Below are 72,089 nucleotides of genomic sequence, written 5' to 3'. Positions count from 1 at the left end.
TTATAGACCGATAAGCCTGACATCGGTATTGTGGAAATTGCTGGAGTCCATTATAAAAGATGTAATAGCAGTGCACTTGGAAACCAGTGACTGGAACGGACTATAACAACATGGATTACAAAAGGTAAATCGTGCTTGACTAAACTACTGGCATTTTTTAAGGACATAACTGGTGAATAGCTGAGGGAGAACCAGTGGTTGTGGTGTATTTGGACATTCAGAAGGCTTTTGATAGGTTCCCGCATAAGAGATTAGCATGTAAATTTAAGGCACATGTGATTGGGGGCAAGGTATTGACTTGGATAGTTAACAGGTTGGCAGACAGAAAGCAAAGATTTGGAATAAATGGGTCTTTTTCTGAGTGGCAGGCAGTGACTTGTGGGGTACCGCAGGGATCGGCCCTGGAACCCCAGCTAGTCACAATATATATTAATGATCTAGACGAGGGAAGTAGATGTAATATCTCCAGGATTGAAGACGACACAATGCTGGTTGGGCGTGTGTGCTCTGAGGAGAATGCCGAGAAATTCCAGTATGATTTGGACAGGTTGTGTGATTGGGCAGATGCATGGCAGATGCTGTATAATGTGGATAAAGGCGAGGTTATCCGCTTTGGCGGCAAAAACAGGAAGGCAGATTATTATCTAAACGGCAATAGATTGGGAGAAGGGTTAGTGCAACGAGACCTCGATGTCCTTCTGCACCAGTCGCTGAAGGTAAGCATGCAGGTGCAGCAGGCAGTTAAGAAGTCAAGTGGTATATTGGCCTTCGTAGCGAGAGGATTCGAGTAAAGGAGCAAGGTTGTCTTGCTGCAGTTGTACGGGGCCTTGGTGAGACCACACCTTGAGTATTGTGTGCAGTTTTGGTCGCCTTATCTGAGGAAGGATGTTCTTGCCATGCAGGGAGTTCAGCGAAGATTCGCCAGACTGATACCTGGGAAGCCAGGAATGAAACTGTGGAGAGATTGGGTCGAATGGGCTTATATCGCTGGAGTTTTGAAGAATGAGAGGGGATTCCATTGAAACTTATAAAATTCCAACAGGACTAGACATACTAGATGCAGGAAGGATGTACCCAATGGCGGGGGAGTCCAGAAGCAGGGGTCACATTTTAAAGATAAGTGGTAAGCCATTTAGGACAGAGATGAGGAGGAATTTTTTCACCAAAGTGTGGCGAACCTGTGGAATTCTCTATAAATGAGGCAGTTGAGGCAAATTCATTAAATATATTAAAGAAGGATTTACATATATTTCCTATGGCTGAAGGGATCAAGGGATATCGGGAAAAGGCAGGGAGAGGGTACTGATTTTGGATGATCAGCCATGAACTCATTAAATGGCGGAGCAGGCTCGTGGGACTGAATGGCCTACTCCTGCTCCTATCTTCTATGTTTCTGTGTTTAAAGTGTTGGAAAAGAACGCGTCTTTTTCCAATTGGCAATCAGTGACTCGTGGAGTACCGCAGGAATCGGTGCTAGCACCCCACAGTTATTATCAATTTATATAAATGATCTAGACGAGGAGACTGGATGTAATTTCTCCAAGTTTGCAGACGACACAAAGGTGGGTGGGCTTATGTGCTGTGAGGAGGATGCAGAGAAATTCCATATGATTTGGACAGGTCGGGTAATTGTGCAGATACATGGCAAATGTAGTATAATGTGGATAAATGGAAGGTTATCCACTTTGGTGATAAAAGCAGGAAGACAGATTATTATCTGAGCGGCAGCAGATTGGGAAAAGTGGAAGTGCAACGAGACCTGGGAGTCCTTGTGCACCTGTCGCTGAAGGTAAGTATGCAGGTGCAGCAGGCGGTTAAGAAGGCAAATGATATGTTGGCCTTCATAGCGAGAAGATTCGAGTACAGGAGCAAGGATGTCTTGCTGCAGTTGTAGAGGGCCTTGGTGAGACCACACCTTGAGTATGGTGTGCAGTTTGGGTCACATTATCTAAGGAAGGATGTTCTTGCCATGGAGAGAGTGAAGCGAAGATTTACCAGACTGATACCTGAGATGGCAGGAATGAAGTATGAGGAGTATTTAGGACGATTAGGCTTATATTCGCTAGAGTTTAGAAGAATGAGGGAATCTCATTGAAACTTATAAAATTCTAACAGGGCTAGACAGACTAGATGCAGGAAGGATGTTCCCGATGGCGGTGGAGTCCAGAAACAGTGGTCATTGTCTAAGGATAAGGGGTAAGCCATTTAGGACTGAGATGAAGACGAATTTCATCACCCAGAGAGTGGTGAATCTGTGGAATTCTCTACCACACAAGACAGTTGAGGCCAATTCATTAAATATATTCAAGAATGAGTTAGATATATTTCTTAAGGCTAAAGGGATCAAGTGATATGGGGAGAATGCAGGGACAGGGTACTGAATTTGGCTGATCAGCCATGATCTCATTAAATGGCGTAACAGTCTCGAGGGGCCGAATGGCCTACTCCTGCTCCTATATTCTATATTTCTGTGTTTCTAACGAAGGTTGCCCAGACCGATTCCTGAGATGGGGATTGTCCTATGAAGAGAGATTGAGGAGTCTAAGCCTGCAAGGTGATATCATTGAAACCTAGAACATTTTACAGTGCTTGACAGCATAGAAGCTCAGAGGAAGATTCCTCTGGCTGGGGACTCTATAACTAAGGATCACATTCTCACAATACGAGCCCGCCAATTAGGACTGAGATGATGAGAAATGTATTCACTCAAATGGTTGTGAATCGTTGCAATTCTCTACCCAAGAGGTCTTTTACATGCCCACAGTCAGAGCTCAGTCGTTGAGTATATTCACGACAGAGATCGATAGATTTTTGGATCTTCATGGAACCAAGGGATATAGAGATAGTGCGTGAAAATGGAATTGAGGTAGAATTTCAGCGATGATCTTATTGACTGGTGGAGCAGGTTCGAAGGACCGAATGGCCTACTCCTGCTCCTATTTCTGCTGCTCTTGTGTTCGTAAATAAAACTATTCTTCCACCTCAACATCAGGACTGTTCACACCGCTCATCACCGGGATTGCTGCAAAAGAATCTTCAATTTTCTTTGGATAAAATTTCAAAGAAACATAAACTTATATTGTTTTACCTGTCCTCTAAATAAAATATCTTATTACACACAAACCCTTTGAGGAAAAGTGCTTCATTAAATCGGTTTGCTTAGTGGAATGTAACTAATGTCACTGATCACTCTCCCTAGATGACTGTCTCCATGGAGGTTTCTATATCGTTTATCTAAGGGTTCCTCTGAATCAGCCTTTGCATTCAAACAGTCAGAGCTCTGTGGCTGGCCGAACAGACATTGGTGCTTCACGGAAGAAATGGGATACCCAGTCATTTTCCAGATACTCCTCATTTACTACCCCGTTCTTGCAGCCCTCGGTGTTCTTGGTAAGACAATAAAACGAGACAGTAAATGTTGAATATTAATGTGTGACTGCTCACGTTATCCGCTCCTGTTTGTTGTTATCAGTTAATTAATTGATAGTCTTGTTTTCATAATGTGATGTTGTAAGTGAAATGATAACCCTTTATTGTTTTCAGCAGAAACTCCTCCCCAGATTTGACACTGACATCCGATCAGACATTAATTAATATATTTTCAATATCTTGATGTTGTTAAGTGAGATTCATTTGCAATGTGGGGATTTTAATCATTATTGCTTTATAACATTATTTCCTGTTTACAATGGGTTAACTGTAGAAGTCTCGCATGTTTTCTTGGCCGTCAGTCCAGCTCCGACTGTGTTTGTGACTGCTTGAATTGGAAGCCAAATTCTGGTGATTTCTGTTAGCGGCCTGCAATCCACCCCGCCAGATTTTCCTTTCTACGCTTTGCCCAGGGGACAATTAATACACAGTCGGTAAGAAGATAACTTACCCCGTTAATTAAAAGACAGGAGCAAGAACATTAGATAAGAAGATAAGAAATAGAAGCAGGAATAGAACATTCGGCCCCGCGAGCCTGCTCCACCATTCAATAAGATTCTGGCTGATCTTGGACCTCAAATCCACTTTCCCATCCTATCCTATTATCCTTTGTTTCCCTTAGTGTCCAAAAACCTATCGATTTCTCTCTTCAATCAACTGAACGACTGATCATCCACAGCTCTCTGGGCAGAGAAGTCCACAGATTCACAAGCCTTTGAGTGAAGAAATCCCTCTGTATCTGAGTCCGAAATGACCAACATCTTATCTGAGACTGTGACCCTCATGCTCTGGACTCCGGAGCTAGGGGAAGCATCCTCACAGCACCTACCCTTTCAAGCCCTGTAAGAATTTTGCATGTTTCAATGAGATCACCTCTCATTCTTCTAATTTCTTGAGAATATAGGCCTATTCTACTCAAGTTCTCCTCTGAGGGTAAACCTGTCATCCCAGGAATCAGTCTAGTAAACTTATGTTGCACTCTCTCCAAGGCAAGTATATCCTTGTTCAGGTAAGTAGAGCAAATTAGTACACCGCACTCCGGGAGTGGTATCGCCAAAGCCTTATATAATTGCTGTAAGACTTGTTTGCAATCCTAATGGCCTACATCCTAGGGTCTTGAGAGAAGTGGCGGTAGTGATTGTGGATGCATTGGTGATTATTTTCCAGAACTCCCTTGACTCAGGAAAGGTCCGTGCAGATTGGAAAATTGCTAATGTAGCACTCTTATTTAAGAAGGGACGTATACAAAAAGCTGGAAACTATAGACCAGTTAGCCTAAAATGTGTGGTTGGCAAACTGTTGTAGTCCATTATTAAGGAAACAGTAACAGAGCATTTGGATAAACATAATTTAATAGGACAGAGTCTGCATTGTTTTATGAAGGGGAAGTCATGTTTGACAAATTTGCTCGAATTCTTTGAGGATGTAACATACAGGGTGGATAAAGGGGAACCAGTGGATGTAGTTACTTTGGACTTCCAAAAGGCATTTGACAAGGTTCCACACAAAAGGTTACTGATCAAGATAAGAAATCACGGGATTGGGGGTAATATACTGGCATAGGTGGAACATTCGCTATCTAACAGAAAACAAAGAGTTGGGATAAATGTTTCATTCTCGGGCTGGCAATCAGTAACTAGTGGTGTTCCGCAGGGGTCAGTGCTGGGATCCCAACTCTTTACAATCTATATCAAAGATTTGGAGGAAGGGACCGAGTGCAACATATCCAAGTTTGCCGACTATACAAAGATGGGAGGGAAAGCAATGAGTGAGGAGGACATAAAAAACCTACAAAAGGACATTGACAGGCTAACTGAGTGGGCAGAAATTTGGCAGATGCAATATAATGTTGGAAAATGTGAGGTTATGCACTTTGGCAGAAAAAATCAAAGAGCAAGTTATTATCTAAATGGAGAGAAACTGCAAAGTGCTACAGTACAAAGGTGCAGCAGGTGATCAGGAAGGCCAATGGAATCTTGGCTTTTATTGCAAGGGGGAATGGAGTATAAAAACAGGGAAGCCTTGCTGCAGTTATACAGGGTATTGGTGAGGCCACACCTGGAATACTGCGTGCAGTTTTGTTTTCCATATTTAAGAAAAGATAAACTTGCTCTCGAGGCGGTTCAGAGAAGGTTCACTCGGTTGATTCCGGAGATGAGGGGGTTGACGTACGAGGAAAGGTTGAGTAGGTTGGGACTCTACTCATTGGAGTTCAGAAGAATGAGAGGCGAACTTATCGAAACATATAAGATTGTGAGGGGGCTTGATCGGGTGGATGCGGGGAGGATGTTTCCACTGATGGGTGAGACTAGAACTAGGGGGCATAATCTAAGAATAACGGGCTGCGCTTTCAAAACTGAGATGAGGAGAAACTTCTTCACTCAGAGGGTGGTAAATCTATGGAATTTGCTGCCCCAGAGAGCTGTGGAAGCTGCAACATTAAATAAATTGAAAATGGAGATAGACAGTTTCCTATCAGATAAGTGAATTAAGGGTTACGGGGAGAGGGCAGGGAAGTGGATGTGAGTCGAGATTCGGAGCAGCCATGGTCCTATTGAATGGCGGAGCAGGCCCGAGGGGCCATATGGCCTACTTCTGCTCCTACTTCTTATGTTCTTTTGTTCTTATGTTCTTTATTAATAAATGCTAACATACAATTTGTTTTTCTGAATGCTTGCTTTTCTTGCCTCACAACATACTTTTCCTCCGAACTTTCTATTGTCAGCAAACTTGGATAAATTACAGTCGGTCCCCTCATCTAATTCATTGAATTACATCGTAAATAGCTCAGGCCCAAGGACTGATCCTTGCTGTACCCCACTAGATACAGCCAAACAACCCGAAAATTACCCCTTTATTCCTACTCTCTGTTTTCTGTCCGTTAACCAATCCACAATTCATGCGACAATATTACCCCTAATCCCACTGGCACTAACATTGTTCGGCACATGTTCAAATGTTATTTTGTAAATCAAATCCGTTCCATCTCCTGGTTCCCCCTTACCCACCCTGCGAGTTACACACTCAAAAACCCCAACAAATGGTTCAAACACCATTTCCCTTTCATAATTCTGCCTTGACTTTGCCCAATCATAATATGATTTTTTAAGTGCCCTGTTACCAGATCCCTAATAATTCTAACATTTTACTTGTTGCAACTATCTCTTTTACGGAAAAGTTCGATATGATTAGACTGAATAAATAACTTATTGGCGGATACCTTCAGCTGTCATCGCAACCAATGGTCTCATGCAGATACGTTGCAGGCTTATGGAAAGCGAAAGGGGGTACATTTTGACTTTGGTGCAAAAGTGGTGTTGTCGTTGCGGCCGCCCATTAAAGGTTGCGCCTGATATTCCGTTCCAGTGCAGTCAATGGATCTTAATTTCAGGCGCTGCCTACAACAGGCGGCCAACCCTTTACCGCCCACTGTGCTCAACCACCCTCGACGATTTTATACCCAAAATATGTCGCAAGGGATGAGACTGCTCACTCCACTCTGTACAAATCATACACCAACAATGTGAGAGAGTGATCTCCATGCTGTGTGAAGAGTGTTCCATTTTACTTTACAGTGGAACCTTCCTTTATCATTGACAACGTGCCCTGTTATTGTGTTTCGACAGCTGATTATTTGACTTCCCCCTTGTGGATGGGATTCGAGAGGATCGACAGCCTCATCACCCCTTTATTACCAATCCTGTTAATTTTGCTGTTCAATGCTCTGAACGTCAGACATATCATAGTGGCAAATCGAGTCCGCAGGGGACTCCGGTACAACAGTGAGAAGCAGAGTGATGCGGAGATGAAGAATCGGAGAAAATCCATGATCTTGCTTTTCACTATTTCTGCCAATTTCATACTGTTGTGGATGACGTATGTTGTGCAATCGGTGAACTGGCCAGTGGTCAATTTTTTTTATGCAAAGAAATATCTCAGTAATGCGATATATATCACTCAGGAAGTTGGGTATATGCTGAAACTGCTCTGTTCCTGCACAAACACGTGTATCTATGGACTGACACAGAGGAAATTCAGAGAGGAGCTGAAGAATGGGGTGAAATATTTGTTTACACTTAATGGGAAATTATAAGAAAGAAAGAACTTGCATTTCGCTCACGCCTTTCACCAGCTCAGGACGCCCCAAAGTGCTTTACAGCCAATGAAGAACGCGGGCTTTCCTTCCTTCTGAGGTCAGAGCTGTCCTCCATATTCAATTGATAGTTCCACCGATGTCAGTCCACCTCTCTCCGGTCCAAAGTCTAGTTAACCCGAACTGCTCTTAATCTCACAGTGGACGGGATGATGCCTGAAAAACACCACGTGGTCGTTGACGGCCAGTTCCCATCCACCTTTCCCCTCATGGTACATTCCGAGGGCCCCATTTCGAATTTATTAGCTTTGTTCCATTCAAAAGGAAAAAAATGGCTTGCATTTCTCTAGAGCATTTCACGACCACTTGACGTCTCAAATCGCTTAACAGCCAATGAAGTACTTTTGGAGTGTCGTCACTGTTGTCGTTTAGGAAATATTGCAGCATACCTGCGCACAGCAAGCTCCCACACACAGCAATATGATAATGACCAGATAATCTGCTTTTAAGTGATATTGATTGTAGGATACATACTGGCCAGGACACCGGGGAGAATTCCCCTGCCCTTCTTCGAAATCATGGAAGTGGAATCTTTGGCGTCCAGCTGAGAGGGCAGACGTGGCCTCGGCTTAATGTCTCATTCGAAAGATGGCACTTCCGACAGTGCCGCACTCCGTGCCATCCTGGAGTGTCAGCCTAGATTTTTGTGCTCAAGTCTCTTGGAATCTGTTTGTGAACCCACAATCTTCTGAGTCGAGAAGCGTGAGTGCTGCTCACTGAGCAGCAGCTAATAGATCAACAAGCAATGACTGACATCGACCTGGTTGCGTTTACAGCTTCACGCATCACTCTGTGGGCAGGTGAAGGGAAAATTGGAACTTAATTATCTTCATCCAGATTTGTTATAATTGTGTCTAAGGGCCACAATATTAAACATGAATTTAACGAACATCTGAACTTCTAGTTCTTGGCCCCCATATTGGTTGATAATTAACACTTGTCCCTCTTTTCAGCATTCAGTCCCTCTGTCTGTACAAACTACAACCCCATCTCCAAACTCCCTTTCATCTCCTGAGACCTTCAACATGTTGCTGACTCTCAACTGTGCACGTCCTTCTGACTGTTCCTTATTTGAATCTCTTCAATCAGGTTTCTATCTCTGCCTCAGTACTGAAAAGTTTCTAACTATCGTAATGCTTCACACAATCTATCACTGTTACCGTGGTGCACAATCCCTCCTCGATGTCCTCAGTCTCTCTGTAGCCGATGAAACGATTGACCGCACCATCCTCCTTCAATTCCTCTGCTCCGCTGTCCAGCTCAGTGCCACTGCCCTCGCTTGGTTCCACTCCTACCTGTCCAATAGTAGCCTCAATGTTTTCCTTGGACTCACAAATGATCTCCCTTGTCCTCTACCTCTTCATTCTCATCTACATACTGCACTTTGAAGGCATTATCAGAACAAATGGGGTTAGCTTACACATGTACGCTGACGTGTCCAATCTCTCCCTCTCCACCACCAATCTCAACACCTGCACTGCCGCTGTGTTTTCAGACTGCTTGACTGACACCCAGTATTCGATGAGTCGCAATTTCCTCCAGTAAAATACTGGGACGACCGAAGGCACCATCTTCAGCCCACGGCACAAGCACTTTAAACTCGCCATGAATTTCAGGCCCCGCCCTAGCGTTTGTCTCAGTCTGCAAAATAATATTTGCAACCTTGTCTTTCCGTTCGATCGCACAAAGAACTTCAGAAACTGATATTCTCTCGATCACAAAATCACTTCTGTGCCACTAATGTCCCTCATTCACGCCTCAGCCCACTTGCTGCTGAAACGCTCATGCATGCACTTGTCACCTCGATACTCTATCATTCCAATGCGCTCCTGGTCGATCCCCTCATGTTACAACCTTAACAAACTTCAGCTCTGCTGAAACCCTGCTGCCCGCTTCCTATCCCCTCCAAGTTACCGCTCGGGCAAGCATGTTCTTTTAGAACTACATTAGGCCCTAGGCCTCTAAAACCGCCAAATTAAAGTTCACAACATTGTGTTTAGATCCTCCATAAGCTAATCTCTTGCTAATCAGTAATGATTTCCAGCTGTATAAAACCAACCATCCATTCAGATCTCTCGTTTCCTGTCAAACCCTTCTGTACATTTCCAATAGCTTTGTCTCACCATTGGTGGTGGTGCCTTCAAACAACTAGGGTCTGTGCTCTTGAAAGTCTTGCTTAAGCCCTTCCACGTCCCGCCTCCCCCTCTTCCTCAATAACCTTCATTCATGGCAATTTCTTAAACAAGCATCCTCTTTGACCGAGCAAGCATTTATTTCTGATTGTGCCTGTACAATTTCATTTGAATCAGAGAATCATTGAATCATATAAATGTACGGCCGTTCGGGCCATCACTGTATTGTGCCAGCGGACAAAGAGCTATCCAGCCTAATCCCACTTTTCAGCTCTTGGCCCGTAAAATTGCAGATCCCGGCACTTCAAGTGTATGTCCACGTACTTTTATGAATGTGATGAGGTTTCCTGCATCTACGACCCTTTCAGGCAGTGAATTCCAGAGACCCACCACCCTCTGCGTAATAAACAGTTCTACTCAACTCCCCACTAATCTTTCTACAAATTACATTAAATCTATGCCCATGTTTATTGACCTATCTGCTAAGGGATATTGGTCCCTCCTATCCACTCTATCCAGGCCGCTCATAATTTTAAACATATCGTTCAAGTACTTCCTCAGCCTCCTCTTTTCCTTTGAAAGCAACATCATCCTATCCAATATTTCCTCATCGCTAAAATTCTGCAGTCCAGTCACCATCCTCCTAAATCTCCACTGTACCCACTCTCGTGTAATCACATATTTCCTGTAATGTGGTGACCAGAACTGAACGCAGTAATCTAGTTGTGGCTGAACTACTATTTTATACAGTGCCTACATAACCTGCCCGCACATATATTGTGTTCCTCGGCTAGTAATGGAAAGTTTCCCGTATTCCTTCTTCACCAACTTATCTACCTGCCCTGCGACTTTCCGGGATCTGTGGACATGTATTCCGAGGTCACTCTGCTCCTCCACACCTCTCACTGCCCTAACGTATATTGTGTATGCCCATGCCTTGTTGACTTCACTAAGTGCATTATCTCACATGTTTCCTGATCGAATTCATTTTGCGACTGTTCTTCCCTACTGACCAGTCCATTGATATCTTCCTGCAGTCTTCAGCTTCCTTCCACACAATCAACCACACTGCCAATTGTTGTATCATCGGCAAACTTCTTAAACATGCCCCCTACATTACAGTCTAAGTCACTGATGTATACCACAAAAAGCAAGGGACCAAGTATTGAGCCCTGTGGAACCCCACTTGCTACAGTCTTCCAGCAACAAGAACACCCATTGACCATTACGCATTGCTTCATGCCATTGCGTCCATTTTGGATAAAACTTGCCACTTCGCCGTGGATGCCATCGGCTTTCACTATTTTCAACAGTCTGCCATGTGGGACCTTATCAATTGCCTTGTTAAAATCCATGTAGAGTACATCAAACGTACTACCCTCACCAACCCTTTTGTTACATCCTCAAATAATACAATCAAGTTATTCAGACACGAACTTCACTTTACAAATTCATGCTGACTGTCCTTAATTAATCCGTGCCTTTCTAAATGACGATTAATAATGCCCCTCAGAATTTTTTTCAATAATGTTTCCAGTACCGAGGTTAGGCTGACACAACTGTAATAATTCGCTCCATCCCATTCTCCCTTTTTAAACAACAGTACCAAGTAAGCAGTCCTCCAGTCCTCCCGCACCACAACTGTTGTCAGTGAGGGTTCGAAAATGATTGTCAGAGTCTCCGCTATTTCTTCCCTTGCTTTTCTGTGGTAACTTTTTTCTAGCTGAGAGGCGCTATACAAAAGCAAGTTGCTGTTGTTGTGTTTCTCCTTGCAACACTTGTGTTCAAAAAAGAAGGCACGGGTTAATTAATCTAAATGTAGCACGCTCTTGAGGGTATAATACGGGATAACCTGAATACTCAGCAGGTAATAAATGTCTTGATTAGAGAAAACCATGTACAATGTAGATCACAAGTGGAGTTGTTCAGTTTAGGCAACGTTCTTTGACAAAATGAATAATCTCTTGTTAAAGAAAATAAAGTTGTTTTTTTCATTTTGAATTGCAAAAGATTTTTGATACGGAGCGACAGCAGGCCATTTAATCTGGTAGTTTGAGAACGAAGTTGTTTCATGACTGGAAACATGCAATGTTATTTCATAGATAGTTTTCACGCTGGTGGGTCAGAGATTACAGCAGGTCACAGGAGTCAAAGCGAGGTCACAGTGGGCCACAGTGATTAGTTTGACAACAGTAATGTTCCTAAAACAAAAACGAGCTTGAATTCTGTATCGGTCAAGTAATCAACAGTTACACTTGAAAGAAATGGCACGTCACTAACAGTTAGCGCTCCCTCAGTCCTGACACACGGAGTGTCGGGCTGGATTCTGGGGCTCGAGCCTCTGGAGTGGGGATCGATGCCACGACCTTATGACTCAGAGATAAGACTGACAACAACTGAGTCACGCCTAACAGCTGAGCCCAGTCTCCCGCTGCCCCCAGAGAGGACAGTGGACATGTTGAACCTGAGCAGTAAGTCGATTGATGATCATCTGATCATAGCTTCCTCCCGCACAGAAGGTGGCCAATCGGCCCAACTTTCCTTTGCTGGCTCTTTGAAAAACACATCACTAACTGTGAGCCGGAGTGTAAGATGTAAGCGTGTTAGAGAGCTCAGGGGGATAGAGACATTTTGGCCCAGAAATTCACCTTCTGCGGTGGAGGAAACGGATGTGTTGGATCGACCGCCCATTGTGTGCAGCGCCTGATATTCAGTTCGTGTGACTGCATACGTTTTGAGCCACGGCCCGAGACAAATTTCTAGGCCTTCAGGAGGATACAGTCATTTTAGTAGATTAGGCAGACAGAAAAGTGAAATAAAGAATGGCAGCAAAAAATTTAAAGAATTGGGCAACTGAAAGACTGGAAGGTTTATATTTATGTGCATAGGAAGAAAGAAAGAATGAGAGACAGAAAGAGAAAGGCAGAGAGAGAGAAAGAGAGAAATATAGAAAAAAGAAAGACAGAGAGAAAGAAGGAAAAAGGAAAGAAAGAAAACATTCCATTCTTCCAGCGCACTTCACATCTTCCGAAGCTGCCAGAGTCTTCACAGCCAATGAATTGCTTTTGAATTGGTGTCACTCTTGATTTTGAGGGAAATCTGAAAACCAATCCGCCCACAACAAGATCCCACAAACATGATTTTATTTAACACAAACATTAACCGCATTTCTTCTTTGGTAAATTCCACAACATTCACAGCTGAAGTTAATTTTCTTTAGGATTCTACTTGGCAATTTCCACGTTACAACAGTGACTACACTTCAACAATTACTTCATTGGCTGCAAAGCGTTTTCGGACGTCCTGAGGTTGTGAAAGGCGCTATAGAAATCCAAGTCTTACTTTCCTACAATCTTTCGGTCTTTCTACCATCGAAATCGATCAAAGTTAAAACACAACCAGGGCATTTTGGCCAATCAATCGGTGCTGCCGTTCATGCCCACAAGAGCAAGTGTTTCTGATCACATTTACTCATACTGTTCCGCTATCCCGTCAACCACCTGTTAGTCATCCACCTATCAGTTTAATTTTATTCGTTGACATGGTTTCGGCCTCAAGCACTAACCAGGAGGTGAATTTCACAGCCCCAGAATTATCTGTGTAATGAAGTTTCTGCAGCTCTCTGTTCAGATTCCCTGGAATTATATTATTGCATCCATAACCTCCCAGTCCAGTCCGCTCAACTGCTGAACCAGTGTGCTTCTATCTATCCGTCCCTTCAATTAATACTTTAAAATCTTCAGATCAGATCGGCCCGTAATATGTTGTTTTAATGAAAAGAGACCCATGTTAGCTGCGCCTTCTGGTGTTCAAGTGAAAGAAGCAGTGCCGGCGATCCACTTCCACCTTAAAGGGCCGAGGGCAGACAAACTGATCTTTAGAACTTGAAGTTGCTTCTCCCCAGGAGCCAGTTCAAGAACAGTTATTGAATCAGTTAGTCCTCACTGTGACATGCGCCTTTCCATCAGACAAACCAATGTGGAAGTTGGGTAGAAAAGTATTGCACTGTTCATAAAAACAACCTGATTAAATGGCCATCGGTTAATTTTATGGCCAAGAATTTTGTCTCGGACACTGGCCCTAAACGGGCGGTATCGGATCGCTCTTTATGTGCAGCCCAGCCTATCCAAACTTCCCTCATATTTAAAATTCTCCAGACCTGCCAACATCATCGTAAATCTCATAGCCCTGTAATCTTTTCCCTTCCAGTGTTTGTAGAATTTCATTTCGAAAGTTTCTAATGAATCTGCTTCCAACGCACATTCAGTTAATGCATTCCAGATCACAACACCTCGTTGTGTAAAAAAAAGTTTCCTTATCTTACCTTTTGGTTCATTACCGAATTATTTTAAATCTCTGTCGTCTGGTTACCGACCCTTCTGGAAAATGTTTCTCCATATTGCTTTCATGATTTTGAACACCATTAATAGATCTCTCCTTAATCCTCTCCGCTTTAAGAGAAGAACCCCAGCTTCTCCAGTCTCTCTATATAACTGAAGTCCCCCATTCCTGGTAACATTCTAGTAAATCTCCTCTCCACCCTCCCCAAGGTCTTGGCCTCCTTCGTAAAGGGTGATCCCCAGAATTGGACACAATACGCCTGCTGGTGCCTAACCATTGATTTATAAAGGTCAGGCATAACTTCCCCACTTTTGTACTCTATGCCTCTGTTGATAACGCCTAGGAACCTGTATGCTTTTTAACAGCTTTATTGGCTCGTTCTGTTACATTCAAATACTTGTGTTGGAGACCCCAGGTCTCTCTGATGCTTCAGGCCCTCGTAAATTGCACCGTTCCCTTTACTTTTAGAAGGGAAATTCCAGAGCTTAGGGCCTAGGCAGCTGAATGCACAGCGGCCAATGCTGGGGTGATGGAAATCAGTGCTGTGCCAAAAGTCAGAATCAATGTAGTGCAGAGATTTCGGAAGGTAGAAGAGCAACCAAAGTAGAAAACTTCACATTTCTCCACGTTATATTCCATTTGCCATGTTCTTACACACTCAATTAGCCTGTCTATATACACTTGAATCCACTTTTCAGGATCACTCTCCACAAATAATCAGTGACATGTTTGGGGTTTCCTGCTTCTTTCTCTTTCCTTTTCAGGATTGCAACATTTGAATTTTGTGCTTTGTAATTAGGACAGTAAAGTACTCGCCTTAAATCGCCATCCTCATAAATTCCAATTGTTCTTTTGTACTATGAACAATACTTAACCTTGCATAATGTCTCGATCCAGACAGGCATCGAAAGTCCAGCTTAATGAGTGTGAAGAGTAGTTGACAGAATCACCGCAGCTCCACACGTGGATTATAGCGAGAGTGTCTCAGAGGGACCCATGGAATTGGGGAGCGGGGCTGGTGGAGTGAAATCTGGCAAACCCGTGATTCCACTCAGAAAAGCAATGTCTGAAAAGGCCTGAGAACCGGCCACATTGAGAGTATTTGAGGAAAACAGCGAGCGCGGCGCAGAGACGAATGAAATACCCTATTCAGGGGCTGCTGTGCAGAAACGGCAGCTGTGGAATCAGCTCCGGGCTGAATGGAAGTGGATACAGTAATTGCACGGGGCGTGTTAGCAGTTCTGATGGTTCAGTAATGGCGAGTGAGCGCCGCCAGGTGGTAAACGTGTACGGTGCATGTCAACAGCTCTTTTTTTAAATTTATTTGTGAAATTTGGACGTCACTGGCAAGGTTAGCATTTGTTGCCAAAGCTTTCTTCCATTTCATCATCTTATCGATGGTACACACTGCAGCCACGCCGCACCAGAAGTGGAGGTAGTGAATGGGTAATGTGGTAGATGGGTGGTGGGTAAACATTTTAGCAGGTCTGCAAAATGTTAATTTACAAATGAGTGCCCCCCGGTGGTTTACTCTACACGGTGCCTGTTACCGGTTCTGCAGCATAAGTGACAGCTAGTATGCGGCCCCTGGCATTATAATACGTATGCTGCATCTCAGCAGTTATTTCCCGATTTACTTGTACTTCTTTCAATTTAGTATCCAATATTCGCTGCTCAGGATGTGATTTCCTCAACACTGGGGGATCAAACGCTGATTGGATAATCGCTTTGTGCAACACCTCCTTTCCATTCACAAGCTTGACCCTGAGCTTCCCGTCGCCTTTCCTTTTATTTTCATTCAGCCAGCTACACTGTTCAAATGAAGCTCAGCAGATGCTCGAGGAAAAGCACTTCATATTTCGATTAGGCATTATACACCATTCCAGACTCAACGTCGAGATCAACAATTTCTGATCATAAACACTGCTCCAATTTTTTAGACTACAGCTGTTGTTAATGTTTCTGCTATTGCCATTTACACCTCCTCCAGACGCATTTGATCTATTCTCCCATTTCCCTGGCTCTATACTTGCTTAAAATAAGTTACATCTCTAACTTTTTCTTATTTTGATGAAAGGTCACCGGCCTGAAACATTAAATTTGTTTCCCTCGCTAGTTTCCCTCATTTTCAGTTTTTATTTCAGATTTCCAAAATAAGAAAAATGTTGCTTTTGTATTTACAGAAGTATCAGAAATGGCAAGTGTGCACCACTGGAAGTTGCATGTTCACACTGCATGTAACTAGGACTGCTGTTTAAGTAATGCTAGTTTGCCCCAACTGTTGATCTAATGTGCACGGTGCAGTTACTAGGTCTGCAGTATAAGTAATGGTGAATGTGCGCCCCCTGCTGCTCTCATGTGCATGGTGCACGTCAGCGGGTCTGCAGTTTTATTAACGCGAGTTTGGGCCATCTGCTGGTCAAATGTGCGCGGTGCAGTTAACAGGTCTGCATTGTATGGAATGGTGAGTGTGCGCCCCTGCTGGTCTAATGTACACGGTGCCTGTTAGCAGGTCTGCAGTCTAATTAATGGCAAGTTTGCGCACCATGCTGGTCCATGTTAACCGATCTACAGTGTAAGTGAGGATGCTTGTGTGCCTTCTGGTTCTTTAATGCAGAAAATGCGGTGCATTCAACCATTAAAGAACTTGTTCGATATTTGGTTATTTTTTTAATCAAATGTGTATCAAGACATTAAGCTCCTGACACTGTAATAATTAAACTCAAAGAGAAAAATTATCATTTCTTACAGCCGATAATTTAGTCTACGGGAGGAAGGAATGAGCAACAGTTTTACCGAGTGATGGTGAAAACGTTATTAACTTATCTTTCATTGAACCAAAATGTGGTGATGTTTTATCTGTTCTCATTTGATATGCTGCATTTCAAGGTTTTTGGTCAAAATGTTCTGTGTTTATGACACCAGAGCCCTGTGTGAGGACCTGGTGAGTGTAACAGGGTCAGCACTGAATGCAGAAGGTTCTTTGGCAGTCTCTCTCTCTCTGATGTGTTGGGAGTGTGGGCGGGGGAGGGTTGATTGCCAGCTGAAGGCTGTTTGTGATTCATTCAATGCACGAAGTTCCTTCCAAACGTGTTTATGATCGACAGCTGCAAATGACTGCTTTGTCTTAGATTACATTAAGTTAATCAATCCCGGGTCATTCCGTGTCGGTTTAAAGGGATTTGTTGTCAGTCCAGGATCATTCTGTACCTGTTTGAAGTGGTTTACTGTCAGTCCTGCTCGGCCTGTGCATGATAAAAGGGGTTTCTCAGTCCGGGATCATTTTGTGTCTGCTTAAAATGGGTTTGCTCTCTGTCCCGGTACATTAGAACAAGAAGAATTATGAGCAGGAATAGTTAATACGGCCCATCGAACCCGCTCCGCCATTCAATGACATCATGGCTGAACTGCTATATCAACTCCATTCCCCCCGCCCATCCCCATAGCCCCTGATTCTATATTGCCCAAAAATCTATCGATCTCAGTCTTGACTATATTCTCCGTCTGAGCATCCACAGTTCTCTGGGGTAGTGAATTCCAATGATATACAAACCTCTGAGTCAAGAAATGTCTCCTGATCTCAGTCCTTAATAGCCGACCCATTCAACTGGGAGTAAGGCCCATAGTTCTGCAGTCTCCAGTCGGGCGATGCAGCCGCTCACCATCTACACTGTCAAATTCTCTAAGAATTTTATACCTATCCATGAGATCAGTTATAATTCATCTAAACCCAGCGAGTATAGACTCTTTCTACTCAACCCCTCCTCATAGGAGAGCCTTCTCATCTCTGGAATCAATCTAGCAAAGCATTTTTGCACCCCCTCCAAGGCAATTATGTCCTTCCTTAGGTTGTGAAGCAAAAGCCATATTCAGAAAAATACACCATCCTATGAACAGAATTAATTTAGACATCACGGACTGGGTCTGCAAGCCTGGAAGCCTTAACAACCAAAAGCTGTAAACAGCATACAGGTTTCTGAGATAAGAAGAGTTGTTGACACTGAGACAATGGCCTTATTGAAGTAGAAAGTTAAATGTTCCTAACAGCCTGCAGCTTGGAAAGAACACAATAGCCATACCCAGTTCAAGTGTAAAAAACCAACACTTCGGAAAGAAATCACAAAAATTAAAGAAACATGTATCTTTGTAAAAATGCCATCAACTAAAAGGAGCACCTCACATCAAATGAAACACGGGAGGCACCAGCCATCACTTTGTTTTTGTGTTGAACTTGGAACACCTAGGTGACACGAAGTGTGTGGTGCAAGCAGTTGAGGTATTCTGAATGCAAAAGATAAAACAGGAGACTTTGATAAAAATGACATCAAATAGAACCACTGCTCCATGTTATTTTAATGATAAGTTTTGAACATCTAAAGGTAGGGACACACAACTCAGCAGAAACAAGTCTGCTTGCAACAGCTGAACTGACTGTAAGAATAGAAAAAGTCAACAGCAAAAGCTTACATCAGCAGAAAACTTCAAAGGATATACCACTGAAAAAAGGGTATAAATATAAAATTTTCAAATGGGAAGTTAGATTCGCTGTGAAGGGGCAAAGCTATTCTCAGGCTTCAGAGGCAGTGTCTGTAAGTTTTTAACTCTTTGAATCTCGGGTATCATAGGTATTTGATTTTGGTGGATACCTTGAAAGAAGACTAAGAGATGTAAAAATGTAACGAAGTTAAGATTTGAGAATAAGGATCTCTGATCAAAAGCATTGTAAGTTTTCTGTATTTGGAACTGTTAATGTTGCGATTGAATCACCAGCTGTAAGTCACATGTCGGTTCTTTAATAAATATAATTTTTTAGAATTGTCTCACATAGTACTTCTGTATCAAACTCGTGAACTTAAGCTTTGTTCACACTTTGGTGAGGAGTTGCAGAATACTGGGGAAGTTTTCTGCCCGCTCATAATATCTGGAAGGTTACAGTCTAGTTAAACTTATTAAATGTGCTATCTGGACGACGGTAACATCTTCAGGTCGTTCCTTTCCTTTAGGGAGAGCTAATCTGAAGCTTTAGACCCAATTAAGCGTCTTAATGATTCAGCTACCTCTAACATTAGTTGATGGTGAGTCTCTGGGGAATTCACCTGATCTGGGGTAGCCCGAAAGAGATTGGACGAGAAGTAATCCTTTTCAGGTAAGCAAACCAACATTGTACACAGTACTCCAGGTGTGGTCTCACCAAGGCCCTAATATATTTGCAGCAATACTTCCTTATTCTTATACACCAAGCCCTTTGCAATAAAGGTTAACATACCATTTCGGTTCCTAACTGATGACTGTTCCAGTCAAAAAAACACCCAATAACTACCGCACACTGCTTCTGCCTTTTAACCAGCTTCCTGGTTTCTAGAACGGTTTCTAGTTGAGTATTAATTTTATCCCATATAATGTCATAGAAACATAGAAACATAGAAGATAGGAGCAGGAGTAGGCCTTTCGGCCCCTCGAGCATGCTCCGCCATTCAATGCGATCATGGCTGATCATCCAAATTCAGTACATGGTCCCTGCTTTCTCCCCATACCCCTTCATCCCTTTAGCCTTAAGAAATATATCCATTTCCTTTTTGAATATATATAATGAACTGGCCTCTACTGCCTTCTGTGGTAGAGAATTCCACAGGTTCACCACTCTCTGGGTGAAGAAATTCCTCCTCATTTCTGTCCAAAATGGCTTAACCCTTATCCTTAGACCGTGACCCCTGGTTCTGGACTCCCCGACCATCGAGAACATCCTTCCTCCATCTGGTCTGTCCAGTCCTGTCAGATTTTATAAGTTTCAAAGAGATCCCCACTCATTCTTCCAACTCCAGCGACTATAAGTCCAATCGACCCAACCTCTCCTCATACGTCATTCCTGCCATCCCAGATATCAGCATGGTGAATCTTCGCTGAACTCCTTCCATGGCAAGAACATCCTTCCTCAGATAAGGCGACCAAAACTGCACACAATACTCACGATGTGGTCTCACCAAGGCCCAGTATAACTGTAGCAAGACATCCTTGTTCCTGTACTCAAACCCTCTCGCTGCGAAGGCCAACATACCATTTGCCTTCTTAACTGCCTGCTGCACCTGCATGCTTACCTTCAGCGACTGCTGTACAAGGACAGCCAGGTCTCGTTGCACTTCCCTTCTCCCAATCTATTGCTATTCAGATAATAATCTGCCTTCCTGTTTTTGACACCAAAGTGGATAACCTCGCATTTATCCGCGTTATATTGCATCTGCCATGCTTTTGCCCAATCACCCAACCTGTCCAAATCATACTGGAGTTTCTCGGTATCCTCCTCACAGCACACATGCCCACCCAGCTTTGTGTCATCTGCAAACTTGGAGATATTACATCTAGCTCCCTTGTCTAGATCATTACTATATATTGTGAATAGCTGGGGTCCAAGGACCGTTCCCTGCTGTGCCCCACTAGTCACTGCCTGCCGCTCGGAAAAAGAACCATTTATTCCAACTCTTTGCTTTCTGTCTGCCAACCAGTTCTCTATCCAAGTCAATACCTTGCCCCCAATCCCATGTGCCTTAACTTTACACGCTAATCTCTTATGCGGGACCTTATCGAAAGCCTTTTGAAAGACCAAATACATCACATCCACTGGTTCTCCATTATCTATTTTATTAGTAACATCCTCAAAAAATTCCAGTAGATTAGTCAAGCACGATTTACCTTCTGTAAATCCATGTTGACTTTGTCCGATCCTGTCACTGTTTTCCAAGTGCTCTGCTATTACATCTTTTATAATGGACTCTAGCATTTCCCCACTACCGATGTCAGGTTTACTGGTCTGTAATTCCCATTTTTCTCTCTACCACCTGTTTTGAATAGTGTGGTAACATTAGCTACCCTCCAATCTATGGGTACTGTTCCAGATTCCATCGAATGTTGGAAGATGATCAGTAATGCATCTACTATTTCTAGGGCCACTTCCTGAAGTACCCTAGGATGTAGATTATCAGCCCCTGGGGATTTATCGGCCTTCAATCCCATCAATTTCCCGAACACCATTTCCCTACAAGTACTGATTTCTTTCAGTTCCTCCCTTTCATCAGACCCTTTAAGAACATAAGAACATAAGAAATAGGTGCACGAGTAGGCCAATCGGCCCCTCGAGCCTGCTCCACCATTCAATAAGATCATGGCTGATCTGATCCTAACCGCCAATCTACTATCACAGAACCATCTCCTGAATCTAACAGAATTCAGGATCAGGCTACACGGCCCCTGGGCCCGCTCCGCTACCCACAGGGCCATGTCCGATCCGCACCTAGACTCATGTCTAAATTCCTGCCCGCTCTCCGTAACCCTTAATTCCCTTTACTTCTAGGAAACTGTCTATTTTTGTTTTAAATTTATGTAATGATGTAGCTTCTGCAGCTTTTTGGGGCAGCATATTCCATGGACCTACCACCCTCTGAGTGAAGTAGTTCCTCCTCATCTCAGTTTTGAAAGAGCAGCCCCTTATTCTAACACGATGCCCCCTACTTCTAATTTCACCCATCATCAGGAACATCCTCCCTGCATCCACCCGATCCAAACCTTTCACAATCTTATATGTTTCAATAAGATCGCCTCTCATTCTTCTGAACTCCAATGAGTAGAGTCCCAATCTACACATCCTCTCCTCATATATCCATCCCCTCATCCCCGGGATTAACCGAGTGAACCTTCTTTGTACTGAATCGAGCGCAAGTATGTATTTTCTTAAGTATGGACACCAAAACTGTATGCAGGATTCCAGGTGCGGTCTCACCAATACCTTGTACAACTGAAGCAATACCTCCCTATTTTTATATTCTATCCCTCTAGCAATGAAAGCCAACATTCCATTTGCCTTCTTAATCACTTGCTGCACCTGCATACTAACCTTCTGAGTTTCGTGCACCAGGACCCCCAGATCCCTTTGTACTTCAGTACTTTCCAGTTTCTTGCCATTAAGATAATAACTTGCTGTACGATTTTTCCTGCCAAAGTGCATAACCTCACACTTTCCAGTATTATATTCCATCTGCCAAATCTCTGCCCACTTACTTAGCCTGTCTATGTCCCCTTGCAGGTTTTTTATGTCCTCCTCACTCACTACTTTCCCTCCCATCTTAGTATCATCTGCAAACTTTGATATATTACACTCGGTCCCCTCCTCCAAATCGTTAATATAGATTGTAAAGAGCTGGGGACCCAGCACTGACCCCTGCAGAACACCACTAGTTACTGATTGACAGTCTGAGAATGAACCATTTATCCCAACTCTCTGCCTTCTGTTAGATAGCCAATATCTATCCATGCCAGAATATTACCCCCAATCCCGTGATTTTTTTATCTTAAGCATTAATCTTTTCTGTGGCACCTTGTCAAATGCTTTTGGAAGTCTAAATACAGTACGTCCACTGGTTGCCCTTTATCCACCCTATATGTTACTTCCTCAAAGAACTCCAGCAAATTTGTCAAACATGACTTCCCCTTCATAAAACCATGCTGACTTTGTCCTATTAAATTATGATTATCCAAATGTCCTGTTACTGTCTCCTTAATAATGGATTCCAAAATTATACCTGCCTCAGATTTTAGGCTAACCGGTTTATAGTTTCCAGCCTTCTGTCTACTGCCCTTTTTAAATAAGGGTGTTACATTAGCAGTTTTCCAGTCTGCCGGGACCATTGCTGATTCCAGGGAGTTTTGGAAATTATTACCAATGCATCCACAATCCCTCCCGCCACTTCCCTCAAGACCCTAGGATGTAAGCCATCAGGTCCAGGTAATTTATCCGCCTTGAGTCCCATTATTTTACCGAGCACCACTTCCTTAGTGATTTTGATCGTGCTTAGCTCCTCCACCCCCTTTAGCCCTCTGTTTGTCCAGTGTTGGGATATTCTTAGTGTCCTCTACTGTAAAGACTGATACAAAATATTCATTCAGTGTTTTTGCCATCTCCATATTTCCCACCATTATTTTCCCGGTCTCATCCTCTAAGGGAACAACATTTACTTTAGCCACCCTTTTTCTTTTTATATAACTATAAAAACTCTTACTATCTGTTTTTATATTTTTGCTAATTTACTTTCATAATCTATCTTCCCTTTCTTAATCAATCTTTTTGTTATTTTTTGCTGTCTTTTAAAGTTTTCCCAATCCTCTATCCTCCCACTAGATTTGGCTACCTTATATGCCCTTGTTTGTAGTCGAATACTATCCTTAATTTCTTTACTTAGCCATGGATGGCTGTCTTTTCTTTTACACCCTTTTCTTCTCAGTGGAATATATTTTTTTTGGAAGTTGTAAAATAACTCCTTAAATGTACACCACTGATCATGTATCGTCTTACCCTTTAATCTATTTTCCCAATCCACTCTACTCAATTCCGCTCTCATACCTTCATACTCTCCTTTATTCAAGCTTAGCACGCTTGTTTGAGATCCAACCTTCTCACCCTCTAATTGAATATGGAATTCAACCATGTTATGGTCACTCATTCCAAGGGGATCCTTTACTAGGACATTTTAAATTAATCCTGTCTCGTTACACAGGACCAGATCTAAGGTTGCTTGCCCCCTGGTCGGTTCAGTTACATACTGCTCAAGAAACCCATCCCTAATACACTCAATGAACTCATCCTCAAGGCAGCCCTACTCAATTTGATTTGTCCAATTAATATGATAGTTAAACTCCCCCATAACTATAGATGTTCCCTTACTACAAGCCTCAACTATTTCCTGATTGATAATCCGTCCAACAAAGTTGCAACTGTTTGGAGGCCTATAGACTACGCCCACTAGTGTTTTTTTTCCCTTATTATTCCTTACCTCCATCCAAACTGTTTCATTATCCTGATCTTTTGATCCAATATCATTTCTCTCTATTAAAGTGATTCGTTCCTTTATTAACATAGCCACCCCACCTCCCCTTCCTTCCTGCCTGTCCTTCCTGATCGTTAAATGACCTGGTATGTTTAATTCCCAGGCATTGTCACCCTGCAGCCATGTTTCTGTAATGGCCACAAGATCATACCCATATGTAGTTATTTGTGCCATTAACTCGTCTATTTTCTTACGAATGCTACGTGCATTCAGATAGAGAACTTTCAATAATGTTTTGTGTCACTTAGTTCCTGCTTTTGCCCTTTTTATTACTTTACCTTTTACTCCATACCATCTGCCCCTTCCTGACAAGCTCTGGTTTTTAATTTCCCCACTACCTAAGTCTATGACTTCTCTGTTGTCATTTTTATTATTTGCTCACTAGGAATCTCCCCCCGACTAGTTAGTTTAAAGCCCTCTCTACAGCCCTAGTTATATGATCCGCCAGGACTCTAGCCCCAGCACTGGCCAAGTGAAGCCCGTCCCAACGGAACAGCTCCCTCCTGCACCAGTACTGGTGCCAGTGTCCCAGGAAACAAAACCCATTTCTCCCACACCAGACTTTGAGCCACGCATTTAACTCTCTAATTTTATTTGTACTAGCCAAATTCGCTCGTGGCTCAGGTAATAATCCAGAGATTATTACCCTTGTGGTTCTGCTTTTTAATTTGGCCCCTAGCTGACACTCCAATACTGTACACAGAGTGTGCTGCACTGTCGGAGGTGCCGTCTTTCAGATGAGATGATAAACCGAGGCCACGTCTGTCCTCTCAGGTAGGCGTAAAAGATCCTATGGCACTATTTCGAAGAAGAGCAGGAGAGTCCTCCCTGGGTCCTGGGCCAATACTTAATCAACATAACTAAAACAGATTATCTAGTCATTATCACACTGCTCTTTCTGGGAGCTTGCTGTGCGCAAATTGGCTACCACATTTCCTACATTACAGCAGTGACTACACTTCATTGGCGCTACAATGTTGGGATGTCCTGAGGTCATGAAAGGCGCTGTAGAAATGAAAGACTTTCTTTTTTCTTTCTCTGGGAGCTCACCCACCACCAATGTTAGGCCGACTGGTCTGTAGTTATCTGATTTATCCCTTTCACTCTGATTGAAGAGAGTTGTTATATTGGCAACTGCAGGCATGTGGCTCAACTTCCATATCCAAGGCTTAGATGGAATTTTACAGCACAGGCACAGGCCATTCTGCTCGACCTGTCCACGCCAGCGTTTATGCTCCACACGAGCCTCCTCCAACCCTACTTCATCTCACACTATCACCACATCCTTCCATTTCTTTCTCCCTCAGGTCCTTATCTAGCTTCCCCTCAAATGACATTCGCCTCAATCACTCCTTCTGATAGCATCATCCACATTCTCACCACTCCCTGGGTAGAAAAATTTCTCCAGAATTCCATTTTGGATTAATTAGTGACTATCTCATATGTATGACCCCCAGATTTGGTCTCCCCCCACAACTAGAAATATCTTCTCTCTGTCTACCCTATCGAACCCCTTCATAATTTTAAAGACCTCTATCAGGTCACCTCTCAGTCTCTTTTCTAATGAGCCCCAGCCTGTTTAATCTTTCCTGATAGTTGAAACCTCTCAGTTCTGGTACAAAACTTTTTTGCAGCTTCTCCAGTGCATCTATATCCGTTTTATAATATGGGGACCAGTGCACAGGATGTTTGGAGCATTGTCCTCAAAGCCTCTGTTATCTCCTCTCTGTCTTCCCTCAGTATTCGAGAACACAGTCATCAGGTTCTGGGGCCTTTGGCACTTCAATACAAAGAGGAAGCAGATCATAATGAGAAAATAGCCGTGGCCTGGGAGAGCCGCAGGTGATGATGGAATGGGCGAGGTATGCGAGAGCGTGAGGTGTTCAGAGGAGTAAGGGGTCTTCAGGGAGCTGGTAATATCTGGACAGAAAGGAGCCTTCCGCATGTCACAAATATTTAACATGGTAATGGCTTTTCAGACCAGTGGAGAACAGAGTATCCATGGAAGCAGGTTAACTGATTTGCTTAATTTCTACTAAACTGACAATGTAAACCATCTCTGACTTTACAGGCTGTTCTGGCAGCGACAGAGAAAAAACATCTCACACCCACAGAATTTTTCTTGAGTGAGGTCTTGCAAAACATCTGAACCCTCGGACGGAAGAAGGAGGCTGTGATGTTGAGACTGAGCGTTCACTGCCTGCTGCTTCTCTGTGCCCTCTCCTGCAATGTGTTGGTACCCACAGTCCCCGGTACAGTTTCAATAACTGCATGCAGGATGCCAACCACAATGATACCTTTCAGTGCGTCCACCGCTTCCTGACACAGGTCTCTAGTGCCTCCCAGCCAGCACCGTGCACTTGAACATCTCCCACAACTGGCTCACCCAACTGCAAGCGGACAGCTTCCACAGCCTGCCCAAGCTGCTCACCCTGCGGCTGGATTACAATCGGATTGAGGGTGTTTGCTGCAGTGTGTTCAGTAATCTCACCAGCCTACTGAACCTCAACCTGTCCTACAACAGTATCTCTCGTCTGAATTCTTCGGTCTTCCAAGAACTTGAAAAGTTAGATCAACTCCTGCTCCATCACAACCGCTTAGTCACAGTTGAACCCAAAGCCTTCGCTGCATTCGACAATCTTCAAACACTTGTCTTAAGCTCCAATAAACTCCAGAATTTCTCCCATCTGGTGAGCGCTGTCTCTGGGCTCAGTAATCTGACCCTCCTTGATCTGGGCAACAGTCAACTCGCCTCCCTGCAACATCGCACCGCCCTCCCACCCTCCCTCCGAAACCTCTCCCTCTCTAACAACTCTCTCACAACATTTGACTGCCAGCGGGACTTCCTCAGCAACATTCTCAAGTTGGATCTGTCCAATAACAAACTCTCCGATGCTTTGGAATTTTCTGAAGTTGACCTGAGGAACATCTAGTGTTTGATCATCAAGAACAACCCCTTAAATGTCACCAAGTTTCTCAAATCTGCAAACCTGGATCTAAAGAATGTTCAAAAATCTGGGTTAAGGCTGCACAACCAGTGTGAGCTGTCCAACCTGTGCCACTATCTGGGTCTCAGGCCTATGAAGAGCCTGGTCCTGCAGAACAATCAGATCTTATTTCTCCCTGCCCATTCCCTATTCCAGTGCCCACCCATCACCAGCTGGGATTTATCACACAATCTCCTCACATCTGTGGGCTGCTCTGAATTTGCATCGAAAAGAAAGCAAGTTGTTTCTTTCATTATCGAGCACTACAGAATCAACAAGTTACCTTCCTGTTACAAGGACGGGAAGGCAGTCGCGGTGTTTCCCAAGCTGGCGCTCCTAACCTTTCGCTACAACAGGATTTTCACCATTTGTAGTCACGCCTTCTCTTATGCTCCCTATCTCCGGACCCTAAAGCTGAGCATTAACAACATTGCTGTCATCAACAAGGCTGCCTTTTCTAACCTCACCAACTTGCAGGAGCTCCGACTCGACAACAACCTCATAACTGACATCTGTGAACACACCTTCAGCAACCTTGGGAGTCTCAGGAATCTCAATCTCAGAAACAACAGGATCTCAATTGTTTTCATCAAGGTGTTTGCAAATCTCAATAACCTGGACACCTTGGACCTGGGAGGTAACAAATTTCGAAGCCTCACCAGCCAGTCTTTCTGTGGATTACACAAGCTGACCAAGCTTTATCTCGATAGGAACTGTATAACTCTTATCAGCAGGGAGATCTTCGACATCCTCCCATCATTAGGAGTGTTGGACTTGGACAGTAACCGGATCAGATACAACACTGGCCTGATTGCAGCATCTCCCTTTGTTAGCCTCACAAAGCTCTACATTCTCAAACTACAAGCCCAGCAATCCTACGGCATCAACATTATTCCTTTAAAGTTTTTAAACGGCCCCATCTCTTTAAGAAGCCTGTATATAGCAGAGAATAAAATGTCGCTGTCCAAAGACGGATTTGAAGATCTGATCAATTTGAGAATCCCCTCCATGCCCGATGCTTGCAACGGGATCCACAGTCTGAATCCAGGGATCTTCAAGAATCTCCAGAGTCTAAAGAGACTCAACCTTGAAAATGTCGGCCTCCAATCCATGTCTCTTGACATCTTTGGAAACCTTTCCAACCTGAGGACATTGTTCTTGGGGAAAAACGCCATTTAGATCATCAATAGCACGGTTGTGGAATACCTGCCCTCCCTGACCTACCTGGATCTGCGGAAGAACCCGTTCCCCTGCATCTGTGACATCAATTGGTTCCAAAACTGGTCCCTGTCCAACCCCAGGATGCATGTTATCTATTTTTACAACCAAACCTGTGCAGATCGGCCAACTGAATACTTGTACAAGTTTGATGCTCGCGCTTGTTACTTGGCCATTGGGCAGATCATGCTCCATATAACTGTGCCGGTCTTGATCTTGTTCATGTTCATCCCTATATTCTACAGCAAAGGGTACTGGCACATCAAGTATGGGTTTGATATTTTCCGATCGTGGTTGAAAATCCACAGAGGGAGAGGAGAGACTCAGCAGTCCTACAGGTATGATGCATTTATCTCCTATAAGTCTCAGGCCGAAGACTGGGCTCTGCAAGTGTTGGTGCCAAACCTAGAAACGAGAGGACCCCAATGCTTCAAACACTGCCTCCACCACAGAGATTTTGAGCTGGGCAAATATATCATCGACAACATCGTGGACAGCATCTACCAAAGCAGGAAGACCATCTGTGTGATGAGCCGCAACTACCTGTACAGCGAGTGGTGCTCCATGGAACTGCAGCTAGCGAGCTACAGGCTCTTCCACGAGCTGAAAGATATCATCATCCTGATCTTCTTGGAGACGATTCCAGAAGCTGAACTCTCAACCTACCACAAGAGGAGAAATGTCATGAAAAAGAAGCTTTACATCCAGTGGCCATCAGACATCGAAGCTCAAAAATTGTTTTGGGTCAAAGTGAGAGATGCGATTAAAGGCTCCAGCTAGGCCAAGGAGGCGAATCCCGCTGCTGAAAGTTAAGCTTCAAGGCCTAGAAATCCGCAGTCTTACTGCAGGCCCTTAAGGCCCGATTCGGGGCGACATAGTGGCTGCCGCACTTCCCATGTGTTTTGGAGTGCGCCGCTCAACTAACTGCCCTGTGTTAATTGTGAACAACTCCCCCAGTGGCTGCAGAATGGCCAGTGGAACGCTGCTGACTTTCAGTGGGGGAGACTGCAAATGGTCTTGCAGGACGACCTCGAACAGCTCTGGCCCTAGAACGCCTGGCTGCAGACTGCACCACCTCGGCATGGGTGGCAGCAGCCTAGGCTGGCTGACAGGCAGCGGCAAGGGCAATGTTGGAGTGGCAGAGGTGGGAGTAGGAATGCTGTCATCCTGAGAGAGGGCAGCAGGTTCCTGCTCCCCAGACCCACTGCCACTCCCTCCGGGACGGTGCCTCAACATTCCTAGCAATCTGTTGGTGGCCAGATGGTGGGGCGGCTGTGGCACCCTGCAAGCCCTGTTCAACACTGGTAAACCGAGCCATGGTGGCAGCAGTCTGAGCTTGGCTGGCAGCAAGCAGAGGCTGCAGGAGAGCATTCTGATACAGCGTGATCGTCCAAATGGCGCTCCAAATGGAATGACAATGAGGAGCTGCTTCATCAAAGAACCTCCCCTTTAAGTAGTGGAGAAAGCCGAGGCCTAACATGATTTGCAGTTAGACTGCACCCGATATTGTCCCATCTGTTGAGCTGTAAACCAATGAGCAGCGGGTGTAGTGCTCAGATCAGCACTATAATCATGTAAAAGAGCACTCAACATGAATTTTGCGTGCTACTTAGACCACTTTGCCCAGACGCATCTAAGTAATGCTGGGCCATGACGCCGTCCGTTTTCAGGCCATATCTGATTTCTTGGCCCGTGTTCCTCAAAGCCCCTTTGGTTCTACTGGCAGGATACCCACTCATCTCGGAACCCGCTGCCACACGCTTCCATCCACCACCGACACAATCCCTCTTTATTGTTAATCCTGTCATTGCTGCTATTGATCCAGGATATGGCAAAGATACAGACAGACAATGTAATCACAGAATAAAGCCTTAAACTTCTCACCCCCGCATGTCCGCTCACTGTCGTCTTTCCATCCAACACCTGTTCGAATCTGGGACAGACTGATGGAGTGAACGACTCCTCGATCCGTGGTAATCTGAGACTGGTGGACATCAATCCACTGCACAAGACTGTCCACACTGGAGCCCAACAGGAGTTCTCAGTCACACTCCCAGTGGCCTGAGGATTGGCCGGTGTGAGAAAACCAGCTAATTAACCTTTCATATTCGCTAATTTTCATACAGTACTGGCTCCCATGGCAGGATAGCCCTGGTGCTACCCATTGCAGGTAATTTCAGGATATACCTGCAGGGACGGCGATAACAGGTAATGCCCAGATATCCCTGGTGGGACAGTGATTACAGTTAATGCCCAGATGCCCCTGGTGGGACGGTGATTACAGGGAATGCCCAGATACCTCTGGTGGGACAGTGATTACAGGTAATACCCAGATAACCCTGGTGGGACCATGATAACAGGTAATGCCCAGATACCCCTGGTGGGACAGTGATTACCAGCTTTCACCACCTCAGGATGTCCCAAAACACTTTACAGCCAAAGAAGTGCTTTTTGAAGTGCAGTCACTGTTGTAATGTAGGAAACGCAGCAGCCAATTTGCACACAGCAAGCTCCCACAAACAGCAATGAAAATGGCCAGATAATCTGTTTATTCATCATTTTGATTGAGGGGTAAATATTGGTCCTGGACACCAGGGAGAATGGCCCTGCTCTTCTTCGAATAGTGGCCGTGGGCTCATTTACATCAACATGAGAGAGCAGTTTAACGTCTGATCCGAAAGACAGCACCTCCTACAGTGCGACACTCCATCCCTCCCGACAGTGGGGCGCTCCCTCAGTACTTCCTCTCAGATAGTGCAGCGCTCCCTCAGTACTGATCCTCCGATAGTGCAGCACTCCCTCAGTACTGCCTGTCCGACAGAAACATAGAAACACAGAAGATAGGATCAGGAGTAGGCCATTCGGCCCCTCGTGCCTGCTCCACCATTCAATGCGGTCATGGCTGATCATCCAAATTCAGTACCCTGCCCCTGCTTTCTCGCCATATCCCTTGATCCCTTTAGGCTTAAGAAATATATCCAACTCCTTCATGAATATATTTAATGAATTGGCATGTACTGCCTTCTGTGGTAGAGAATTCCACAGGTTCACCATTCTCTGGTAAAGAAAGTCCTCTTCTTTTCTATCCTAAATGGCCTACACCCTAACCTTAGACTGTCACCCCTGGTTCTGGCCTCCCCGACCATCGGAATCATCGTTCCCGCATCCAATCTGTCCAGTCCTGTCACAATTTTATAAGATTATGAGATCCCCTCTCATTCTACTAAACTCCAGCGAGTACAAGCCCAATCGACCCAATCTCTCTTCAAACTTCATTCCTGCCGTCCCAGGTATCAGCCTGGTGAATATTCGCTGAACTCCTTCCATGGCAGGAACATCCTTCCTCAGACAAGGCGACCAGAACTGCACGCAATACTCAAGATGTGGTCTCACCAAGGCCCTGTACAACTGGAGCAAGACACCCTTGTTCCTGTACTCCAACCCTCTCACTACGAAGGCCATCATACCATTTTCCTTTTTAACCGCCTGCTGCACCTGCATGCTTACCTTCAGCGACTGCTGCACAAGGACACTCGGGTCTCGTTGCACTTCCCCTTCTCCCAATCTATTGCCATTCAGATAATAATCTGCCTTCCTGTTTTTGCCACCAAAGTGGGTAACCTCACATTTATCCACGTTATATTGCATCTGCCATGCTTCTGCCCAATCACCCAACCTGTCCAAATCATCCTGTAGTTTCTCAGCATCCTCCTCACAGCACACACGCCCACCCAGCTTTGTGTCGACTGCAAATTTGGAGATATTACATCTAGTTCCCTTGCCTAGATCATTAATATATATTGTGAATAGCTGGAGTCCAAGGACCGATCCCTGCGGTACCACACTAGTCACTGCCTGCCACTCAGAAAAAGACCCGTCTATTCCAACTCTTTGCTTTCTGTCTGCCAACCAGTTCTGTATCCAAGTAAATACCTTGCCCACAATCCCATTTGCCTTAAATTTACAGTGCGGCACTCACGCTGTACTGTCCCTCCAACAGTGCAGCGCTCCCTCAGTATTTCCCCTCCGACAGTGCAGCGCTCCCTCAGTATTTCCCCTCCGACAGTGCAGCGCTCCCTCAGTATTTCCCCTCCGACAGTGCAGCGCTCTCTCAGTATTAACCCCCGACAGTGCAGCAGTCACTTAGTCCTGCCCCTCCGACTGTGCAGCGTTCCGTCAGTACTGCCCCTTCGACAGTGCAGCACTCCCTCAGTACTGATCCTCCAATAGTGCAGCGTTCCCTCAGCACTGCCTATCCAACAGTGCAGTGCTCCCTCCGTACTGCCCCTCCGACAGTGCAGCGCTCCCTCAGTACGGCCCCTCCGTCAGTGCGGTGCTCCCTCAGTACCGCCCCTCTGACAGTGCAGCACTCCCTCAGTACCACCCTTCCAACAGTGCAGCGCTTCCTCAGTACTGCCCCTCCGACAGTTCAGCCCTCCCTCTGTGCTGCCCCTCCGACAGTGCGTTGCTCCCTCAGTACTACCCCTCTGACAGTGCGGCTCTCCCTCAGTACTGCCCCTCCGACAGTGCGGTGCTCCCTCAGTGCTGCCCCTCCGACAGTGCAGCACCCCCTCAGTACCACCCTCTGACAGTGCGACTCTCCCTCAGAACAGCCCCTCCGACAGTGCAGCACTCCCTCACTATCAACCTCTGACAGTGCAGTGCAGCCTCAGTACCGCACTTCCGACAGTGCAGCACTCCCTCAGTGCCACCCTCTGACAGTGCAGTGCTCCCTCAATACCACCCCTCCAACAGTGCAGTGCTCCCTCTGTATTGCCGCTCCGATATTGCAGCATTCCCTCGGTACTGCACTGGGAGTGTCAGCCTGGATTTTTTTGCTCAAGTTTCTGGATTAGGACTATGAAACCACTACCTGCTGACTCAGAAGCAAGATGCCGACCCACTGAGCCGCACCTGACTCAATCCAGAGCATCCTATACAACATGAGTAATAAACATTTGGCAATTCTTTACATGTTCCCATCATTACTGGCAGGTGGATCACGGAGTCCAGTTTGGAAGTTCCACCCTGCTGGTCTCTCCGTCCAATTCCCCTCAGTGTCTCTGGGCTTTCTGCTGGAGTGACTGCAGGAGACCAGTGATGATCCCACGGGATCTAGGGAACTGAGTGGGACAGCGCGGCTCACGCACTGCTCGAAATCACAAGAGACCCTGCCTCAAAATTTATAAAATATTTCAGTGTTTGGATTGCGCCGTATTCCCTTTCGAAGCACTCGACAGGAGGACGGGCAGTACAAGGCTTCAGACTGCAGGAATATGTCAATGGGCTGGTCAGGTGGGCAGAACAGAGACAAATGGAATTCAATCCGGAGAAGTGTGAATTAATGCATTTGGGGAGGGCTAACAAGGCAAGGAATGCACATTAAATGGTAAGACACTGAGAAGTACAGAAGATCAGAGGGACCTTGGAGTGCAGGTCCACAGATCCCTGAAGGTAGCAGGACAGGTAGATAAAGTGGTTAAGAAGGCATACGGGATACATTCCTTTATTAGCCGAGGCATAGAATATAAGAGCAGGGAGGTTATGCTTGAACTGTATAAAACACTAGTTAGGCTGCAGCTAGAATACTGTGTGCAGTTCTGGTCACCACATTACAGGAAGGATGTGATTGCACTATAAAGGGTGCGGAGGATATTTACGAGGATGTTGCAAGGCTGGGGAAATTTAGATATGCGGAAAGATTGGATAGGCTGGGGTTGTTTTCTCTGTAACAGAGGAGGCTGAAGGGAGACCTAATTCAGCTGGATATAATTATGAGGGGCCTAGATAGATTGGCTAGGAACGACTTATTTCCCTTAGCAGAAGGGTTAGTAACCAGGGGGCATAGATTTCAAGTAATTGGTCGGAGGTTGAGAGGAGATTTGAGGAGAAATATTTTCACCCAGAGGGTGGTAGGGTCCGGCGCTCATTGCCTGAAAGGGTGGTAGAGGCAGAAGCCATCATCACATTTAAAAAGGACTTGGATATGCACTTGAACTGCCGTAACCTACAGGGCTACGAACCAAGAGCTGGAATGTGGGATTAGGGTGGATTGCTCTTTGTCGGCTGGCACGGACACGATGGGCCCAATGGCCTCCTTCTGTGCTGTAAATTTCGATGATTCTATGATAAGGACGCACGGGTGCGTTATATCCAGACAAGTCATTTGTGCTTCATCCGTTGTAGATTAAATTCACTCAAGTGTCTTCCGTGGCTCAGTGGGCAGCACTCTTGCCTCTACATCAGAAGGGCGGGGGTTCAAGTCCCCACTTCAGAGAGTTGAGCCCTTAATCCAGGCTGACACCCCCAGTACTGGCATTTACCCCACAACGTGGCTGATTGCCCAGGTATGTCCAATCCACAGAAAATGGATAAATCACTCTCCCATCATTCCCCTCCCAATCTTCAGTGAAGTGTTGGAAGGAGTCATCAATAATGGCATCAATCATAACCCGCTCACCATTAATCTGGTTAATAATACAATCCCTCACTTCGAGATCCGCCCAGAATCACCACGGCTCCCCAATAAGAATTTACATTTCTGTAACGGCTTTGAATACAGCGAAACGACCCCAGGCAGTTAACAGGCAAAAAAGACCAGAGCCCAGTCGAAGAAGATATGATGAGGGGTGACAAAAGGCTGGGTTCAAAGCGATGGGTTTTAGCGGAGGAACGGGTGGTGGAGAGGCGTAGGAAATTAGGGAGGGGATCCCAGAGTGTGAGCCCTAGGCGGCTGAAGGCATGGCCGCCAATAGTGGGATGAAGGGAGGCCTGGTGCGGGGACGGGTCGGGCGATGTTAGAGGTGGGTCAGAAGTTCCCCTTCGGATTAAATAGGATGCCGAGGTTGCAACCAGTCTGGACCAGCCTCAGACAGTGGCCAGGGGGAGGGCTGGAGTCCCTAGCTAGTGAACAGAGTTAGTGGCGGGGTCCGAAGACAATCGCCCAGAAATTCGCGTCCCAACGCGTGAGTGCGGATGGGGTACTCACGCGTAGACCCAACGAAAGTGCCGGTTTCGTGCATGCACTGTGCATGCGCGGGAATCCGGCACTTCCATTCCCCTGAAAGAAGGGGTTAAGAGCTGGATGGCGTGCGCGGGAGAGTCAGCGTGTGCGCTTTGAACTTTCCATTTTTTTCCAGGTTTCTCCAGGAAGGTAAGTCTCCAGAAGTTAGACATGTAAAAAGCAGTCGCAAGGCCTGCTTTTAAAATGGTAAGTGGCGAATTCATTACAATTAAAACATTTTTACCACAGGTTTATTATTTTTAAATAATTTAAAGAAAGGTAAGTTTATTTTTTAGCCCCATTAGAAAATGTAATACATTTTTTCAAAAATTTAAATTGTTATAAAGCCATAGAGTCATAGAGTTATACAGCACAGAAAGAGGCCCTTCGGCCCATCGCGTCCGAGCCGGCCATCAATCCTTGTCTAATCTAATCCCATTTTCCAGCATTTCGCCGGAGCCTTGTTTGTTATCGCATTTCAAGTGCTCATCCAAATGCTTCTGGAATGTTGTGAGTGTTCCTGCCTCTACCACCCTTTCAGGCAGTGAGTTCCAGATTCCAACCACCCTCCGGGTGAAAAAGTTCTTCCTCAAATCCGCTCTAAACCTCCTGCCCCTTACCTTGAATCTATGCCCCCTTGTTATTGATCGCTCTACTAAGGGAAACGTTCATTTCTATCTACACTATCTATGCCACTCATAATTTGTACACATCAATCAGGTCCCCCCTCAGCCTTCGATGCACCAAGGAAAACAACCCCAGCCTGTCCAGTCAGAGAAAAGCCGTCGGGATATTGAATAACCAGCACCATAATATCAAGGACAACACAGAGGAAATAATAATGCACTGCTTGAGACAAAGGCTCAAACACATACACGAACACAGATGTGTGCTCACTTTGTGTGGGTATGTCTCAGATATCCATATGATTCATGGAAGCTTGCAGTACAGTATGAGGCCATTCGGCCAATCGTGTCGGTGCTGTCCCCTTGAAAGATCAGACGTGCTTTCTCCCGCTGTTATCTGCATTTCCCTGTCCTCTCTCGTTCCGCAGTGCCCTGCACAAAAGACAAACAGACGGAGAACACTATGCTAACGAGGAATTGATGCAGGAGCTTTTTATACAGTTCCTCACCGTTTAAAATTATTTTAGGTTCAATTTTTCGCTGTTGATCTTTTCCAACGAGCACGTTAAGGTGCTGCCCAAAGGTTTAAAATTGGGGATGTTAAAATTCCTCCCCGTCGGGGAATTTCACCCCGGTCTCCCGCGTGACAGGTGGGGATACTCACAACTATACTAACGAGGAAGTGAGCAATGTAATGTCTGTCAGAGTAAGAATCGAGCCTGTTACACAGAAACAGAATGCCATTCAGTCCCTGAAAACTGTTGCACAGGAACAGGAGCAGAACATTCATTCCCTTGATCCAGTTGCACAGATACAGCTAATATATTATTTATGCTCAAGTGATGTGTTTGCTATGAAATGAATTGTTTAAAATGTTAACCTGCATTGGCCGGGAATCGAACCCGGGTCACCCGCGTGGGAGGCGAGAATTCTACCCCTGAACCACCAATGCACACCGTGTTAACAAATTCCATTTTCTGGTAGCTACAATTTATTTTTGGCTTTTGTTATTACAAGCGGGGACACTGCGTTAACATAAAAAGCTAAATGCAGCAGATACTGCATTTGGAATTGTTGACTAAATGCTGGAAACACTTCGAAGGTCCTGGAAGATCTGTGGACAGAGAATCACAGGGTTAACCTCTCAGGTGCATGAGCTCACGGCAGAGCTAAGATTTTGCACTTTTCTAGGTGCCGTGGGAGTTTCCTTCCAACGTTGTTTAGCTGCTCAAAAATTACATAATTAAGAAACTAACCTTCCCCAAAAGAATAAATAGGAGCAGGATTGGACCATTCGGCCCCTCGAGACCCGCCATTTAATAATTTCGTGGCTGATGAGATCTTCGACACAACGCAACTTTTCCGCCCGCTCCCCATAACCCTTGACTCCCCGACATACAGAACTCGTTTGACGTCTTACAGTGTGGCCCGAGGGACAAGCGACTTCAGTTATGTTTATGGTGTGGACAAGCTGGAATTGCTTTCCTCTGGAGGCTAAGAGGAAATTTAATAAAGGCTTGCAAAATTTCAATGGCTTTTGATAGAGGAAATAAAGACAACCGCTTTCCAATGGCAGGAGGGATGGTAACCAGAGGTAGAATTGTCTTATGCAGCGAATGTTAAGGCCTCATGAATATCAGGATAAATTATCACGGCCCAGGTACTCTGTCATTCGAGTCTTGCACACGTAGCTATTGTGGCATTCTTCACACTGGCAATGAGTTGACTGATAGCCGTGCTGTGATCAGCTAAGTTTGTTAGGGAGATGCAGTCGGCAAAATAACACATGGAAGGCGGATAATAACCGTGACTGTCCTGACACTGTGAGGTACACATAAATGTGGGCATTTAAGGTGTCTTGTTCCCAATGTCATTTCCTGCTGACTTTGAAACAGCAGGCATTTTACAGAAGGCAAGGAAGTGAATGTTGCACCTCGGTACCGAATGTTGCGCTGCTGAGGCAACAGCAGCGTGGAAAGTTGAAAGGTTGATGAGGTGCAAGCATTGTTTCGCGGGGGTGCTTTGATTGCTGGCATTTCAAACAGCCAGAAAAAGCACTGGTTCTCTGACCGGGAATCGAACCCGGGCCGCGGCGGTGAAAGCGCCGAATCCTAACCACTAGACAACCAGGGAAGCTGCGGAAAGCATTCTGCCAGCAAGCAGAACAATGCAGTCTTTCCTCCTTGCTGCTTTGAAATTCAGGTCACTTTCGCGCCAGGCAAACTTTTCGTACCAGAAGACATTTTTTAGGCGAGATCACAAACGACATGTTCAAGATACCACAGCATCAATTGCGGGTAGGCGTCCACCTGAAATCTATTTGCTTCTGTGCTTTTCTCAGTGATACACAGTCAGAGAAAAGCCGTCGGGATATTGAATAACCAGCACCATAATATCAAGGACAACACAGAGGAAATAGTAATGCACTTGCTTGAGACAAAGGCTCAAACACATACACGAACACAGATGTGTGCTCACTTTGTGTGGGTATGTCTCAGATATCCATATGATTCATGGAAGCTTGCAGTACAGTATGAGGCCATTCGGCCAATCGTGCCAGTGCTGTCCCCTTGAAAGATCAGACGTGCTTTCTCCCGCTGTTATCTGCATTTCCCTGTCCTCTCTCGTTCCGCAGTGCCCCGCACAAAAGACAAACAGAAGGAGAACACTATGCTAACGAGGAATTGATGCAGGAGCGTTTTATACAGTTCCTCACCGTTTAAAATTATTTTAGGTTCAATTTTTCGCTGTTGATCTTTTCCAACGAGCACGTTAAGGTGCTGCCCAAAGGTTTAAAATTGGGGATGTTAAAATTCCTCCCCGTCGGGGAATTTCACCCCGGTCTCCCGCGTGACAGGTGGGGATACTCACAACTATACTAACGAGGAAGTGAGCAATGTAATGTCTGTCAGAGTAAGAATCGAGCCTGTTACACAGGAACAGGATGCCATTCAGTCCCTGAAAACTGTTGCACAGGAACAGGAGCAGAACATTCATTCCCTTGATCCAGTTGCACAGATACAGCTAATATATTATTTATGCTCAAGTGATGTGTTTGCTATGGAATGAATTGTTTAAAATGTTAACCTGCATTGGCCGGGAATCGAACCCAACTCACCCGCGTGGGAGGCGAGAATTCTACCCCTGAACCACCAATGCACGCCGAGTTAACAAATTCCATTTTCTGGTAGCTACAATTTATTTTTGGCTTTTGTTAATACAAGCGGGGACACTGCGTTAACATAAAAAGCTAAATGCAGCAGATACTGCATCTGGAATTGTTGACTAAATGCTGGAAACACTTCGAAGGTCCTGGAAGATCTGTGGACAGAGAATTACAGGGTTAACCTCTCAGGTGCATGAGCTCACGGCAGAGCTAAGATTTTGCACTTTTCTAGGTGCCGTGGGAGTTTCCTTCCAACGTTGTTTAGCTGCTCAAAAATTACATAATTAAGAAACTAAACTTCCCCAAAAGAATAAATAGGAGCAGGATTGGACCATTCGGCCCCTCGAGCCCCGCCATTTAATAATTTCGTGGCTGATGAGATCTTCGACACAACGCAACTTTTCCGCCCGCTCCCCATAACCCTTGACTCCCCGACATACAGAACTCGTTTGACGTCTTACAGTGTGGCCCGAGGGACAAGCGACTTCAGTTATGTTGATGGTGTGGACAAGCTGGAATTGCTTTCCTCTGGAGGCTAAGAGGAAATTTAATAAAGGCTTGCAAAATTTCAATGGCTTTTGATAGAGGAAATAAAGACAACCGCTTTCCAATGGCAGGAGGGATGGTAACCAGAGGTAGAATTGTCTTATGCAGCGAATGTTAAGGCCTCATGAATATCAGGATAAATTATCACGGCCCAGGTACTCTGTCATTCGAGTCTTGCACACGTAGCTAATGTGGCATTCTTCACACTGGCAATGAGTTGACTGATAGCCGTGCTGTGATCAGCTAAGTTTGTTAGGGAGATGCAGTCGGCAAAATAACACATGGAAGGCGGATAATAACCGTGACTGTCCTGACACTGTGAGGTACACATAAATGTGGGCATTTAAGGTGTCTTGTTCCCAATGTCATTTCCTGCTGACTTTGAAACAGCAGGCATTTTACAGAAGGCAAGGAAGTGAATGTTGCACCTCGGTACCGATTGTTGCGCTGCTGAGGCAACAGCAGCGTGGAAAGTTGAAAGGTTGAGTGAGGTGCAAGCATTGTTTCGCGCGGGTGCTTTGATTGCTGGCATTTCAAACAGCCAGAAAAAGCACTGGTTCTCTGACCGGGAATCGAACCCGGGCCGCGGCGGTGAAAGCGCCGAATCCTAACCACTAGACCACCAGGGAAGCTGCGGAAAGCATCCTGCCAGCAAGCAGAACAATGCAGTCTTTCCTCCTTGCTGCTTTGAAATTCAGGTCACTTTCGCGCCAGGCAAACTTTTCATACCAGATGACATTTTTTAGGCGAGATCACAAACGACATGTTCAAGATACCACAGCATCAATTGCGGGTAGGCGTCCACCTGAAATCTATTTGCTTCTGTGCTTTTCTCAGTGATACACAGTCAGAGAAAAGCCGTCGGGATATTGAATAACCAGCACCATAATATCAAGGACAACACAGAGGAAATAGTAATGCACTGCTTGAGACAAAGGCTCAAACACATACACGAACACAGATGTGTGCTCACTTTGTGTGGGTATGTCTCAGATATCCATATGATTCATGGAAGCTTGCAGTACAGTATGAGGCCATTCGGCCAATCGTGCCAGTGCTGTCCCCTTGAAAGATCAGACGTGCTTTCTCCCGCTGTTATCTGCATTTCCCTGTCCTCTCTCGTTCCGCAGTGCCCCGCACAAAAGACAAACAGAAGGAGAACACTATGCTAACGAGGAATTGATGCAGGAGCTTTTTATACAGTTCCTCACCGTTTAAAATTATTTTAGGTTCAATTTTTCGCTGTTGATCTTTTCCAACGAGCACGTTAAGGTGCTGCCCAAAGGTTTAAAATTGGGGATGTTAAAATTCCTCCCCGTCGGGGAATTTCACCCCGGTCTCCCGCGTGACAGGTGGGGATACTCACAACTATACTAACGAGGAAGTGAGCAATGTAATGTCTGTCAGAGTAAGAATCGAGCCTGTTACACAGAAAAAGAATGCCATTCAGTCCCTGAAAACTGTTGCACAGGAACAGGAGCAGAACATTCATTCCCTTGATCCAATTGCACAGATACAGCTAATATATTATTTATGCTCAAGTGATGTGTTTGCTATGAAATGAATTGTTTAGAATGTTAACCTGCATTGGCCGGGAATCGAACCCGGGTCACCCGCGTGGGAGGCGAGAATTCTACCCCTGAACCACCAATGCACGCCGAGTTAACAAATTCCATTTTCTGGTAGCTACAATTTATTTTTGGCTTTTGTTAATACAAGCGGGGACACTGCGTTAACATTAAAAGCAAAATGCAGCAGATGCTGCATCTGGAATTGTTGACTGAATGCTGGAAACACTTCGAAGGTCCTGGAAGATCTGTGGACAGGGAATTACAGGGTTAACCTCTCAGGTGCATGAGCTCACGGCAGAGCTAAGATTTTGCACTTTCCTAGGTGCCGTGGGAGTTTCCTTCCAACGTTGTTTAGCTGCTCAAAAATTACATAATTAAGAAACTAACCTTCCCCAAAAGAATAAATAGGAGCAGGATTGGACCATTCGGCCCCTCGAGACCCGCCATTTAATAATTTCGTGGCTGATGAGATCTTCGACACAACGCAACTTTTCCGCCCGCTCCCCATAACCCTTGACTCCCCGACATACAGAACTCGTTTGACGTCTTACAGTGTGGCCCGAGGGACAAGCGACTTCAGTTATGTTGATGGTGTGGACAAGCTGGAATTGCTTTCCTCTGGAGGCTAAGAGGAAATTTAATAAAGGCTTGCAAAATTTCAATGGCTTTTGATAGAGGAAATAAAGACAACCGCTTTCCAATGGCAGGAGGGATGGTAACCAGAGGTAGAATTGTCTTATGCAGCGAATGTTAAGGCCTCATGAATATCAGGATAAATTATCACGGCCCAGGTACTCTGTCATTCGAGTCTTGCACACGTAGCTATTGTGGCATTCTTCACACTGGCAATGAGTTGACTGATAGCCGTGCTGTGATCAGCTAAGTTTGTTAGGGAGATGCAGTCGGCAAAATAACACATGGAAGGCGGATAATAACCGTGACTGTCCTGACACTGTGAGGTACACATAAATGTGGGCATTTAAGGTGTCTTGTTCCCAATGTCATTTCCTGCTGACTTTGAAACAGCAGGCATTTTACAGAAGGCAAGGAAGTGAATGTTGCACCTCGGTACCGAATGTTGCGCTGCTGAGGCAACAGCAGCGTGGAAAGTTGAAAGGTTGATGAGGTGCAAGCATTGTTTCGCGCGGGTGCTTTGATTGCTGGCATTTCAAACAGCCAGAAAAAGCACTGGTTCCCTGACCGGGAATCGAACCCGGGCCGCGGCGGTGAAAGCGCCGAATCCTAACCACTAGACCACCAGGGAAGCTGCGGAAAGCATCCTGCCAGCAAGAAGAACAATGCAGTCTTTCCTCCTTGCTGCTTTGAAATTCAGGTCACTTTCGCGCCAGGCAAACTTTTCGTACCAGATGACATTTTTTAGGCGAGATCACAAACGACATGTTCAAGATACCACAGCATCAATTGCGGGTAGGCGTCCACCTGAAATCTATTTGCTTCTGTGCTTTTCTCAGTGATACACAGTCAGAGAAAAGCCGTCGGGATATTGAATAACCAGCACCATAATATCAAGGACAACACAGAGGAAATAGTAATGCACTGCTTGAGACAAAGGCTCAAACACATACACGAACACAGATGTGTGCTCACTTTGTGTGGGTATGTCTCAGATATCCACATGATTCATGGAAGCTTGCAGTACAGTATGAGGCCATTCGGCCAATCGTGCCAGTGCTGTCCCCTTGAAAGATCAGACGTGCTTTCTCCCGCTGTTATCTGCATTTCCCTGTCCTCTCTCGTTCCGCAGTGCCCCGCACAAAAGACAAACAGAAGGAGAACACTATGCTAACGAGGAATTGATGCAGGAGCTTTTTATACAGTTCCTCACCGTTTAAAATTATTTTAGGTTCAATTTTTCGCTGTTGATCTTTTTCAACGAGCACGTTAAGGTGCTGCCCAAAGGTTTAAAATTGGGGATGTTAAAATTCCTCCCCGTCGGGGAATTTCACCCCGGTCTCCCGCGTGACAGGTGGGGATACTCACAACTATACTAACGAGGAAGTGAGCAATGTAATGTCTGTCAGAGTAAGAATCGAGCCTGTTACACAGAAACAGAATGCCATTCAGCCCCTGAAAACTGTTGCACAGGAACAGGAGCAGAACATTCATTCCCTTGATCCAGTTGCACAGATACAGCTAATATATTATTTATGCTCAAGTGATGTGTTTGCTATGAAATGAATTGTTTAAAATGTTAAACTGCATTGGCCGGAAATCGAACCCGGGTCACCCGCGTGGGAGGCGAGAATTCTACCCCTGAACCACCAATGCACGCCGAGTTAACAAATTCCATTTTCTGGTAGCTACAATTTATTTTTGGCTTTTGTTAATACAAGCGGGGACACTGCGTAAACATAAAAAGCTAAATGCAGCAGATACTGCATCTGGAATTGTTGACTAAATGCTGGAAACACTTCGAAGGTCCTGGAAGATCCGTGGACAGAGAATTACAGGGTTAACCTCTCAGGTGCATGAGCTCACGGCAGAGCTAAGATTTTGCACTTTTCTAGGTGCCGTGGGAGTTTCCTTCCAACGTTGTTTAGCTGCTCAAAAATTACATAATTAAGAAACTAACCTTCCCCAAAAGAATAAATAGGTGCAGGATTGGGCCATTCGGCCCCTCGAGCCCCGCCATTTAATAATTTCGTGGCTGATGAGATCTTCGACACAACGCAACTTTTCCGCCCGCTCCCCATAACCCATAACTCCCCGACATACAGAACTCGTTTGACGTCTTACAGTGTGGCCCGAGGGACAAGCGACTTCAGTTATGTTGATGGTGTGGACAAGCTGGAATTGCTTTCCTCTGGAGGCTAAGAGGAAATTTAATAAAGGCTTGCAAAATTTCAATGGCTTTAGATAGAGGAAATAAAGACAACCGCTTTCCAATGGCAGGAGGGATGGTAACCAGAGGTAGAATTGTCTTATGCAGCGAATGTTAAGGCCTCATGAATATCAGGATAAATTATCACGGCCCAGGTGCTCTGTCATTCGAGTCTTGCACACGGAGCTAATGTGGCATTCTTCACACTGGCAATGAGTTGACTGATAGACGTGCTGTGACCAGCTAAGTTTGTTAGGGAGATGCAGTCGGCAAAATAACACATGGAAGGCGGATAATAACCGTGACTGTCCTGACACTGTGAGGTACACATAAATGTGGGCATTTAAGGTGTCTTGTTCCCAATGTCATTTCCTGCTGACTTTGAAACAGCAGGCATTTTACAGAAGGCAAGGAAGTGAATGTTGCACCTCGGTACCGAATGTTGCGCTGCTGAGGCAACAGCAGCGTGGAAAGTTGAAAGGTTGATGAGGTGCAAGCATTGTTTCGCGCGGGTGCTTTGATTGCTGGCATTTCAAACAGCCAGAAAAAGCACTGGTTCTACTGACCGGGAATCGAACCCGGGCCGCGGCGGTGATAGCGCCGAATCCTAACCACTAGACCACCAGGGAAGCTGCGGAAAGCATCCTGCCAGCAAGCAGAACAATGCAGTCTTTCCTCCTTGCTGCTTTGAAATTCAGGTCACTTTCGCGCCAGGCAAACTTTTCGTACCAGATGACATTTTTTAGGCGAGATCACAAACGACATGTTCAAGATACCACAGCATCAATTGCGGGTAGGCCTCCACCTGAAATCTATTTGCTTCTGTGCTTTTCTCAGTGATACACAGTCAGAGAAAAGCCGTCGGGATATTGAATAACCAGCACCATAATATCAAGGACAACACAGAGGAAATAGTAATGCACTGCTTGAGACAAAGGCTCAAACACATACACGAACACAGATGTGTGCTCACTTTGTGTGGGTATGTCTCAGATATCCATATGATTCATGGAAGCTTGCAGTACAGTATGAGGCCATTCGGCCAATCGTGCCAGTGCTGTCCCCTTGAAAGATCAGACGTGCTTTCTCCCGCTGTTATCTGCATTTCCCTGTCCTCTCTCGTTCCACAGTGCCCCGCACAAAAGACAAACAGAAGGAGAACACTATGCTAACGAGGAATTGATGCAGGAGCTTTTTATACAGTTCCTCACCGTTTAAAATTATTTTAGGTTCAATTTTTCGCTGTTGATCTTTTCCAACGAGCACGTTAAGGTGCTGCCCAAAGGTTTAAAATTGGGGATGTTAAAATTGCTCCCCGTCGGGGAATTTCGCCCCGATCTCCCGCGTGACAGGTGGGGTTACTCACAACTATACTAACGAGGAAGTGAGCAATGTAATGTCTGTCAGAGTAAGAATCGAGCCTGTTACACAGAAACAGAATGCCATTCAGCCCCTGAAAACTGTTGCACAGGAACAGGAGCAGAACATTCATTCCCTTGATCCAGTTGCACAGATACAGCTAATATATTATTTATGCTCAAGTGATGTGTTTGCTATGAAATGAATTGTTTAAAATGTTAACCTGCATTGGCCGGGAATCGAACCCGGGTCACCCGCCTGGAAGGCGAGGATTCTACCCCTGAACCACCAATGCACGCCGAGTTAATAAATTCCATTTTCTGGTAGCTACAATTTATTTTTGGCTTTTGTTAATACAAGCGGGGACACTGCGTTAACATAAAAAGCTAAATGCAGCAGATACTGCATCTGGAATTGTTGACTAAATGCTGGAAACACTTCGAAGGTCCTGGAAGATCTGTGGACAGAGAATCACAGGGTTAACCTCTCAGGTGCATGAGCTCACGGCAGAGCTAAGATTTTGCACTTTTCTCGGTGCGGTGGGAGTTTCCTTCCAACGTTGTTTAGCTGCTCAAAAATTACATAATTAAGAAACTAACCTTCCCCAAAAGAATAAATAGGAGCAGGATTGGGCCATTCGGCCCCTCGAGCCCCGCCATTTAATAATTTCGTGGCTGATGAGATCTTCGACACAACGCAACTTTTCCGCCCGCTCCCCATAACCCTTGACTCCCCGACATACAGAACTCGTTTGACGTCTTACAGTGTGGCCCGAGGGACAAGCGACTTCAGTTATGTTGATGGTGTGGACAAGCTGGAATTGCTTTCCTCTGGAGGCTAAGAGGAAATTTAATAAAAGCTTGCAAAATTTCAATGGCTTTTGATAGAGGAAATAAAGACAACCTCTTTCCAATGGCAGGAGGGATGGTAACCAGAGGTAGAATTGTCTTATGCAGCGAATGTTAAGGCCTCATGAATATCAGGGTAAATTATCACGGCCCAGGTACTCTGTCATTCGAGTCTTGCACACGTAGCTAATGTGGCATTCTTCACACTGGCAATGAGTTGACTGATAGCCGTGCTGTGATCAGCTAAGTTTGTTAGGGAGATGCAGTCGGCAAAATAACACATGGAAGGCGGATAATAACCGTGACTGTCCTGACACTGTGAGGTACACATAAATGTGGGCATTTAAGGTGTCTTGTTCCCAATGTCATTTCCTGCTGACTTTGAAACAGCAGGCATTTTACAGAAGGCAAGGAAGTGAATGTTGCACCTCGGTACCGAATGATGCGCTGCTGAGGCAAAAGCAGCGTGGAAAGTTGAAAGGTTGATGAGGTGCAAGCATTGTTTCGCGCGGGTGCTTTGATTGCTGGCATTTCAAACAGCCAGAAAAAGCACTGGATCCCTGACCAGGAATCGAACCCGGGCCGCGGCGGTGAAAGCGCCGAATCCTAACCACTAGACCACCAGGGAAGCTGCGGAAAGCATCCTGCCAGCAAGCAGAACAATGCAGTCTTTCCTCCTTGCTGCTTTGAAATTCAGGTCACTTTCGCGCCAGGCAAACTTTTCGTACCAGATGACATTTTTTAGGCGAGATCACAAACGGCTCGATGGGCCAAAATGGCCTCTATCTGCACTGTGGGGTTTCTGTGATTCTGTGATTCTGTGACATGTTCAAGATACCACAGCATCAATTGCGGGTAGGCGTCCACCTGAAATCTATTTGCTTCTGTGCTTTTCTCAGTGATACACAGTCAGAGAAAAGCCGTCGGGATATTGAATAACCAGCACCATAATATCAAGGACAACACAGAGGAAATAGTAATGCACTGCTTGAGACAAAGGCTCAAACACATACACGAACACAGATGTGTGCTCACTTTGTGTGGGTATGTCTCAGATATCCATATGATTCATGGAAGCTTGCAGTACAGTATGAGGCCATTCGGCCAATCGTGCCAGTGCTGTCCCCTTGAAAGATCAGACGTGCTTTCTCCCGCTGTTATCTGCATTTCCCTGTCCTCTCTCGTTCCGCAGTGCCCTGCACAAAAGACAAACAGAAGGAGAACACTATGCTAACGAGGAATTGATGCAGGAGCTTTTTATACAGTTCCTCACCGTTTAAAATTATTTTAGGTTCAATTTTTCGCTGTTGATCTTTTCCAACGAGCACGTTAAGGTGCTGCCCAAAGGTTTAAAATTGGGGATGTCAAAATTCCTCCCCGTCGGGGAATTTCGCCACGGTCTCCCGCGTGACAGGTGGGGATACTCACAACTATACTAACGAGGAAGTGAGCAATGTAATGTCTGTCAGAGTAAGAATCGAGCCTGTTACACAGAAACAGAATGCCATTCAGCCCCTGAAAACTGTTGCACAGGAACAGGAGCAGAACATTCATTCACTTGATCCAGTTGCACAGATACAGCTAATATATTATTTATGCTCAAGTGATGTGTTTGCTATGAAATGAATTGTTTAAAATGTTAAACTGCATTGGCCGGGAATCGAACCCGGGTCACCCGCGTGGGAGGCGAGAATTCTACCACTGAACCACCAATGCACACCGAGTTAACAAATTCCATTTTCTGGTAGCTACAATTTATTTTTGGCTTTTGTTAATACAAGCGGGGACACTGCGTTAACATAAAAAGCGAAATGCAGCAGATACTGCATCTGGAATTGTTGACTAAATGCTGGAAACACTTCGAAGGTCCTGGAAGATCTGTGGACAGAGAATTACAGGGTTAACCTCTCAGGTGCATGAGCTCACGGCAGAGCTAAGATTTTGCACTTTTCTAGGTGCCGTGGGTGTTTGCTTCCAACGTTGTTTAGCTGCTCAAAAATTACATAATTAAGAAACTAACCTTTCCCAAAAGAATAAATAGGAGCAGGATTGGGCCATTCGGCCCCTCGAGCCCCGCCATTTAATAATTTCGTGGCTGATGAGATCTTCGACACAACGCAACTTTTCCGCCCGCTCCCCATAACCCTTGACTCCCCGACATACAGAACTCGTTTGACGTCTTACAGTGTGGCCCGAGGGACAAGCGACTTCAGTTATGTTGATGGTGTGGACAAGCTGGAATTGCTTTCCTCTGGAGGCTAAGAGGAAATTTAATAAAGGCTTGCAAAATTTCAATGGCTTTTGATAGAGGAAATAAAGACAACCGCTTTCCAATGGCAGGAGGGATGGTAACCAGAGGTAGAATTGTCTTATGCAGCGAATGTTAAGGCCTCATGAATATCAGGATAAATTATCACGGCCCAGGTACTCTGTCATTCGAGTCTTGCACACGTAGCTAATGTGGCATTCTTCACACTGGCAATGAGTTGACTGATAGCCGTGCTGTGATCAGCTAAGTTTGTTAGGGAGATGCAGTCGGCAAAATAACACATGGAAGGCGGATAATAACCGTGACTGTCCTGACACTGTGAGGTATACATAAATGTGGGCATTTAAGGTGTCTTGTTCCCAATGTCATTTCCTGCTGACTTTGAAACAGCAGGCATTTTACAGAAGGCAAGGAAGTGAATGTTGCACCTCGGTACCGAATGTTGCGCTGCTGAGGCAACAGCAGCGTGGAAAGTTGAAAGGTTGATGAGGTGCAAGCATTGTTTCGCGCGGGTGCTTTGATTGCTGGCATTTCAAACAATCAGAAAAAGCACTGGTTCTCGGACCGGGAATCGAACCCGGGCCGCGGCGGTGAAAGCGCCGAATCCTAACCACTAGACCACCAGGGAAGCTGCGGAAAGCATTCTGCCAGCAAGCAGAACAATGCAGTCTTTCCTCCTTGCTGCTTTGAAATTCAGGTCACTTTCGCGCCAGGCAAACTTTTCGTACAAGATGTCATTTTTTAGGCGAGATCACAAACGACATGTTCAAGATACCACAGCATCAATTGCGGGTAGGCGTCCACCTGAAATCTATTTGCTTCTGTGCTTTTCTCAGTGATACACAGTCAGAGAAAAGCCGTCGGGATATTGAATAACCAGCACCATAATATCAAGGACAACACAGAGGAAATAATAATGCACTGCTTGAGACAAAGACTCAAACACATACACGAACACAGATGTGTGCTCACTTTGTGTGGGTATGTCTCAGATATCCATATGATTCATGGAAGCTTGCAGTATAGTGTGAGGCCATTCGGCCAATCGTGCCAGTGCTGTCCCCTTGCAAGATCAGACTTGCTTTCTCCCGCTGTTATCTGCATTTCCCTGTCCTCTCTCGTTCCACAGTGCCCCGCACAAAAGACAACCAGAAGGAGAACACTATGCTAACGAGGAATTGATGCAGGAGGCTTTTTTCAGTTCCTCACCGTTTAAAATTATTTAAGGTTCAATTTTTCGCTGTTGATCTTTTCCAAGGAGCACGTTAAAGTGCTGCCCAAAGGTTTAAAATTGGGGATGTTAAAATTCCTCCCCGTCGGGGAATTTCACCCCGGTCTCCCGCGTGACAGGTGGGGACACTCACAACTATACTAACGAGGAAGTGAGCAATGTAATGTCTGTCAGAGTAAGAATCGAGCCTGTTACACAGGAACAGGATGCCATTCAGCCCCTGAAAGCTGTTGCACAGGAACAGGAGCAGAACATTCATACACTTGATCCAGTTGCACAGATACAGCTAATATACAGCTAACATACACAACGCAACTTTGCCGCCCACTCCCCATAACCCTTCACTCCCCTGTAGCTGAAATATATGTCTTTCAGACATACAGAACCCGTTTGACGGCTTAGAGTGTGGCCCGATGGACAAGCGACTTCAGTTGTGTTGATTGTGTGGAGAAGCTGGGATTGCTTTCCCCTGGAGGCTAAGAGGAAATTTAATAGAGGCTTGCAATATTACAGTGGGTTTTGATAGAGGAAATAAAGACAAACGCTTTCCAATGGCAGAAGGGATGGTAACCAGAGGTAGAATTGTCTTATGCAGCGAATGTTAAGGCCTCATGAATATCAGGATAAGTTATCACGGCCCAGGTACTCTGTCATTCGAATCTTGCACACGTTGCTAATGTGGCATTTTTCACACTGGCAATGAGTTGACTGATAGCCGTGCTGTGATCAGCTAAGTTTGTTAGGGAGATGAATTCGGCAAAATAATACATGTAAGGCAGATAATCACCGTGACTGTTCTGACACCGTGAGGTACACATAAATGTGGGCATTTCAAATGTGTTGTTCCCAATGTCATTTCCTGCTGACTTTGAAACAGCAGGCATTTTACAGAAGGCAAGGCAAGTGAATGTTGCACCTCGATACCGAATGATGCGCTGCTGATTGTTGAGGCAACAGCAGCGGTGTGGAAAGTTGAAAAGTTGATGCATTGTTTCGCGCGGGGGCTTTGATTGCTGGCATTTTAAACTGCCAGAAAACGCACTATTTTCCTGACCGGGTAATCGAATTCGGGTCGCGGTGGTGAAAGCGCCGAATCCGAACCACTATACCACCAGGGAAACTGCGAAAAGCGTCCTGCCAGCAAGCAGAACAATGCAGTCTTTCCTCCTTGCTTCTTTGAAATTCAGGTCACTTCCACGCCAGGCATCTTTTCGTACAAGATGACATTTTTTAGGCGGGATCACAAAGGACATGTTCAGGAACCCACAGCATCAAGTGCGGGTAGGCATCCACCTGAAATCTATTTGCTTCTGACCCACTGACCACAAGCTGACCGATCACAAAGAAAGTGACCAAATGATCACAATCTGAAAGAACACACACAAACTGACCCATTGACTAAAACCTGATGGAACAAACACTGAAACTCTCACACTGACCACAAACTGACCTAAGACACCGAAAGTGACCCATTGACCACAACCTGAACAAACACACAGAAAGTGACCAACTGAACAAATCATGACTGAAGAAACAGAAACTGACCCACTGACAACAACTTAACCGAACACAGAGAAACTGTACCACTGATCAAACACTGATGGCACTGACAGAAAATGATCCACTGACCACAAACTGACCGAAAACAAAGAAACAAACCCACTGACCACAAACTGACCGAGCACACAAAGACTGGCACAATGAGCTCAACCTGAACAAACTCACAGAAACTGACCCACCGGACACAACATGACCGAACTCACAGAATCTGACAAAATGACAACAACCTTACTGAGCACACAGAACTGACCCACTGACCAAAACTTGAACAAACACAAAGAAACTGAATCACTGAAGACAACCAGACGTAACACACATAAATTGGCTCACTTACCACAACCTGACCGAACACAAAGTAACTGACACACTGTCCACAACCTGATCGAACATACTGATTCTGATACACTAACCACAACGTGACTGAACACACATAAACTGACATACTGACCAAAAAGTGACCGAACACACAGAAACGAACCCACTGACCACAACCAGACCGAAAGCACAGAAACTGACCCACTGACCACAACCTGGCTGATCAAACATAAACTGACACAGTGACCAAGTCCTGACTGAACACACAGAAACTGACCCACTGACCACAACCTGACAAAACACACAGAAACTGGCCCACTAACCACAACATGACCAAACACACAGAAACAAAACCACTGACCACAACATGTCCGATCACACATAAACTGACCCACTGACCACAAATTGACCGAACACACAGAAACTGACCCACTGACCACAACCTGACAGACCACACAGCAACTGGCACACTGACGGCAACCTGTACGATCACACAGAAACTGACCCACTAACCACCACCTTTCCAAACAAACAGAAACTGATCCACTGACCACATACTGACCAAAGTCAACCAAACTGAACCACTGATCACAGCCTGCCCAAAACTCAGAAACTGACCTTCTGATGATAACCTGGCCGGACATGCAGAAACTGGCCAACTGAACACAACCTGACCGAACACACAGAAACTGACCAACGGTCCAGAACCTGATCAAAAACACAGAAACTGACACTCTGACCACAGCCTTACCAAACACAAAGAAACTGACCCACTGACCACAACCTGACTGAACACACAAAAACTGTCCCACTGACCACAACCTGACCAAAGACACTGAAACTGACACACTGACCACAAATTGAACGAGCACACAGAAATTGAGCAACTGACCACATTCTGACCAATCACATAGAAACTGACCCACTGACCACAATCTGACTGAACACACAGAAACTGACCCACTGAGCAGAACCTGACTGAACACACAGAAACTGACCCACTGACAACACATGACAGAACAAATAGAAACTGGCCCATTGACCACAACCTGACCGAACTGAACCAGACTGAGCCACTGACCACAACCTGACAAAACATGCAGAAACTGACCTTCTGGCCATGACCTGAGCGAAGACACAGAAACTGACCGACTGACCACAACATGACCAAACACAAAGTACCTGACCCACTGTCAACAACCTGGCTGAACACACAGAAACTGACCCACTGACCACAACCTGACAGAAAACACGGAACCTGACACAATGACCACAACCTGAACGAGCACACAGAAACTGACACACTGAACAAATACTGAACGTACACAGTGAAACTGACCCACTGAGCACAACCTGAGAGAGCACGCAGTAACTGAGCAACTGGCCACAAACTGACCAATCACATACAAACTGACCCACTGACCACAACCTGATCGAACAAACAGAAACTGGCCCATTGACCACATACTGACCGAACTCAACCAGACTGAGCAACTGACCACAACCTGACCGAACATGCAGAGTATCACACACTGACATATCCAGACCGAAAACACAGGATATGATCCACTGACCACAACCTGACCGAACAGACAGAAACTGACCCATTGACCACAACCTGACCGAACAATCACTGAAACTGACCCACTGACCAAAACATGCGAGAGCACACAGAAACTGATCTTCCAACCACAACCTGAGTGAACACAAAGCAACCGACCCATTGACCACAACCTGACCAACTGAACAAATCCTGACAACTTGGCTGAACACACAGAAATTGATCCACGGACCACACACTGACAGAACTGACAGAAAATTATCCACTGACCACAACCTGACCGAACACCCATAAACAAACCCACTGGGCACAAACTGACCGAGCACACAGAAACTGACCCACTGACCACAACCTGACCAAACACACAGAATCTGACAAACTGATGACAACCTGACCGAACAAACAGAAACTGACACATTGACCACAACCTGACCGAAAAAACACTGAAACTGACCCACTGACCATAACATGACCAAGCACACAGAAACTGATCTACCTACCACAAGCTGACCGAACACACAGAAACCGACCCATTCACCGAAACCTGGCCAAACACACAGCAAATGACCAAATGAACAAATCCTGACAGAACACACAGAAAATGAACATTGGACAACAACTTGACGGAACAGACAGAAACTGACCCACTGACCACACAATGATGGAACCCACAGAAACTGATCCGCTGACCACAAACTGACTGAACACACAGAAACTGACTAACTGACCATATTGGACCAAACACACAGAAATTGACACACTGACCACAATTTGTCCGAACAGAGAAACACTGACCCATTGACCACAATCTGACCCAATACACTCACAGTGACCAAATGACCACAACCTGACCGAGTACACCAAAACTGAACCACTGATACAACCTGACGGTGCACAGAGAAACTGACTCACTGACCAGAACATGACCGAACACACAGAAACTGACCCATTGACCACAACCTGACCGAACAAACACTGAAACTGACCCACTGATCAAAACATGATAGAGCACACAAAAACTGACCTTCAAACCACAACCTGAGCGAACACAGAGTAACCGACCCATTGACCACAACCTCTACAATCACACAGAAACTGACCAACTGATAAAATCCTGACAACTTGACTGAACACACAGAAACTGATCCACGGACCACACACTGACGAAACTGACAGAAATATATCCACTGAGCACAACCTGACCGAACACACATAAACAAACCCACTGGGCACAACGTGACCGAGAACACAGAAACAGACCCACTGACCACAACCTGACCAAACACACAGAATGTGACAAACTGACGACAACCTGACCGAACAAACAGAAACTGACACATTGACCACTACCTGACCGAAAAAACACTGAAACTGAACCACTGACCATAACATGACGAAGCACACAAAAACTGACCTTCCTAGCACAACCTGACCGAACACAAAAACCGACCCATTGACCGCAACCTGGCCAAACACACAGCAACTGACCAAATGAACAAATCCTGACAGAACATACAGAAACTGAACATCTGACAACAACTTGACGGAACAGACAGAAACTGACCTACTGACCACACAATGACGGAACCCACAGAAACTGATCCGCTGACCACAAATTGACTGAACACACAGAAACTGACCAACTGACCATATTCGGACCAAACACATGGAAATTGACACACTAAAAACAACTTCTCCGAACAGACAAACACTGGCCCATTGACCACAATCTGACCCAATACACTCAAAGTGACCAAGTGACCACAACCTCACCGAGTACGCCAAAACTGAACCACTGACAACAACCTGACGGTGCACAGAGAAACTGACGCACTGACCAGACCCTGACCGAACACACAGAAAGTGACCAATTGACCACAACCTGAGCAAACACACAGATAATGATTCACTGACCACAACCTGACAGAACACACAGAAACTGACTTACTGATCTCCGCCTCTCCGAACACACAGAACCTGACCCACTGACCACCACCTGTCCAAGCACACAGTAAGTGACCCACTGATAACAGTTTGACCACACACACAGAAACTTACGCATGGAACACATCCTGACCGATCAGACAGAAACTGAAACACTGACCAAATCCTGACTCACAATACAGAAACTGACCCATTGACAACAGCCTGTCCCAACACAGAGAAACTAACCCACTGACAACAACCTGACTGAACACACCGAAACTGACAAAATAACCACAACCTGAGTGAACAAACAGAAACTGACCCATTGATCACAACCTGACCGAACACACAGAAACTGATACAATGACCAACTCCTGACTGAGCACACAGAAACTGTCACGCTGACCACAACTTGAATGAACACACAGGAATTGACCCACTGGCGACAACCTGACCAAACACGCAGAAAGTGACCCATAGACCAGCACCTGTCAAAACACACAGATACTGACCCACTGACAACAACCTGGCTGAAGACACAGAAATTCACTCATGAACACAACCTGGCCGAACACACACAAACTGACCAATGACCACAAACTGACCGAACAAACAGAAACTGACCCACTAACCACAACCTGATGGAACACAGATAAACTGGCCCACATACCACAGCCAGACTGAGCACACAGAAACTGTCCCACTGACCAGAACCTGACAGAACACATAGAATCTGACCCACTGTACAAATCCTGGCCGAACACACAGAAACTGACCCACTGACAACGTTTTGACGATACACACAGAAACTGACCCACTGACCAGATCCTCTCCGAACAGACAGAAATTGACCCATTGAACACAACCTGACCGAGTACATAGGAACTGACACACTGAGCAAATCCTGACCGAACACACAGAAACTGGGACACTAACAAAAACTTGACTGAACACACAGAAACTGACCCACTGACCACAAACTGAAGGAATCGACAGAAATTGTTCCACTGACCACAACCTGACTGAACACACAGAAACTGACCCACTTAACACATTCTGAACGGACTCACAGAATATGACCCACTGACAAAAATCTGACCGAGCACGCAGTAACTGACCCAGTGACCACAACCTGACCAAACACACACAAACTCACCCATTGACCACAACCTTACCGAACACACAGATCCTGACTCACTGACCACAACCTGACCAAACACACAGAAACGGACCCACTGACCACAACCTGATCGACCACACAGAAACTGAGCAACTGACCACAAACTGACCGAACACACAGAAACTGACACACTGACCACAACTTGAATGAACACACAGGAATTGACCCACTGACGACAACCTGACCAAACATGCAAAAAGTGACCCGTAGACCAGCACCTGTCAATACACACAGAAACTGACCCACTGACAAAAACCTGGCTGAAGACACAGAAACAGACTCATGAACACAACCTGGCCGAACACACACAAACTGACCAATGACCACAAACTGACCGAACACACAGAAACTGATCCATTAACCCCAACCTGATGGAACACAGAGAAACTGGCCCACATACCACAGCCAGACTGAGCACACAGAAACAGTCCCACTGACCAGAACCTGGCAGAACACATAGAATCTGACCCACTGAACAAATCCTGGCCGAACACACAGAAACTGACCCACTGACAACATTCTGAAGATACACACAGAAACGGACCCACTGACCACAACCTGACCGAACACACAGAAACTGACACACTGCCCACAACCTGACTGAAAACACAGAAACTTTCAACCTGATCTCACCCTGACTGAACACGCAAAAACTGACACAGTGACCAAGTCCTGACTGAACATACAGAAAATGACCCACTGACCACATCCTGACAAAAGACACATAAACTGACACAATGACCACAACCTGAACAAACACACAGAAAGGGACCCACTGACGACAATCTTATCTAGCACGCCAAAACTGACCCACTGAACACATCCTGACCTAACACATAGAAACTGACCCACTGACCACAACTGACCGATCACACAGAAACTGCCACGCTGACCACTACCTTAACGAACACACAGAAACTGACGCAGTGAACAAATCCTGACTGAACACACATAAACTGACCCACTGACTACATCTTGGCCAAACACACAGAAACAGACCCACTGACCAAATCCTGACCGAACACACAGAATCTGACCCACTGACCACAACCAGACCGAGCATACATAACCGGACCCACAGACCACAAACTGACCGAACACACAGAAGCTGACCCACTGAACACAACCTGATCGATCACGCAGGAAATGACCCACTGGCCACAACCTGACCGAATGCACTGATAATGTCACACTGAGCACAAACTAACCGAACACAAAGAAACTGACCCATGGAACACAACGTGACTGAACAAACACTGAAACTGACCCACTGACCACAAACTGAATGAACAAAAACTGTAAATAACCCACTGACCACAACCTGACCGAGCTCACAGAAAAGGTCCTTCCTACCAAAACCTGACCCAACACAACGAAACTTACCCATTGACGACAACCTGGCCGAAAACACAGAAACTGACCAACTGAACACATCCTGACCGAACACACAGAAACTGAACCACATAAACAACTTCACCAAACAAACAGAAACTGACCCACTGACCACACACTGATGGAACCCACAGAAACGTATCCACTGACCATAAACTGACTGAACACACTGAAACTGACTAACTGACCACAACCTGACCGAGCAAACAAAAATTGACCCACTGGCGACAACCTGACCGAACACACAGAAACTTCCCCATTGACCACAACATGAACGAACACACGGAAACTAACCCACTGAAATTAACATGAATGCACACACAGGAACTGACCCACTGAGCACAACCTGACTGTACACAACAAAACTGAACCATTGACCACAACCTGGCCAAACACTCAGAAAGTGGCCAGCTGAACAAATACGGACCGAACACACAGAAACTGACCCAATGACAATAACTTGAACGAGCATACAGAAACTCTCCGACTGACCACACACTGACGGAACCCACAGAAACTGATCCACTGACAACAACATGACTGAACAGACAGAAACTGACCCACTGTTCACCTACTGCCCGAAAACACAGAAACTGTCCCACTGATCACCACCTTTCCGAGCACACATAAACTGACCCACGGTCCACATACTTACTGAGAACCAAAAATTGACCCACGGACCAAATCCTGACCAAACACACAGAAACTGACCCACATAACTCAAAATGCCCAAGCACACAGACACTGACCCGTTGACCACAACCTGACTGAACAAACACTGAATCTCACACACTGACCACTATCTCACCGAGCACACTGAAACTGACCCATTGGCCACAACCTGGCCAAACACACAGAAAGTGATCAACTGAACAAATCCTGACCGAACACACATGACCTGGAACACTGACAATTACATGACTGAACACACAGAATCTGTCCCACTGACCACAAACGGAAGGAATCGACAGAAATTGATCCACTGACCACAACCTGACTGAACACACAGAAACTGACCCACTGAACACCTCCTGAACGAACTCATAGAATCTGACACACTGACCAAAACCTGACCGAGCACACAGTAACTGACCCACTGACCACAACCTGACCAAACACACACAAACTCACCCACTGACCACAACCTGATGAAACACACAGAAAATGACACACTGCCAACAACCTGACCGAACATGCAGAAACTGTCACACTGATCTTAACCTGACTGAACACACAAAAATTGACTCAGTGACCTAGACCTGAGTGAACACATAGAAAATGACGACTGACCACAACCTGACAAAACACACAGACACTGACACAATGACCACAACCTGAACAAACACACAGAAAGAAACCCACTGACCACAACCTGATCTAGCACACAGAAACGGACCCACTGAACAGATCCTGACCAACCACAAAATAACTGATCCACTGACCACAACTGACCGATCACACAGAAACTGGCACACTGACCACAACCTGAACGAACACACAGAAACTGACCCACTGACCACAACCTGACCGAAGACTCAGAAATTGACCCACTGACCAAATCCTTACCGAACACACATAAACTTAACCACTGACCACAACCAGTCCGAGCAAACAGAATCGGACCCACTGAACACAAGCTGACCGATCACACAGAAGCTGACCCACTGACATAACCTGACCGAAAGCACTGATAATCTCCCACTGAGCACAATCTGACCGAACACAAATAAACTGACCCATGGACCACAACCTGACTGAACAAACACTGAAACTGACCAACTGACCACAACCTGAATGAAAAAAACTGAAACTGACTCACTGACCAGAACCTGTCCGAGCTCACAGAAAAGGGACTTCATACCAAAACCTGACCCAACACACCGAAACTGACCCATTGACCACAACCTGGCCAAACACAGATAAACTGACGAACTGAACAAATCCTGACCGAACACACAGACACTGAACCACTGAAGCAACTTGACCGAACGAACAAAAACTGATCCACTGACTACACACTGATGGAACCCACAGAAACTTGAACACTGACCATAAAGTTACTGAAAACACTGAATCTGACTTACTGATCACCACCTGACAGAGCAACCAAAAATTGACCCTCTGGCGAAAACCTGACCGAACACACAGAAACTGACACAGAGACCAACACCTGTCCTAACACACAGAAACTGACCCATTGACCACAACCTGGCTGTTTTTTGTATTCTACTGTTTAGTATTTAGCATTCTAGTTTTATTATTAATAGTTTAGTTGTTTTTAAATAAATATTCTACTGTTTTAACGACCTGTATGCTTCATGAGGGTAGCCGCTGTTTTACGAACTCATCCACAATTTTCCACTTTATTAATTATTTTATTGTTATTATTAAACAATTCTGTCAGTACTGTTTCTTCACTTATCTGCTACGACAGTCAATCACTTCTGGATATAAGATCGTCCGGAGATATAGGACTTACCCCCGATTTTTCGAACTGTGATTCTGCTGCTACTACCATCAACCCTCCCACCTGCTTACCTGACTTCATTCCTGTGATCAGGACGCGACGACGGTGCAAGCGGGGCAGACGAGCAGGTGCATTAGTGAAGCTGATGCGACGTGAACACCACCCCCCCTCCGATTATTCTCCTGGCGGATGTGCAGTCACTGGACAATAAGCTGGACGATGGAGGGAGGCTCACCTTACAGCGAGACATTAAGAACTGCAATGTCTTGATTTTTACTGAGACTTGGCTTGATCCATCGACACCAGCTTCGGCCATTCAACCAGAGGGATTCAACATTCACCGGCTAGACCAAACAAAAGACTCGGGGAGGAATAGAGGGGGTGGAGTATGCTTTATGATCAATAATTCTTGGTGTTCCAACGTGGAACTACTTACATCTTCTTGTTCACCCGATCTTGAACACCTGATGATCAAATGCCGACCATTCTACCTCCCGAGAGAGTTCTCATCCGTGATAATTACAGTGGTGTATATTCCACCACTAGGCCAACGCAAATAGGGTACTAAACGAGCTGTATGGGATCATTAGCAGGCTTGAAAGTTCCCATCCAGAGGCTGCATTCATCGTGGCTGGCGATTTCAACAAAGCCAAGCTGAGGAAAGTACTGGCGAAATACCATCAGCATATCACCTGCCCAACTCGAGTCAAGAACACACTAGATCACATTTACACTCCATTCCGGGATAGATACAAGGCCCTCCCCCGCCCTCCCTTCGGCAAATCAAATCACAACTCCATCCTGCTGCTACCCACCTAAAGGCAGAAACTGAAACAGGAAAAGCCTGTGATGAGATCTCTACAACGCTGGTCGTATCAATCAGTTGAACCAGGAACACTCTTCGCCACGATGGACGTCTCGGCACTCTACACCAGTATCCCCCACGATGACGGCATCGCTGCGACAGCCTCAGTACTCAACACCAACAACAGCCAATCTCCAGACGCCATCCTACAACTCATCCGCTTCATCCTTGACCACAATGTCTTCACCTTCGACAACCAGTTCTTTACCCAAACACACGGAACAGCCATGGGGACCAAATTCGCACCCCAATACGCAAACAACTTCATGCACAAGTTCGAGCAAGACTTCTTCGCTGCACAGGATCTCCAACCAACGCTATACACCAGATACATCGACGACATTTTCTTCCTATGGACCCACGGTGAAGAATCACTGAAAAGACTACACGATAACATCAACAAGTTCCATCCCACCATCAAACTCAATGGACTACTCCTCAGAATTAGTCTCATTCCTGGACACACGAATCTCCATCAAAGACGGACACCTCAGCACTTCACTCTACCGCAAGCCCACGGACAACCTCACGATGCTTCACTTCTCCAGCTTCCACCCTAACCACGTTAAAGAAGCCATCCCCTATGGACAAGCCCTGCGAATACACAGGATCTGCTCAGACGAGGAGGAACGCGATGGACACCTACAGACACTGAAAGACGCCCTTGTAAGAACGGGATATGACGCTCGACTCGTCGATCGACAGTTCCGACGGGCCACAGCGAAAAATCGCATAGACCTCCTCAGAAGACAAACACGGGACACAACCAACAGAGTACCCTTCGTCGTCCAGTACTTCCCCGGAGCGGAGAAACTACGCCATGTTCTTCGCAGCCTTCAACATGTCATCGATGACGACGAACACCTCGCTAAGGCCATCCCCACGCCTCCACTACTCGCTTTCAAACAGCCGCCTAACCTCAAACAGACCATCGTTCGCAGCAAATTACCCAGCTTTCAGGAGAACAGCGACCACGACACCACACAACCCTGCCACAGCAACCTCTGCAAGACATGCCAGATCATCAACACACGTGAGGACACCACCCACCAGGTACATGGTACATACTCATGTGACTCGGCCAACGTTGTCTACCTCATACGTTGCAGGAAAGGATGCCCCGGAGCATGGTACATCGGCGAGGCCATGCAGGCACTGCGACAACGGATGAACGGACACCACACAACAATCACCAGGCAGGAGTGTTCCCTCCCAGTCGGGGAACACTTCAGCAGTCAAGGACATTCAGCCTCCGAACTTCGAGTAAGCATTCTCCAAGGTGGCCTTCGAGACACACGACAATGCAAAATCGTCGAGCAGAAACTGATAGCCAAGTTCCGCACTCATGAGGACGGCCTCAACCGAGATCTTGGGTTCATGTCACGCTACATGTAACCCCACCTGATGCAGGGTCATCCAGCCTCGAGTCGACATTGGCTTGTTCTCTCGACACAGATGCGGCCGGACCTGCTGTGATTTCCAGCCAAAAAAAAAAAATGTTTTTTGTCTGTTTTTTTGTTTTTCATACAGACACCAGCATCTGCAATATTTGACCCCTTGTGACCCCACCTCATTGTTCTTTGATGTAATGTTTCCCTGACTGACCTGTTTGGACACCATTCACACCTTTGACTGCTGTGATTATCTCTCTGCCGAGGTGCGATAAATGGCTGTTGTAAAGGTTACCTGAAAACATCTGACATAATTCTCTGACTATATAAGCTGTGTCTTTATGCATTTCTCCACTTCACCTGAAGAAGGAGCAGCGCTCCGAAAGCTTGTGATTTCAAATAAAGCTGTTGGACTATAACCTGGTGTTGTGTGACTTCTTACATTTGTCCACCCCAGTCCAACTCCGGCATCTCCACACCGTTGTAGACCTGATCACAGATGGAGACGAGACAGGCTACAGGGAGGCCGTAAGAGCCCTAGGGGAATGGTGCATGTACAGCAAACTCTCCCTCAACATCAGCAAAACAAAGGAGATTATCGTGGATTATAACAAGCGGCAGGGGGAGGGACACACCCCAATCTACATCGAAGGGGCTGAGGTGGAGAGGGTCAGCAGCTTCAAATTCCTGGGTGTATTCATTATGGAGGACTTAAGGTGGTCCCATCACATCGACGTTGTAACCAAGAAGGCATGCCAACGCCTGCTCTTCCTCAGGAGACGGAAGAAATTTGGAATGGCCCCCCAGATTCTCACCATCGAGAGTATCCTGTCCGGTTTGCATCACTACCTGGTATGGCAACTGCACCGCCACAGACCGCGAGGCTCTACAGATGGTAGTGAAAGCTGCACAACACACTATAGGAATTAAACTACCCGCTGTGCAGGATATCTACCCGAGAGGTGCCGGGGGAAGGCCCTGAGAATCATTAAAAACGTGAGTCACCCCAGCCACAACCTCTTCGTCCTGCTCCCGTCTGGTAAGAGATACTGAAGCATACGGTCTCGTACCAACAGGTTTCGAAACAGCTTCTACCCACAGGCCATAAGATACATGAACGATTAATTTATTATTATTTATTACTGTTGTTTTATTTATTATTACTGTCTTTCTATTAGTATTTCTATTAGTATTTTTATCATTGTATGCCATATTTATTCCAATGTTGAGAGAACTCGTAAAAATCAACATTTCATTGTGCAATACACAAGTCTGCTGCATATATGACAAATAAAATTGAATTGAATTGAATTGAACTGAGCACACGGAAACTGACACAATGAAAACACACCTGACCGAATACTCACACACTGACCCGCTGACCTCAAACTGACCAAACACACAGGAACGGACCCAGTGACAACAACCTCATGGAACACACAGAAACTGGCCCACCGAACACAACCTGACCGAACACACAGAAACTGACTCACTGACCAAAACCTGCCCGAGCACAAAGATACTGAACCACTGACCAAATCCTGACCAAACACACAGAAACTGACCCACTGACAACAGTATGACGAAACAAACAGAAACTGACCCACTGACCAGATCCTTTCCGAACAGACAAAAACTGACCCACTGATCACAACCTGACCGAACACAAAAAAAATGACTCAATGACCTCAACCTGACCGAACACACATAAACTGACCCACTGATCATAACCTTACCAAACACAAAGAAACTGACCCACTGACCACAACCTGATCGAACACAATAAAAATGACCCATTGACCAAAACCTGGCCAAAAACACATAAAGTGGCCAGCTGAACAAATACGAAACGAACACACAGAAACTTACCCATTGACCACAAGCTGGCCAAAAACACAAAAGTGTTCAACTGAATAACCACTGAACAAACCCTGACTGAACACAAAGAAACTGACCCACTGACAACAGTATGACGAAACAAACAGAAACTGACCCACTGACCAGATCCTGTCAGAACAGCCAGAAACTGACACACTGATCACAACCTGATCGAGCACACAGAAACTGACAAACTGAACACAAACTGACCAAACAAACAGAAACTGACCGATTGACCACAACCTGTCCGAACACACAGAAACTGACCGACTGACCATAAAATGCCTGAACACACAGAAACTGAGCAATTGGCCACATGCTGACCGAACACACAGTAACTGACAAAGTGACCATAAAATGATTCAACACACAGAAACTGACGCAGTGAACAAAACCTGACTGAACACAACAAAACTGACCCATTGACCCCAACCTGAAGAAATACACAGAAACTGACCCACTGACCACAACCTGATGAAACACACAGAAACTGGCCCGCTGGCCACAACCTGACCGAGAACAACAAAACTGACCCATTGACCACAACCTGGCCAAACGCACAGAGAAAGTGGCCAACTGAACAAATGCGGACCAAAAACACAGAAACTCACCCAATGACAATAACTTGACTGAACACACAGAAAATGATACAATGACCACACACTGACGAAACCCACAGAAACTGATCAACTGACTTCAACCTGACTGAACAGACAGAAACTAACCCAATGATGACCTCCTGCCCAAACTCACATAAACTGTCCCAATGACAACCACCTGTCCGAGCACACAGAAAATGACCCACGGTCCACATTCTTACTGAGCACACAGAAACTGACCCACGGACCAAATCCTGACCAAACACACAGAAACTAACCCACAGAACACAAAATACCCGAGCACACAGAAACTGATCCATTGACCACAACCTGACCGAACAAACACTGAAAGTGACACACTAACCAATATCTGACCGAGAACACCGAAACTGAACCATTGACCACAACCTGGCAAAAACATAGAAAGTGACCAACTGAAGAAATCCTGACCAAACACACAGAAACTGGAACACTGACAAAAACATGACTGAATACAGAGAAACAATCCCACTGACCACAAACTGAAGGAATCGACAGAAATTGATCCAGTGAACACAACCTGAATGAACACACATAAACTGACCCACTGAACACATCCTGAATGAACTCACAGAATCTGATCCAATGAACAAAACCTGACCGAGCACACAGTAACTGACCCACTGAACACAACCTGATCAAACACACACAAACTTACCCACTGACCACAACCTGACCAAACATTCAGAAACTGACCTACTGACCACAAACTGACCAAACACACAGAAACTGACACACTGCCCACAACCTGACCGAACACACAGAAACTGTCACACTGACTCAACCTGAATGAACACAAAAACTGACACAGTGACCTAGCCATGACTGAATACACAGAAACAATCCCACTGACCACAAACTGAAGGAATCGACAGAAATTGATCCAGTGAACACAACCTGAATGAACACACATAAACTGACCCACTGAACACATCCTGAATGAACTCACAGAATCTGATCCAATGAACAAAACCTGACCGAGCACACAGTAACTGACCCACTGACCACATCCTGACAAAACACACAGACACTGACACAGTGTCCTCAACCTTAGCAATCACACAGAAAGGGACCCAGTGACAACAACCTGACCTAGCACACAGAAACTGACCCACTGACCACATCCTGACCAAACACACAGAAACTGACCCACTGACAACAACATGTACGAAAACACAGAAACTGACACACTGACCAAATCCTGATCGAACACATATAAGCTGACCCACTGGCTACAGCTTGACCAAACACACAGAAACTGACCCACAGACCACCAACTGTCTGAGCACACAGAAACTGACTCACTGTCCACAAACTTTGTGAGCCCACAGAAACTGACCCAGGGAACAAATCATGACCAAACACACAGAAACGGACCTACAGAACACAACCTGCCCGAGCACAAAGAAAGTGACCCATTGTCAACAACCTCACAGAACATACACTGAAACTGACACACTGACCCCAATCTGACCGAGCACACCGAAACTGACACAATAACCATAACCTGAATGAACACACAGAAACTAACCCATTGACCACCAACTGACCGAGCACACAGAAACTGAGCCAGTGACCAGAACCTGACAGGACACATAGAATCTGACCCACTGACCAAATCCTGAACGAACACACAGAAACTGACCCAATGCCAACACTCTGATGAAACACACAGTAAGTGACACACTGAACAAGTCCTGACCGAACGCACAGAAACTGAACCACTGACAACAACATGATCGAACACACAGATTCCGTCCCACTGACCAAACACTGATCGAACCGACAGTAACTGATCCACTAAACAAAACCTTACTGATCAAACAGGAACTGACACACTGAACATATCCTGAATGAACACACAGAAACTGACACACTGACCACAACCAGACCGTGCACATAACGACCGCCACAATGACCACAAAATGAAGGAACTCACAGAAACTGAGTGATTGACCACAACCTGACCGAACACACAGAAACAGACACAATGACAACAAATGGAACTAACTCACAGAAACTGACCCACTGACCACAACCTGCCTGAACACACAGAAACTGAACCATCGACCACAACCTGACTCACCACACAGGATCCGACACACTGATCAAATCCTGACCGATCACACAGAAACTGTCCCACTGACCACAACCTGACCAAAAACACCAAAACTGACACAATAACCATAACATGTATGAACACACAGAAAATGACCCACTGACTCAAAACTGACCAAAAACACAGAAACTGACACAATGATCACAACCTGAATGAATGCACAAAAAATGACCCTCAGACCATCACCTGTCCAAACACACAGAAAATGACCCACTGACCACAAACTGGCTGAACACACAGCAACTGATACACTGAACACAACCTGACCGAACACATGCAAACTGACCCACTGACCATAATCTGACAGAACACACAGAAACTGACCCACTGACAACAACCTGAAGTAACACACAGAAACTGACCCAATGACCACAACCTGACCGAACACACAGAAACTGAACCACTGAACAAAACCTGAGTGAACACATAGAAACTGACCCACTGACAACAGTATGACGAATGAAACAGAAACTGACCCACTGACATAATCCTGTCAGAACAGACAGAAACTGAACCACTGATCACAACCTGACCGAGCACACAGAAACTGACAAAATGAAAACAACCTGAACGAACGCACAGAAACTCACCCATTGCACACAACCTGAATGAACACACAGAAACTGACCCATTGACCACATCCTGGCCGAACACACAGAAACTGACAAACTGACCATAACATGACTGAACACACAGGAACTGACCCACTGAACAAAACCTGACTGAACACGGCAAATCTAACCCATTGACCACAACCTGAAGAAACACACAGAAACTGACCCACTGACCTCAACCTGATGGAACACACAGAAACTGACCGCCTGACCACAACCTGACCGAACACAACAAAACTGACCCATTGACCACAACCTGACCAAACACACAGAAAGTGGCCAACTGAACAAATACGGACCGCAAACACAGAAACTGACCCAATGACAATATCTTGACCAAACACACAGAAACTGACACACTGACCACACACTGACGGAACCCACAGAAACTGATCCACTGAATACAATTTGACTGAACAGACAGAAACTAACCCAATGATGATCTCCTGCCCGATCACACAGAAACTTTCCCAATGACCACCACCTGTCCGAGCACACAGAAATTGACCCACGGTCCACATCCTTACTGCGCACACAGAAACTGACCTACGGGCCAAATCCTGACCAAACACACAGAAAGTGACACAATGACCACAACCTGACCGAATACACCAAAACTGACACAATAACCATAACCTGAAAGAACACACAGAAAATGACCCACTGACTCAAAACTGACCAAAAGCACAGAAACTGACACAATGACCACAACCTGAACGAACACACAAACATTGACACTCTGACCATCACCTGTCCAATCACACAGAAAATGACCCACTGACCACAACATGGCTGAACACACAGAAACTGACCCACTGACCACAACCAGATGGAACACACAGAAACTGACCCGCTGACCACAAGCTGACCGAACACACAAAATCTGAACCACTGAACATCCCTGACTGAACACACAGAAACTGACCCACTGACAACATTATGACGAAACAAACAGAAACTGACCCACTGAACAGATCCTTTCAGAACAGACAGAAACTGACCCACTGATCACAACCTAACCGAGCACACAGAAACTGACAAGCTGAACACAACCTGACCGAACACACAGAAATTGAACCATTGACCACAACCTGACCGAACACACAGAAACTGACCCACTGACCATATAATGACAGAATACACAGAAACTGACCCATTGAACATAACCTGACCGAACACACAGAAACTGACAAACTGACCATAAAATGACTGAACACACAGAAACTGAACCACTGAACACAACCTGACCGAATATAACAAAACTGACACATTGACCACAACCTGATGGAACACACAGAGACTGACCCACTGACCGCAACCTGATGGAACACACAGAAACTGACCCCCTGACCACAACCTGACCAAACACTCAGTAACTGAACCACTGACCACAAACTGACCGAACACACAGAAACTGACCAACTGACCACAAACTGACTGAACACACAGAAACTGAAACACTGCCCACAACCTGACCGAACACAAAGAAACTGTCACACTGACCTCAATCTGACTGAACATACAAAAACTGACACAGTGAGGAAGTCCTGACTGAACGCACAGAAAATGACCAACGGACCACAAACTGACCGAACACACAGGAACTGTCACACTGACCTCAATCTGACTGAACACACAAAAATTGGCAAACTGAACAAATCCTGACTGAACACACAGAAACTGACACACTGACCACAAACTGACCGAGCACATAACGACTAACACAATGACCACTACATGAACGAACTCACAGAAACTGAGCCATTGACCACAAACTGACAGACCACAGAGAAACAGACACAATGACCACAAATGGAACGAATTCACAAAAAACTGGTCCACTGACCACAACCTGCCTGAACACACAGAAACTGAACCACTGACCGCAACCTGAATCACCACACAGAAACTGATACACTGATCAAATCCTTACCGATCGCACAGAAACTGTCCCACTGACAACAATCTGACTGAAAACTCCGAAACTGATACAATAACCACAACATAAATGAACACACAGAACATGACCCACTGACTCAAAACTGACCAAACACACAGAAACTGACACAATGACCACAACCTGAACGAACACACACAAAATTGACCCTCAGACTAGCACCTGTCCAAACACAGAAACAGAGCTACTGACCACAAACTGGCTGAACACACAGCAACTGATGCACTGAATACAACCTGACCGAACACATGCAAACTGAACCACTGACCACAATCTGACAGAACACACAGAAACTGACCCACTGACAACAACCTCATGGAACACACAGAAACTGACCCAATGATCACAACCTGACCGAATACACAGAAACTGAACCACTGAACAAACACTGACTGAACACACAGAAACTGACCCAGTGAACAAAACCTGACCGAACACAACAAAACTGACCCATTGACCACAACCTGAAGAAACACACAGAAACTGACCCACTGGCCACAACCTGACCGAACACAACAAAACTGACGAATTGACCACAACCTGGCCAAACACACAGAAAGTGGCCAACTGAACGAATAAGGACCGCAAACACAGAAACTGACCCAATGACAATGACTTGACCGAACACACAGAAACTGACACACTGACCATAAACTGACGGAACAACACAGGAACTGATCCACTGACCACTACCTGTCTGAACAGACAGTAACTAACCCAATGATGACCACCTGCCCGAACACACAGACACTTTCCCAGTGACCACCACCTGTCCGAGCACACAGAAATTGACCCACGGTCCACATCCTTACTGAGCACACAGAAACTGACCCACGGACCAAATCCTCACCAAACACACAGAAACTGACACAATGACCACAAACTGACCGAAAACAGCAAAACTGACACAATAACCATAACCTGAATGAACACACAGAAAATGACCCACTGACTCAAAACTGACCAAAAACACAGAAACTGACACAATGACCACAACCTGAACGAACACACAAAAATTCACCCTCTGACCATCATCTGTCCAAACACACAGAAAATGACCCACTGACCACAACCTGGCTGAACACACAGCAACTGATACACTGAACACAACCTGACTGAACAAATGAAAACTGACCTACTGACCACAAACTGACAGAGCACACAGAAACTGACCCACTGACCACAACCTGATGGAATACACAGTAACTGATCCACTGACCACAAGTTAACAGAACACACAGAGACTGAACCACTGAACAAACCCTGACTGAACACACAGAAACTGACCCACTGACAACAGTATGATGAAACAAACAGAAACTGAACCTCTGACCAGATCCTTTCAGAACAGACAGAAACTGACCCACTGATCACAACCTGACCGAGCACACAGAAACTGACAAACTGAACACAACCTGACTGAAAACACAGAAACTGACCCATTGACCACAACCTGACCGAACACACAGAAACTGACCCACTGACCATAAAATGATTGAATACACAGAAACTGACCCATTGACCATAACCTGACCGAACACACATAAACTGACAAACTGACCATAAAATGTCTGAACACACAGAGACTGACCCACTGAACACAACCTGACCGAACACAGCAAAACTGACACAATAACCATAACCAGAATGAACACACAGAAAATGACCCACTGACTCAAAACTGACCAAAAACACAGAAACTGACACAATGACCACAACCTGAACGATCACACAAAAATTCACCCTCTGACCATCATCTGTCCAAACACACAGAAAATGACCCACTGACCACAACCTGGCTGAACACACAGCAACTGATACACTGAACACAACCTGACCGAACAAATGAAAACTGACCTACTGACCACAAACTGACAGAGCACACAGAAACTGACCCACTGACCACAACCTGATGGAACACACAGAAACTGACCCACTGACCTCAACCTGATGTAACACACAGAAACTGACCCCCAGACAACAAGCTGACCGAACACAAAGAAACTGGCCCACTGAACACAACTTGATGGAACGCACAGAAACTGACCAACTGACCACAAACTGACCGAACACACAGAAACTGACACACGGCCCACAACCTGACCGAACACACTGAAACTATCACACTGACCTCAATCTGACTGAACACACAATAACTGACACAGCGACCAAGTCCTGACTGAACGCACAGAAAATGACCAACTGACCACAAACTGACCGATCACACAGAAACTGATACACTGCCCACAACCTGACTGAACACACAGAAACTGTCACACTGATCTCAATCTGACTGAACACACAAAAACTGACACACTGAAGAAATCCTGACTGAACACACAGAAACTGACACACTGACCACAACCTGACCGAGCACATAACGACTGACACAATGACCACAACATGAATGAACTCACAGAAACTGAGCCATTGACCACAACCTGACCGAACTCACAGAAAAAGACACAATGACCTCAAATGGAACGAATTCACAAAAAACTGGCCCATTGACCACAACCTGCCTGAGCACACAGAAACTGAACCACTGACCACAACCTGAATCACCACACAGAAACTTATACACTGACCAAAACCTGACCGAGCACACTGTAACTGACCCACTGAAATCAACC

At 45.6% G+C, this 72,089-nt stretch overlaps 8 non-coding genes across 8 annotated transcripts; all 8 read right to left on the bottom strand.

The window, feature by feature from the left end:
* Positions 1-36,642: 36,642 nt before the first annotated feature.
* trnag-ccc (transfer RNA glycine (anticodon CCC)) lies at positions 36,643-36,713 on the bottom strand. The gene has a single exon. It is a non-coding gene; the product is annotated as a tRNA-Gly (tRNA).
* A 2,136-nt stretch (positions 36,714-38,849) lies between these two features.
* On the bottom strand, positions 38,850-38,920 carry trnag-ccc (transfer RNA glycine (anticodon CCC)). The gene has a single exon. It is a non-coding gene; the product is annotated as a tRNA-Gly (tRNA).
* A 2,136-nt stretch (positions 38,921-41,056) lies between these two features.
* trnag-ccc (transfer RNA glycine (anticodon CCC)) lies at positions 41,057-41,127 on the bottom strand. The gene has a single exon. It is a non-coding gene; the product is annotated as a tRNA-Gly (tRNA).
* A 1,109-nt stretch (positions 41,128-42,236) lies between these two features.
* On the bottom strand, positions 42,237-42,308 carry trnae-uuc (transfer RNA glutamic acid (anticodon UUC)). Its single transcript has one exon. It is a non-coding gene; the product is annotated as a tRNA-Glu (tRNA).
* Positions 42,309-43,262: 954 nt separating this feature from the next.
* On the bottom strand, positions 43,263-43,333 carry trnag-ccc (transfer RNA glycine (anticodon CCC)). Its single transcript has one exon. It is a non-coding gene; the product is annotated as a tRNA-Gly (tRNA).
* Positions 43,334-44,442: 1,109 nt separating this feature from the next.
* On the bottom strand, positions 44,443-44,515 carry trnad-auc (transfer RNA aspartic acid (anticodon AUC)). The gene has a single exon. It is a non-coding gene; the product is annotated as a tRNA-Asp (tRNA).
* Positions 44,516-45,469: 954 nt separating this feature from the next.
* trnag-ucc (transfer RNA glycine (anticodon UCC)) lies at positions 45,470-45,540 on the bottom strand. Its single transcript has one exon. It is a non-coding gene; the product is annotated as a tRNA-Gly (tRNA).
* Positions 45,541-47,738: 2,198 nt separating this feature from the next.
* trnag-ccc (transfer RNA glycine (anticodon CCC)) lies at positions 47,739-47,809 on the bottom strand. The gene has a single exon. It is a non-coding gene; the product is annotated as a tRNA-Gly (tRNA).
* Between the last annotated feature and the right edge of the window lie 24,280 nt (positions 47,810-72,089).

This window comes from Somniosus microcephalus, unplaced genomic scaffold, assembly GCF_052327205.1.
Source record: "Somniosus microcephalus isolate GS21.2 unplaced genomic scaffold, FLI_Smic_1.0 unresolved_chr8, whole genome shotgun sequence".
Lineage (NCBI taxonomy): Eukaryota > Metazoa > Chordata > Chondrichthyes > Squaliformes > Somniosidae > Somniosus > Somniosus microcephalus.
The sequence above is the reverse complement of the archived record's forward strand: the minus strand, read 5'-3'. Positions and strand labels throughout refer to the sequence as shown.